Consider the following 72,089-nt stretch of genomic DNA (forward strand, 5'->3'; position numbering starts at 1 on the left):
TGAGCAGAGGAAGATGCTTTGGTGGGAGGAACGTAAGCAGATGATGGTGATGTTGGAAAGTAAGCAGATGAAGATGTTGTGGGAGGGAACATGAAGGGAGGCATATGCTGCTGTGGAAGGGAACATGAAGAGAGGAAGATGCTGCTGTGGGGAAATAGAGCAGATGAGGAAGATGGCATGGAATGGGGGAGGGGGACAAATATGCGCCATTGGACTGATGGAGTAAAATTTTGGTGTACCATTTACGGTATCTATTTTGCTTAGTTTGACGTAGAACGATTTTTATTTCTCACTAGGAACCTCACCTCTGGGGTTTCAAAGCCATCAGAAACTGTTTATCAGTCTATCTATTTATCTCTGTCGAGCTGTCCATATGTCCTTTTATCTATCTGTCTATTTACGGTTCTTATTTATTTATCTATTTTTTTTAGTGTCGGTCTGCAGTCAGGAAATGAAATTATACCATCCATCCGTCTGTCTGTGTGTATGTAGTGTGTTTTGTATGTATGTATGTATGTATCACCTAATTCTTTATTGCACGAAGGAGCGAAGGGGCCCAGGGCTAGGCTACTTTATCCAGACGCTTCAGGTCAGTGTGGCCAGGCGATAATCCCTGAATGGCATGATGTGAGATATAAATTCCAACCATTCCTTGGCATCAAACCCTTATTGGCCACATTCAGTCGGAGTGTCTTAACCTTCTAAACCACCAGGCGGCCATTAGAAAGCCATACACACACACACACACACACACACACACACACACACACACACACACACACACTGTGGAGTTTGACAGCTTGAAAGATTATAGCTAATTTTTCTTTTTTTCCGTATTTTATGTGTCCGGTTCTCGCTATAACCTTTAAGAGCCCGTTCCCTAAGGCCCAGCAGTCCTACGTACCATACATCTCCACGGTTCTAGAGTCATACGGTACACTATAGTCTGTTATTTTCACGTGGCAGAAATCCCCCACCCCGTTCGAGTTGATGGCCAGGTGTAGGTAGCCAAGCCGCGATAACAGCATCCCACCACGCTTAGCTGTCCAGGGTTATCACAGACAGGAAATAACTGAGGTCCAAAGCTCTCCAGCGGGGCAGGTGGTGCAAACAGCCTTGTAACTCCTACGGCAGATGGTGAAACAGGGGATAATTCTCTTCTGGTTCATTTCTTGGATGAGATAACAGTTCCTCATTCTGGACGATGATTATTATGGCAACAACAACAACAACAACACTATCACCACCACCAACACCACCTACACAACAACAATTACGTTACTACTACCACAGCTACTATTGTTACTGCTACTGTTACCACTACTACTACTACTACTACAGCCAGAGTATACAGGGCGTCACTCGGGTGCAAAGGGTTAATGTACAGTGGTGAGGTGCCAATTTGTCTGTTGGTGTTCGGTTGGCACTGGAGGCTTCTTTACATATTCTCCTTAGCGAATTACTATACGTATTAAACTTTACTGTTCCGTTATATGTTATTTATAATGTTTTAGCATCATCCATCCATCATGAAATCCTACGTTGCCCCATGAGGAGCGTAGGAGTCCGGGGCTAGGCAGTTGGTCCTGACATTTAAGATGAGTGACCAGCCTCACTCATCCCTGAGTGACATTCCGTGAGCAATAAACCCTAACCACCCCTTGGATATAAACCTTCACACTGACACAATTTGCCACATCAACGTACAAGACGATAAAAAGGCGTTAAAAATAGACTAAATCGCTGAAGAAGAAGCGCTACGATATCTCCCTAACTACCTAAATGCAGGCCTTTTCAGTTGGCGTCTCGGTGCTATGGCTGACGGAGGACGGAGTCAGAGGAGAGAGAGAGAGAGTGTCATAACTACACTTTCTCTCTCTCTCTCTCTCTCTCACACACACACACACACACACACACACACACACACTCGCTGGTGCAGTGGTAACGTTCTCGCTTACCATCTGGTAGACGTGAGTTCGCGCCTCGCTCAGGTTGCGAAAAGTTTCACTGACGAAGTGGGTGGTTACTGTCTCCCTTGAGCAAGGGGACGGGTGTGTGCGTGTGTGAAGGTCACAGCCTTGCCCTTAGATCGGACTATATGAGCTCTCAGCTCCCTTCCGGGAGGGTAAAAGCTGACGATCACGACCATCAAGTGATCCTGACCGACCCGGTGAATTACACACACACACACGCACAAAATATCCCACTTACCCAAATGACGTAATTCCCAACACATAGCCTGGTGACACAGTCAGACGTTTGTGCGTTTCCTGTGTTTGGTCAGAGCCAACCTTCTCCACATGACCCTGAGGTGGAGGGTGGGTGGACGAGGAAGGCGTCCGGTGGGTCTGTGTGGTTTGGTGTCCTGTGATGGGAAAAAATGTTAATGTTTATAAATATTTGTTAGAATTACTTGTTAACTGATTTTAGAACCACTATATGTTGGTGTTATTTAAGTTCCCCCTGTTATTATTAGATTTATTATTATTGTTATTATTATCATTATTATTATTATTATCATAATCTTCATCATTATTATTTTTATTATCACCATCAACATCATCATTCCTTTTATTATTATTAGTATTCTCGTTCTCTCTCTCTCTCTCTCTCCAGAAAATTAGCCGATATAGGTATTATCAGACAAGTTACAACGCGCGAGAGGAGTCATTATCAACACAAGCATTTTTCTTGTATACTGATAGTACTGAGAGACTTGATTATAAGAAGATACTGAGGAGGTGGAGGAGGAGGAAGAGTAGGAGGCGGAGGAGGAGAGAAAAAAAAGGAAAAAAAAAAAAGGAGAAAGGAAAACAAAATATAAAATCTAAACGGAATAAAACCGCCAAAAGTTAGCAAAATAAATAAATAAGACAACATGAAAATGAAATTAGTAATGAACATCGTAAACCAGTAAAAAAAAGAAAAAAAAGAAAAAGAAAAAGAAAACTACTGTACACTCCTTCCTTTCCCACTAATATGACGCCATCTGTGTCCTGCCGCAGTCTCACGCCGAACTTTTCCTACAGTATTTTAACTTTTTCGGAAAGATCTGGTGGCTGGGCTCTATGATAGTTTTGTGTTTTTGGATACGAGAAAGGTTAAAATTTTATGTAGGTGGCGTGATGAGTGGATATATAGATAGATAGACTGATAGATAAATTGATAAATGTAGATAAATAGATGGACAGATAGATAGCTTGAAAGAAGGAAAGGGGCATTCATCCCAACAGTTGGACGTGAACGTGCCGTCTCAGTGGATTATATGTATTTAAAAAGCAAACACACACAAAAAGCATTCTCTCTCTCTCTCTCTCTCACCAGGACCTGCAACCCTCCGATGTCCTAAATACCACCCTCTTCCCCAGGTGTTGCAGAGGTGTTCTGGTGATCATAACCTACCACTCTCATTAATCCATCCCAGGCTTTGGTTTTATGTGAGGTAGCGGTGCGATGAGGGACATCGATTCGCGGATAAACTCACGATAGTTTCCTTGTCGTAACTAAGAAAGGAGAGTGTAATTTGTGCGTTGATTTACTAAGAAACTTACGAAAATTTCCTTGTCGTAAATAAGGAAAGTGTAGACTGTGCGTTGAATATATAAATAGGTAAATAAATTAATATGAACTCTGCTTGTCGTTTATAGTTTACGGATGGCAGTGTGTAGATTGTTCGTTCAGTCTCAAACATACGGCAGTTTCTTTCTCGTAACTAAGAGAGTGAAATTGTGCTGAGTGAAATCGTCTGCAGTTACGAAGTTGGCCTGGGTCTCCCGCCAATATCTGACTGTGACGTCACAATCGGTGGCCATTGTATGGATTATTCCGCCAGCCAGCGCGCCACGTTATAAACGGTGAGGCGCGCCAACAATTCAGCCACTTATTTCAAATTTTTCCTCTCTCCCATCTGGATTTCGTTTACGGTAAGCCATACACGTATTAATAAATATGTATAGCCATACTAGAATGCATGAAAAGCATCACTGCTATTACTGAAAACATTTTAATTGAGAAATTAAAGGTATCAGACTGTGAACAGCTGATATCTTCAAGGTTACCGTAAAGTAGTTTTCGTTAATACGTTAGGCAACGAAATTACAACACGGCCTAAGTTTCTCAGTCTTCTTTATTAACTGGTGGATCACAGTCGTACTGAGACGTTAATTTGGTTACTGATGCCCTACTTCATTCCATGCAAAATAACCTAGGCTACTCAATGGTAGCTAGATTTATTCTCTTAATTCTCTGTATTCATTGAAATATCTAGATAACAAGGATATCAACCGACAAGTATAGACCTAGCCTAGGATAAAAAGAAACCTTTATAAGCCCAGCTCAGGCCAAGCAAAAACATTTATAGGCCTTGTCTAGACAAGAAGAAACGTATAGGCCTAGCCCATGCCAAGAAAAATGTGCATAGGCCAAGCCCAGGCCAGGAAAAATGTTCATAGGCCTAGCCTAGGCCAAGAAGAAATGTGTATGGGACTGCCCAAAGCCAAATGTAATGTCTTTGCCTAAATCTTATGCCTAAATGATGACAACAACTGTTAACTAAATATGAATTTTAGCCAGGCCGGGGTCTGTTTTATTGATACTCATGTTTCCTACAGTTTGAAGAGAGGGACTTAAAAAGAGAGTTGCGCTGGTTAGAGCATAAATAGAAATGAATATATGATACAAAAAACGTATTATTTAAATTACAAATATCAGTTCGGTAAAACTGCTGTTGGTCAAGTCTCCAAACTAATACCCATTATTTTGTATAAAACTAAGTTAGTCCCCATTACAGTTAGGTAAAGTTGTTGCACTGTTTTGTGGTAGAAGCTGTTAGATGGATAATAAATTAATCTGACCTTACCTAACAAGGAGAGGAGGAAAAGAAAAACATTACCGATGATTGGAATATAGTTATATAGCAATATGCTTATATAATTATATATATAGCTATATTTACCTATACCTAGCCTGAGAAAAAAAGGCTCATTATATATGCAATGCAATGCAATGGTAGTCAGAAGCTTAACCTATCCAGTATTGGTTGATTATATACATATACTGTAGTGTCTATATTTTCTTTCTTTGGTGTACTGTTTCTGCTTTCTTCAGCAATTCAGTTTTTCTTACCTGTGTGTAGGTTATTTATACCTTATTTTTCAAATTCCCCGGGAATTCATGCAGATTTTATGTTAATAGATGCATTAAAAACAGTAAAGTGGACATAATATTGGGTTTATTCAAGTGGGTTTTATTCAAAATCCAGGTGGACAAAAGGTGGGCCACCGACCCGGATTTGTATTATTTTACCGTGCAAGTAAATGAGTTATTTTCAGTTTGTACAGTGATAAATAATCTTTACACAGACAGGTATCCTAATATCTTATAAAATTTGCATCTGAACACATCTATTCATTACAATGTTTTAGACCTTAAGTTTGGGAACAGCGAAATTTTTAATGTTTATCATAATAATAAATAATTAATATTAGTATTACCACTAATAATAAAAAATAAATAATAATAGCCATTCATAAGTAAGCAAATATTAAATGTGTACGCATGAGAGAGGCAAAGGCTGAGGAAATTTGTGGCCACCGCCTGTGACGTCATCAGTCTCTCCTCCAGGCCTCAAGACGGCCTTGAGTTAACACACACACACACACACACACACACACACACACACACACACACAACTTGCATGCTCACGTTCAGTAAACACTTGAGAGCTGATATGCATTGCCAGTCAACATCAATGATAGTGTTATGTTTCTCGCTAATCTGTGCCCTTGATAATATATATATATTTTTTCTCTTCCTTGTCCCAGTAGTACAAATTGGGGATCTGGATGTTTATTTGACTGTTGGCGACCGTGTTTAGTGGGAGGAGTAGGAGTTAGTTAAAGTTATACTCTTTTGCTTGGGCCAAATTTTCATCCTTTTGTCGCTTTCCTTTTGCTCATTGACAGAAAAAGAAGCTACTACGGCTCGGCATTTTTCCCCTACCACTTCTTCGTGACTAGCACCGTAACTAGTGTTAATCTACAACCAACTCAGCATTCAAGATGGAGAGATGGATATTTTAGGCAAAGTTGAAGTAAACAGACTATAACTGCGTTAATCTCTCCACTCTGGCTACTTATTTTGTTTTTTTATTTCGCCAGACGATTTTACTCAGCCCTGGAGAGACTTGTCGACGTAAAGGATGGGTTAATGAAGGCTTTATCTAACCCCTCCAGTTCGAAGGTCTCCCCCAGGCCGAGTAAAATAATCTTGAGATGGCAAAAATTAACACTAAAATACGTTAGTGTAAAGAACGGGATAATAAGTTGGACTGGAATCACGTTTTATCGTTTCCCCATTCCAGAAATGAATAGAAAATAGCTGATCTTGGCTGTACAGAAACAGACTAATTATTACGTTGGGATTCTGTAGATAGAGAAGCCTTCGTTAAGTGAAAAGTAGAACATATGTCAAATCATACACATCCGGAAAAAAGTAGAACATATGTCAAATCATACACATCCGGAAACTTGGATATATATATATATATATATATATATATATATATATATATATATATATATATATATATATATATATATATATATATAAAATTGTTTGAACTTCATCGATTTTGACAGTGGTCTCATAATTACGGAAACATTTCAAACAAGAGTTACAAAATGATATAAAGACAAACCCCCTCCCCTTTATCTTGCCCGGTTACTGATAGTGTGTGCTGGAGAAGATCATTTTCACGTACCGCACCGATATAACCCCTGCCTTGGTATACAAACGTCCCTCATCTCCCTTTTTACCCCCCTTAAGGAGAATGGTGAACTACAAGAAAAAGAAACCTTCAGCATGCCCGGTGCCATAATTATACAACAATTGGCAGAGATAAACTCTCTCACATGCTCGCACCCTTGCAGTGTTCCCTCCATGGTGTATTCATGCAATCATTATTTGTTCATACATTCACCGGCAGTCACCATGCGGCCTCTTCACACCTGTCCCAAACACAGGCAGGATTAACCGCCCATTAGATTCTTATTAAGGAAAGGTTCAGTCGAATTAAACTTGCTGGCTAGGCGGGGTTAGCCGTCCATTATAGCCTTACTAAGAAGAAAGGTTAAATCGAATTAGCCGACGAGTTTTATCCTGCCGAACCTTTCATTAATAAGAATCTAATTGGCGGTTAACCCTACCTGTGCCTGGGACAGGTGTAACGAGGCCGCTTGGTGACTACCGGTGAGTATATGAATAGATAAGGACAGCATGTATACTGTAATGGAATGCTACAGTGTATACAGACTCTCACTAAATTATACTAAATTATACAATATCGTAGTGTCGGGGTAAATATCGTCTTGTATGTTAATGATACACAGTATGTTTACACAGGTATAAATGACATACAAGTAAATAACAGGTGTTTGCAAAATAAATAGCTGATGAAGAAATGCTACGAAGTCCCCTACGACTCGATGTGTGCCTCACCCTTACCCTGCCTACCACCCTGCCCTGCCAGCCTGTATTACTCACCATTCTGCCCACTTCCCATTACCCACACTACCTCGTGTCTCTGCCTCACTCTCATGTCAGCCTGTCTCCCTGCGTTACCACCGTGCCTATCTCCCGTCACCCTCGTCTGCCTCACTGGCGCACACATAATCTCTACTGCCTGATTTACTGTCCTGCTTACCTGTATTCCTGCTTCACCATTCTGCCTCACCCTTACCCTTACCTTCCTCACCGTCACTCTCACCTTCCCCACTGCATCACTTCGACCTGCCTTTCTACTACATCCACGACCCTACCACCCTGCCTCGCTCTCTCTCCCAGATTCATCACTGCCTGCCTCCTCCTCGTCCCTGCCTGCATCACTACCACGTCCAAATCCATCCCTGCCTGCCTATGTCTCCCTGTCTGTTCACCTTTTACATCTCTTTGCAGTTCTTCCTACTTATCTTCTTTCTACTTGCAGATTTACCTCCCTTCCTTCCTGCGTCACACCTACCTCTCTTCCTCCTTTCTCTTTCCCTCCGTGCTACCAAGGCACCCTACCCTCCTAACCTCGCTACCCATCTGTGTGCCTACCTACCTACATACTTACCTACCATTCCGCCTTTCTACCCGCTTGTCTTCTTACCTCATCAGCCACCTACCTCCGTAACTTTTATCAATCCCTTACCTTCCATACACACAGTACCGTTACGGGGAGCGGGGGCGATAATTTTCATACTGAATTACCCCGGTGTATCAGTAGGGTTGGTAAGCGTGAATGTGTGCGAGATGCCAGAATGGACAGAGCTAAGATATAATTATTCTGATCAAGGAAAGCCTCATGAACCTTTTATCATATATTTCGTTAGTTGTGTCAGCTTTTTGCGCGCAGGATTTGTAACCGTGTTTATTTTTTTTTTTCCTGTGCATATTTAATTCCCCCCTCCTTCCCCCTCTCTCTCACCTCCCCACCACCTCAGTCCACCTCCTTCATTCTCCCTCACCCCCAGGCCATCCGTCTTCCACTTACGTACCTTCCCACCTCCTTACCACCTCCGTCCCTACCCTCTATATCCCCCCTTTCGTCTCTCTCTTACCCAAAGTATGCTCATACCTACCTTCCTACCTTCTCAGTCTGTACCCCACTCGTCCCCCATCTTCCCTTCTCTCCCCCAAGCTCCAGACTCAAGGTCCAGGTTATCATGTACCCCCAACAACACTCCATTGGTCAGTTTCTGAGAAAGTAGCAGGAAGGGAAGAGTGGAGTCTCACGGGAGGTGGACAACACAGCTCTTCAGAAACGGGGAAAATTAGTCAGCTTCTCACTGTTTGCCTAACATGAGCTTACCTAACCTGACCTTACGTGTCTAGACAACCTACTTCAACTTGACCTAACCTGACCTACCTGTAGTGACGATGTAACCTAACTTCTGCTTTGACGACTAAACCTACCCTCACCTACTTTCAGCAAAAGTTAGGCTGGAAAGTCGACTGCCGGCAAAAGCATCCTAGCCCTGTTGTTGTTGTTGTTGTTGTTAACGCGGTGGACTGCAGGCTGAAGTTGCTCTTTTCTCGAGGTCCAACATCTCGTTTCTGGGGATGTAGAGGAAATTAAGGGTCGTTTGTATAGCTGGGCAGTAGATCCGTGCGGCTATAATGGTGCTACCACGTGAAGGCGCCCCTCTCCAGCACCATCTTAACCCAACTTCCCCCTGATATGAGGAGCGGGAGAGAACCTGAAACGAGAGTGACTGATTGACTAACTGATTAATATATATACCGGTTGTGTGTGTGTGTATATATATATATATATATATATATATCTATATATATATATATATATATATATATATATATATATATATATATATATATATATACTGTATATATATATATATATATATATATATTTATATCTATATATATATATATATATATATATATATCTATATATCTCTATATATATCTATCTATATATATCTATATATATATATATATATATATATATATATATATATATATATGTGTGTGTGTGTGTGTGTGTGTGTGTGTGTGTGTGTGTACTGGAGAGAGGGAGAGAGAGAGAGAGAGCGCCGAAACCAACAGATGTGCTGTAAAATAATAGCTTCAATCTCATTCACTCTCCACACATTTGACACCACAATTATCTCACTCATTGCGGTTGCTAGACCCTCCATCCCCCATACACAAGAGAGAGAGAGAGAGAGAGAGAGAGAGAGAGAGAGAGAGAGAGAGAGAGAGAGTTCAATCACACAGAGCACTAAATGCATTTCGTGTCTTAAATCTATAAACAACCCGCCTCGCACTAGACTCACAAATCCATCGCTCCTCTTACTGAAGGTCGTCAGGTGAAGGTGGAGTAAGAGGTCGTCAGGTGAAGGTGGGTCGGGTGAAAAGGTCAACCCCTGCAGTCCGAAGGCGTATTTTTGTTTTATTCGTGCTTTCTCCTGGCGATTTCATTTAGTGTAGAAGAGATTATTATTTATTATTATTATTATTATTATTATTATTATTGTTATTGTCGTCGTCGTCGTCGTCGTCATTCTTCTTCTTCTTCTTCTTCTTGTTGAATTAGAAATATTAGATAAGATCTCCGTTAATTCATCCACTACAAGGGCACTCTGCTAGGCCGAGGAAACTGTTAGATATTAGCAGAAAAAAAAAAATCACCGTATCGAAGGGGTTGAGCTCAGGATAAGCTAGTTGGGGTCAAGGATGATTTTGTGTATAGTCCTTGCGTAGGGGTCATGTTAGGTTAGAAAAGCAAGAGAGGTCAAGCAGCTTCAGTCGTCGGGTCAGGGGGATAGATGTGTTAGACAGAGTTAGAAAAGGTCATGCCAGGTCAGATTAGGGAGATTATTAAAAAAAAAAAAAAATGGAAGCACATGTTACAAATACTTAACACCCTACGATACACACACACACACACACACACACACACACACACACACACACACACACACACACAAAAGGGACAAAAGAAGAAAGGAAAAGCAAAAAAGAAAATGAGAAAGGAGAAAATAAAGTGATATTCCCTGAACATGTCCATTCGGGTTGTCTATCTCACCGTGATATCAGATGAACACACATCGCCGATAACCCTTTCTCCAAGTAACAGTGAGTTGATTACACCATCAGAAAACGCTGGGACCCTCGAGTGAGAGACGGAGACTCAGAGGCTATATAAAGGGACATTCTGATGACGTTAATACCACACACCACAAAGCCAGCCTGGAGACAGGACGTGTATGCTGGGCAATCCCCAGGTTCTGTCCTCCCCCCTTACTGTTTTTTAACCAGCCCATACCCCTCTAACCGGGCTAATGTATGGCCCGGCCTGCACTGTAGGTGCAGGGAATCTTTAAACGAACGAACGTTGATACCCAGTGGTCAAGCAAGAGGGGAAGGGGACAGACACACGCAGCTCTCCCTCCCTGCACCTGATATCGACGCACACTGGATGGGACTACCGATATCTCGAGTGAAATTACCGATGTCGACAGTTGCGGTTTTCCTCAACTTTGTGGCCTAATATTTCCCTCTTTCTCAACCGCTTCTCACTTTTTCTCAGTGCCATTTCATATCTTCGCGTCGTCTTCATTCTGAATCACTTTCCTTCATCTTATGGTTTAATTTTTTATCTCTCGTAACCCAAATCTCACTCACCGCTTGTCTTTCTGTGCCACTGTGTCTTCGCTTCACCTTCATTCTGTACCATTTCAATTTTTTTTTTCTACATTCCGTGGCATTTCTGGTCACTTTTCTGTAGAACATCTCACTTTATCCCCTAGATTCCCTTCCTTTCTTAATTTCGTCCTTTTTTTTTCGCCTTCTTCCTTTTCTCGTTTCTTACCTTACCCCTGCTTTCCCCACCTCGCATTTTCTCCATTATCTCACCTTTTCCTAATTCTTAAACTTCCCATCAGTCTTCTCTCTGTTTTTACATCTTCCTACAATCCTACCCCTATCTTCTTCCATCAATTATCTTTTATCTTTATTTCTTTTTTACATTTTCTTATATTCCTTCTCCTATCCTGTCTCTAACTTACGTCTCCTACAGTAGTCAGTCCTAGTCCTAGCGTAACTCTCTCTCTCTCTCTCTCTCTCTCTCTCTCTCACCATGGCGCCGAGAGAGGCAGACGACGATGAGGGGATGAACTTAGAATGGCCAGATATTCTCGTCCTCGTCCTCTACTTCCTCATCGTCCTCGCCGTCGGTCTGTTTGTGAGTATTGCTTCCATGTTTGTTGGGTGGATAGATGCTGTAGGTAGATAGATAGACAGACAGATGGATAGACAGACAGATCGGTAGATAAACAGATAGATATAGATAGACAGGTAGATAGATAGATGATAGCCTACTGTTTGTGTTAGTTGGAGAGAGAGAGAGAGAGAGCAGACTAAGGTTTTTCCTAAGTGGGTCAGGCTTAATATATAAATATAATATATATAAATGTGTATATGTCTTTGTGCGTTTGTTCGTTTCATCCTCGAGAACGGTAATAGATATCAACCTAATTCTTCTTGCATTAGGTTGGGGGTAAGTCCAGGGAGTGTCAGAAAAATACCAAACAATAATTTTACTAGCGATCGCGCGCGACGGGACGGCGCGAAATCATCAGAAATAACGACACGCAAAAAAAGTATGGGAAATTTTCGACTTTTTGGTATGAATTGGTCATTATGGACTCTCAGTAACGCTATGGAAACAAAGGTAGTGGTATTTGCAAATACTTTATGGTGGAAAGGCTATTAGTTAGTATCTCAAATTTTTGCGGGGCAGCACTAGTATTAAGAAAGATTTGCTTTCTAAATACAAAACTTTGAGAACAGGATGACAAAACCTTATGCTCTTCCTCCACCCTCTGGACCCTCCGGCAGTCAGCAGTACAGGAAAACAGGCAGAAGAAACGTCTTGCAGAACCGAATGCTTGAAGAGAATTTTATTGGAACGTTAGAAAGTAGTATTGAAAGAGAAGCAACTAAACCTAAGATGTAGAACTATACTCTTTTCACCTTTACTTGGCCAAGATTTTTTGTCCTGCAGCTTATTTCGCGTAGCTTAATGGCAGAAAAAGATGCTGCAACGTCCCAACTACTTTACATAGCACTTCCTCGTGACTAACACCACATTCTAGTGTAAATCGAGGCTGCTACGACTCTACATATATTTCGTTGCGCTTCTTCGTGACTAGCAACACATTTCAGTCTAAACAGTTTCTGCAACGGTTCTACATCTTTTCCATAGCACTTCGTGATTGTCAATGTATTCTAGTCTAAATAGATATAGCTACGGTTCTACACCCGTTCCATAGCACTTCTTCGTGACTAGCAACGTATTCTAGTGTAAATAGATGCTGCTGCTGCTCTTCGTGACTAGCATCATATGCAAGTGTAAATCTATTCTTGGAACTCAGCATTCAAGGTGGAGAGGTGGCAGTTTTAGGTCAAGTTAGAGTAAAAAGAGTATAGCAGAAAATACGCCATCATTCTTCAACTGCGACAGCCTGGAACAGAGAGAGAGAGAGAGAGGAAACGTCAAAGGTTTTTAGTGGATAACAATTTCAGTCCGGTGACCTATTTTCTATATTGTTCATGCTATTCCAAGAATGTTTTATTCACCTTAAAAATAGATTTTTGAAACTGGGAGGTCACGTATAGCTTTCCTTAAATCACGATTTGGGGGGCTTTCCTAGACTGAATAAACTGGTCCGAAAATAACAAGAATAAGACGGTAAAGACGTCATTGCAAGGAAGTGGTCAATGAGCTTTTTTATTTTAGTCCACCATTGACTTTTTTTTTTTTTTTTTTTTTAGCCAAGGGGGAATCTGTAGGACTGAAAAGGATAAATGACTGCATCTAATCCCTCCGTTTCGAAATCACTAAATATAATCGTTTTGTAGCAACAGATAAGTAAATAAATAAATAAAAGTGTAAAAAAAAGCAAAATAAAATAAAAGTACATTACTGGGTTGAATTAGTGAAGCATCCGGGGCTTAGTGATAGGAGCCCGTGTATTTGTGGGAGTGTGTGTGTGTATGTGTTGATTCGCCCACCTTACTGAGAAGAGTGGACACGGGCAGATGGTGGAAGCGTGTCCACTCTTCGCAGTAAGGTGGGCGAATCACACACACACACACTTCCACACGTACCACGGGCTATACGTCGCTTACAACCCGTTACGGTGATGACAATTGGGTTATCCAGGTGCATGGGGATGGGGGAAAGCCAGAGAAAAGGTGTTGTTACAAGAGGGTTTCATTTTATCACCCTGTTCAACCCTGGGGACGTGTTTCGTATATTCATGTTATTAAGTTTTTCAGTACGTTTGTCTCATTTATCTTGTTCTTGCTGTCACTAGATGGATTAGTTCAGCTGAGGAGGGAGTTTTCAGACTGAAGGGACCAAATGTATAGCCTTTGATCACGCTATCACTGTTTTATTAATCCCTTCACTGCAGTGAGGTCTTTATTATTTAATTATTTCTATTTATTTTTTAATTAGTCATAACCACGATATTAATTCATTTTAACAGAAACTTTTGGGAAATAAGATATGATTTTCATTAAGCATTTCAGCAGAGTCTCCTCAGATAATAATAATAATAATAATAATAATAATAATAAAAATGATACTACTACTACTACTACAGCTAATAAAAATAATAATAATAATAATAATAATAATAATAATAGTAATAATAATGTGTTCAGTGGTGACAAGAATAATATGTTGAAGAGGTTATCGTAGTGAAGGTAAAAAGTAGTGTTGATGAGTTTGATAAGTTAGCCTCGTACGTATGGCTGGTGCTATGGATGGATGGTTAAATGATAATAATATACCCCTGGAGGATGATTATGACCTACCCACACTCCTGATTGATAACAGAGAGAGAGAGAGTAGATCTAAGTGTATATTTGGAGTTACCACCAGACGGTTTTATTCACTGGAAGGAACCCATGCTCTCTACTGGGTTACAGCCAAACACAATAAACCTCCCAGACAGCAAGGTCGCGCTGGATGTATCACTCTCGCTGCCTCTCAACGATTTTAGCAGACACAGGGAAGCCAGTGTATACATTTCATCCAATTTACCTCACCACATCACTCACTTCACCCAGATGTTACTTAATTGCCGTTTTATCCTAAGCTAACATATCCTAACTGACCTACGATTTCAACCAAACCTACTGTAACTCATGTATCCTATTCTCTCCAAGCTTAATTTACCCTACCTCAACCAAGGCTTACCTGAACCTGACCTATCCTTACCTAATACATATACCCTAATCAAGTCTAACCTGAACCTGATCTATCCTGACCTAATATATATATACCCTAACCAAACCTTACCTGACACTGATCTATCCTGACCTAATACATATACTCAAACCAAGCCTAACCTGAACTTGACCTGTCCTGACCTAATACATATACCCTAACCTGAACCTGACCTATCCTGACCTAATATATGTACTCTATAGTCTAGCCTGAACTTGACCTATCATGACCTAATATATATATATATATATATACCTAGGCTGCTTCCCTCAAGGAAAGGGAGGTAGCCGAGACAGGACGACACACTCCCCATTTACTCATCCATTCAAACATATTCATTCGCATCTTAGCCCCAAGGGGAGAACGGACAGATCCTCACCGCACCACACCGCACAAGGGTCAACTGCGCAATGCAATCAGTGACATCCGCAGCAGGGCCCAACAGCAGAGCTGGTTTACCCCTGCCACATCATAACAGACCCATCCCCTTACCCGCACCTGACCTGACTAGCTGATCAGACCAAATGCGGGAGAATATCCCCTCAGGGCTGCGTCATCACTTATTCATTCACAGTTTCTCTCCATTTATTTCTGTCACGCACAGCCACTCTTCCTTGCTCAACAGACATCCCTCTCACATCCAGAGCTCTCTTCACACTGTCCATCCATCCTATTCGTGGTCTTCCTTTCAGCCTTGCACCTCTCACATCAGATCTAGTTATCTTTTTCACCAATCGCTCATTATCCATTCTCTCCATATGCCCAAACCATCGCAACACCCTCTGCTCAACTCTACCAGCCATCTCCCGAACAACTCCAGTTCTCCTTCGCACTTCATCATTTCGCACTCGTTCCATACGCGTCACTCCACACATACTCCCCAGACGCCTCATCTCCATTACATTCAAACTTTTCCTCTCTGCTACACCCATATTCCATGTTTCAGCCCCATATAACGCAGTCGGTACCACAACACCTTCATACAACCTTCTCTTTACATCCATTCCAAGCGAACGACATCTAAACACTTTTTTCATTCCTCCCAGCACCTTTCCTACTTCATTTATTCTAAACTTCACTTCTGCATCTATTCTTCCATCCACAGCAACATGTGACCCTAGATATTTAAAACACTCTACCTCCTCAAGCAACTCGCCATTCAAAGCTATATTCATCCCCCTACCATCTACCAACCTCGTACACTTCATCACTTTACTCTTATTCTCATTTACTTTCAATTTCCTCCTTTCACACACCCTTCCAAACTCCTCTACCAACTGTCTCAATCTCTCCTCTGAATCAGCCACCAGTGCAGTATCATCTGCAAACAGCAGCTGCTTCAGATTCCACTCTCCACCATCAACATTCACCAGACTCAGACCTCCACCTAAAACTCTTGCATTCACTTCCCTTACAACACCATCCATGTAAATATTAAACAACCAGGGCGACATCACACATCCCTGTCGCAGCCCCACTCACAGGAAACCAGTCACTCACAGCATTTCCCACTCTTACACACGCTCTGCTATTTACATAAAAACTTTTCACCCCTTTTAATAACCTACCATCAAGTCCATACAATCTTAAAACAGTCCACAAAGTCTCCCTATCAATTCTATCATACGCTTTCTCTAAATCCATGAATGCCCAAAACACATCCTTGCCTTTCGCTAAATACTTTTCACACACTTGTCTCACAGCAAACACCTGATCCACGCATCCCCTCCCTCTCCTAAAGCCACACTGCTCTTCACCAATCACTCCCTCTGTACCCTCTCTAACTCTCATAATTAACACTCTACCATAAACCTTACCTACAACACTCAACAGACTTACACCCCTAAAGCTAGTACATTCATACTTATCACCCTTTGCCGGTTGTGTGTATATATATATATATATATATATATATATATATATATATATATATATATATATATATATATATATACACTCCGTTCACACTAACTAGGCATAAAATTGCCATCTCTCCATCTTGAATGCTGAGTTATAATAAGCAATTAATACAAAGAATACGATCCTGATCATGAAGTGCTATGGAAAGAATGTAGGGCCTTTACATTGTTTTATTCTGCTCTTTAGCTGCAGGAAATAAGCTAAAAAAAAAAAAAAAAAAGTCGAAAATCTCAGCCAAGTTAAAGGGAATGAACTGTTGCCTAACATTGCTATCCTTGTCTTGTTCGCAGGCATCATGGCGGTCGAAGGGAGGCAGTGTGTCTGGGTATTTTCTGGCCTCACGCAACATGCACTGGATACCCGTGAGTATTGTTGTTATTGTTATTGTTCTTGTTGTTGTGGCTCCTGAACTTGAACCCGGTGAATTTGCAGGCTAAAGTTGCCCATCTTTTTTCCGCTTTCCGCCTTTAGAGGGACAGAGGAAGCTGAGGGACGTCTGTAAAATAGGGTAGTTGAGCCGCCCGGTTATATTGGTGACACCATCTGAAGGCGTCCCTAGCACCTCCCTTGAGTATAGGGAGGTCGTTAGCAGGAAGATACAAATAGGCAAGACAGATATAAATAAAGACATACCAGGCAGATCGAATCCGGGATAGTTACTATATACAGTACAGTATGTTCATTTCATACTAGTATGTCGATAGGTAAACAGCGGAATTGATAGGAAAATAAACAATTAAATAAACACAAAAGGAATGGATAGAGTAAAACAAACCTACTGCATGGATGAATGAACTGTAAAACTGACAATGGACGGAAATACAATTAGGTGAGATACTGAGAGAGGGTTATTCTACAAGTTTGGAGAGAAATTAGAGAAGCTGTACTGAAAGGAGGGATTAGGGGAGGGATAGTGAGGGCGAGACTACGTGAGATATTAGAATACTGAGGTGAGACTGAGGAAGAAGTTAGGAGAAATATATTGAAAAGGGAGATTGAGAAAGATTAGGAGAGAGAGATTGGAAGAGCGACTGAGGAAGATACCACGAAGATATTAGGATGCTAAAAGAGACCGAGGAAGAGATCAGGAGGATATTGAAGAGGGATACTGAGGAAGAGAAAAGATGAAAGGGATTATGAACATCCAAGTAGGAGAAATAATGAGAGGAAAAACTGAGAGGAAAGTACGAGAAAGAAAACTAATGTTGTTCAACTGTAAATCAGCGTAAAGTAGTTCAGATGTCTGAAAACATCATACTTGGAATAGCACTGGATGCAGGACACAACATCTGTCTGTAACTATATTAATCTCAACTCCTGCGTGTTCTCATGAAGTTTGAAAAATGAGCAACGATAGTAAAAAAAATAAATAAATAAATAATAAATTTACGTTGTCCGTCGTATTTTCCCTTTTCATCCTACTTTTTAGTGGGAAATAAGGTTAGGGATGTTGATGCAGTATATACAATTGTTTCTTGCAGGTTGGTGCGTCACTCTTCGCCAGCAATGTCGGTTCCGGCCTCTTCATCGGTTTGGCCGGATCGGGAGCTGCATCGGGCATCGGTATCGGCGCCTTCGAGCTGAATGTAAGTCTAGATGTAGCCAGTAACATAAATTATATAACCCATCCTAGTACACTAAGAATAATTACCTCTTCGTGTGGTTCAAACATGTCAAGAAATGCATCAGTGCCGTAAAGGGATGAGCGTATCCCGTTGAGCTAAATCATTGGTCGGCAACCTGTGATGAACTGGGGGCCGGAACTGCTCTGTTACACAGCTGGTGGGCCAGATGTTTGGACTTGTTAAAGACTACAACCTCCTCCTCTCCTCCAATAATAACAGTAATAGTAATAATTGTAGTAGTAGTAGTAGTAGTAAATTATCGTTTTTTGAGCAAATTTTCACACTAACCATCTAAAGGCACTTCTTTTAAATAATCATAAGTTACAAAATATATCGCATGCATGTTATCGTTTATCGCACATGCCAAATTATCTCACTAGGCAATAATTTTTGCACATCTGGGAGTGTTATATTATCACTGAGCGCTGGGTGCAGCACGTCATAGCCTCCTAATCTGAGCTCAAGTCCTTTGGAATACACTCATTTTCGAACAAACTAACTCAAACTAGTGTTTGCCATAGTGATTAACAGCCAGTAAGACTCAGTGATTTTTAACTTACTAAGTGATAAACGGGAATATTTTTGTGAATTCGTGGAGCATATTGGCGGTCCGCTCACATTACATTCACGGGCCGGGTCAGGCCCGCGGGCGTTTGGTTGCCGACCCCTGACCTAAATCAGGCATCAAAGGGAGAAATTTCTTGGCAGTTCGAGTAAAGCACGGGTTTACATAATGTTAGTAATGCAGAATTATGAACCCACATAATCTGAGGTAGTTGCTTTAAAAGGCATTCAGTATAGGGTAAGAGTGCGTTACAGTTCTTCGTTCTCTCGTGTTTTAAAGGTAATCTGTCGATCTGCAGGTAGGGCAAATGTGTAGGTGTTTAACTTTGCAATTGTTAAGTGTTTCTCTCACATAAACAAAACTGGCATCACCCAGGGTATGATCTATTAGGAGTGGCTGCAGTAGAATGGATCAGAGAGAGAGAGAGAGGAAATTGTGCGTGTGTGTGTGTGTGTGTGTGTGTGTGTATGCGCGTGCGCGTGTGTGATGAGGCCACATCGGTTACGGAAATGAATTGCACAAAATCTTCCTGCCATTATTTTTGCTAAATGTTTCAAGCCCTAACATACAGATACACAGACAGATGAGTAAAAAGATCGTCCCCCCTTCCGTCCACCTCGTTCGCCACGCTAAAAAAAAAAAAAATCCTCCCATTATCTCTCCCACAGGCCATCTACACCTTAATGATGCTGGGTTGGCTGTTCGTGCCCGTGTACATGAGCTCCGGGATCTTCACCATGCCGGAGTACCTAAGGGAGAGATTCGGGGGCCAGAGAATCCGCATATATCTCTCTTGCCTTGCCCTCTTCCTCTCCAGCTTCACTAAAGTATCTGTGAGTTATTATCCCTATTATTGGTTCGTGTTTTCATTTGGCCATGTGAAGAGAATGGGGAATGAGTGACTGACTAGGAGAGTGTATCTGAGTGAAGTTCGAGGGTGCAGACCGAGAATGATGTGGAGGGATGGGGTGGGGGATGAGGGCGGTGTGGGTTGGAGGTAGAGCAGTCTGATGGTGGAGGATAGAATGACATGGAAGCGATTCGTTTGTGGTCTTCCCCTCGTGGATTAAGGCGTCTGGCTAGAGACAGTGATTCTGGTGCACTTAGTAATAATAGCAGTAATAGTAGTAGTAGTAGCATTGTAGTAGTATTTGTTGTTGTTGTTGTAATAGTAAGTAGTAGTAGTAGTAGTTGTTGTTGTTGTAATAGTAGTAATAGTTGTAGTACCCGATGGTTCCACAGAAATCTATTTCTTCTCAGGCCGATCTGTTCGCCGGCGCCCTCTTCATCACACAAGCGCTGAACAAGAACTCTGTGGAATGGCTGTACCTTAGCGTCCTCATCCTCCTGGCTATCGCTGCTGTCTTCACTATCTCTGGGGGGCTGTCGGCTGTCATCTGGACCGACTTCGTGCAGACAATTCTCATGATCGGCGGCGCTTTCACCCTCATGGGCATATGTGAGTAGATATCAGTCTGGTGTCGCGTGCATGTCACTCATCCCTATCTCTAACCGCTTGAATCCGGTCACGTAATGTTTTGGTTTATTCTTACTATACTCTGTCCACTTTAACTAGGCGTAAAAATGCCGCCTCTCCATATTCAGTGTGAGCTGTGGCAAGAATGTGGTGTTAGTCACGAAGAAGTGCTGTGGTAGTAATGTAGAACCACACTGCCGTCTTACTGTGCCACTGAGCTATGGGAAAGAAGCTGCAAAAGGACAAAAATCTGAGCCAAGGTTAAGGTGAAAATAATGTAGTTCTGATGGGGTTAAAGCTGTAATCAACCCCTCCAACTCAAAAAGTATATCATAAAGGTGAATAAAAGTCGTCTGAAGGTTGCAAGAACAAATTATACTAAAATATGTTACCGGAGTGAGGAAAGTAACGTATTGAGCTCACAGATGTATTTCCCATATTGTTGCTATTTCCTGACGATTTTTCTCAGCTAACGATGGGATTTTCGGAGTGAAGGGATTAGATACAGACTCAGTTAACCCCCCATCAGTACCAGACGCCATGCCTGAGCTGAATAAAATCGTCTGCTAGCTGCAATTAGAATACACTAAGATGCACGTCAGCCAGATTCAGGGGGTTAATGCCACTGCCAATATATCTACTCAGAATAAATATTCTAACATAAGAAAACCTAAATAAGTACTCAGCTATTACTCAAATAACTTAACCCAACTTCTAAAAATCCCAGCTTAAGTTAGCCCATATAACTACCATAGCCTAACCCAACTTTAATGAATATCATCGTGTAACTTCAGGCAACCTAAATTAGTACTCAGACTTAACTCAACCTACTGTACATAACCAAACTTTTAATTATTTGAGCCTAACTTCATCTACGTCATTACCATAGCCAAATCCAACCTGAATAAATGTACTTGCTCAACTAACTTAATTCAGACAGAATCATCACTCAAACCTAACTCAGCTTATATAACTTAATGTTAAAAATCTCTGCATAACAACCCACAAAGCTGGCAAAGCCTAATCCAAACTAAAAACAAATAGATTAAACTGTATACTCGTGATTCCCAAGCGCAACCTAATGTAAATAACCTACCGTACATATTCTAACGTAACCCAGATAAATTCGCTAACATAAGCTAACGTTAATTAATATATCCTAACTTAGCCCACCCAAAAATAAAATCCTAGCTTGATTTAACCTTCATAACTACCACAGCTAAACAAAAAGAAATATCCTAACTTGATTCAGCCTAAATATATTCTCTAGCATAACCCAGACAACATGACCAGAACCTAACCAAATCTAACCTTACCTGACCTACTCTCACAAAAGCATTCTGATCTAATCTGATCTAACTCACTGTATCCTAAAACACTCCAGTCAAACCTAAACTGCCAAGACATAACCTAAGCCATTCAAACTTAATCTAACCTAACCTAAATCTAACCTCCGCTAACACTCTAACCCAAGCCTTCTACGAGGTGGGGGGCTACGAGAGGCTGGTGGTGGACTATTTCTACGCCATCCCGAACGAAACTCGCTACAGCGGCCCAGACAACATGACCAATTGCGGCGAGCCCCCCAGCTACGCTATGCACTTCTTCCGGTCAGCCAAGCCGGGCGAGTCTGACCTACCCTGGCCTGGTATGATCTTCGGCATGACAATCTCCGGCATTTGGTACTGGTGCACTGATCAGGTGAGTGCGGAAACCACTAGCTTATTAATTGGGGCTAATTTATCCTATTGTAGGAGCTAGACCTAACCCAACCTAACCTAACGTACTCGAGTGTAAATAATAGTATCATACAAGAGCCAAATCTGAACTAATTTGACCTTACTAAACCAGGTGTAATATATCCAAACACACAAGAGCTTGATCTCAACTTTCCTAACCCAACCTAACCTAAGCCATCCTAGCCTAACCTGGTGCGATCTGACATCCAAAAGCCACACTTAACGTAACGTAAATTACACAGGTTAAATTTATCGTATCATAAAAGACCCAGACTTAAACTAACATAGCCCAGTCTAAACCTAATCTGTACTAATACCCTAGAGCTAAATCTTACCAAGCCAGGTGTAATATAACTTAACATACTAGATCCAGACTTAAACTAACCTAACGTAACTTCATATAACTCACTCTGACATAACGTAACAAAGAAAAGCGAGACCTATATAAATTTCCAGCAACCAATCATAGGCAACGTCATTAACCAACCAGGAATAATTTAACAACCAAGCCTAACAAATCCATCGTAAACCATCGCAGTTTAACTCACTATTAACCAGTGACAATGAGCAGACACAAATAACTAATCATTTACCAGCTAATTATACCCATTTAACGCTAAGTTGCCCTAAAATTGCTATTTCTTCATCGAGAATGGTAAGTTATAACAACAGAAAAAATTTAGAATATAGTGGTAGTCACGAAGAATGTTACGGAATGTATGTTGAGCTGTAGCATCGTCTTTTTTCCGCTACTCAGCTGCCTGAAATAAGCTGAAATGGGACGAAAGTCTTAGTTAAGGTAACAAAAGTATAATCTCTGATCAGAGAAAAATAACTATTCATTTACCAGTTAACTAACCAATAGACAGACACAACTAACTGATCATTAACCCGTCCAGTCAAACCTTAGTTAATTAGACAGAAACTAATAAACCAGACTCAGTTAAATCATAGGCATAATTACGCAGTCATTAACCCTGTGAATACAATTATATCCTTGTCTCAGCTTATTCTTGTTATCATCAGGCTATTTATTCAGTTTAGGAAAATCTCGTGCTGCAAGAATTAGTAGGAGCTTGAGACCAAACTACCCTTGCTGGAAAATAATCTCCTGAGCTGAAGAAATTAGTCTGGAGATAACGTGAATAAAATATACTCCGGTAGGGACAGAGTTTTCCGGTTGGAGGAGTTTGATGAAAGCACCTTTATCCCTTTCACCACAAGATGATTTCTCTACGCTGAAGGCAATCGTCTGTTGGTAGCAAAACTATAATTGCAATCGTCGTGAAAGGATTAATGCCGTTTCTTGCTTCATGGGGGTATTGTGTGGATGTGGTCTGTGTGTTTGTCACCTCTATATTCATCATCCTTGTATCACGCCTGTGCAGTGGAAAGGTAATTCAATATATGCCTGGTGGTGTAGAGGTTAGAACGCACTTAGCGGAGTGACGGTCTTGCCAATGCTGCTGCCTCGTAGGACTGAGTATGGTACTAAGTTATGTGGTATGAAATATTCACTAGTTTTAATATCAAATATGCATCGTCTGTTATAAGCCAATTCCTGCCAGCTTTCCTTATCAGACACCTGGGTGGGGGGAGGAGAGCGAGGAATACATTCATAGAAGATGGCAGATCTACTAACAGGAAGCGCACGGTAGCAGTTAGTATTTTTTTTATTCATTGCAGTCATGAATGAAATCATGACGGATTTTGTGATGTATTCACATGCTTATTTGTCGAAAATCACTGTACATCCTTATTTTCATTCGCATTTAAAATTTATTGCATTTGAATACAGAACGGCTGTTGTAACTCCAACCCTGACAGACCTAGACAGCCATATGAATCTCTCTCTCTCTCTCTCTCTCTCTCTCTCTCTCTCTCGAATATATCTGTCTAACTGTACATGTCTATCTACTATATGTACTGTATCTGTCAGTCATCAACACCATCACTTCACCATCCATCCATCCATCCATCCATCTCTGTTTCTATATCTGTCTACCATATCTATCTCTCTGTGCCACCAACTCCGTCCCTCCATCCAGCCATATACGCGGTGGGCGGCTACAACGCACTAGTGACGCGGTATATGGAGGCTGGACCGAGGCGGGTGACCTACTACCACAACAACGTCACCTGCCCCACCGCCCGCCCGCCCCCGTACGCCCTCAACCTCTTCAGGCCCTTGGATTCCGACCTGCCCTGGCCTGGCGTCGTCTTCGGCCTCACCATCGGGTCCATTTGGTACTGGTGCACGGATCAGGTACTGCTTCGGATGAGCGGTGAAGTGTCAAACGACCTCTAACAATGTAAAAAAAAAAAAAGAGAAAAAAAAAGAAAAATCTAAGCCATCTCTAACGCCGCAAAAATGTATCAAACTATCTCTAACACCGCGAAAATGTATAGAATAATCTCTGTCCACGAAAATGTATCTGGCAGACTAAGACCGCGAAAATATATCTAACAGTCTCTAATGCTGCAAAAATGTATTTAGCAATCTCTAACACCGCAAAAATGTATATAACTATCTCTAACACTGCGAAAATGTATTTGAGTATCACTAAAACCGCAAATATGAATCTAAAACACCGCGAAAATGTATCTAACTATCTGTAACCGCGAAAATGTATCCATCAATCTCTAATACTGCGAAAATTTGTCCCTAACACCGCAAAAATGTATGTAACTATCTCTAACACCGCGAAAATATATCTAGCAATTTCTAACCCCGCAAAATGGACCTCGGACGACAAATTTCGATAATCTCAACTCAGACGCCAAAGAGAATGATCGAGGAGACAGACTAATAATTTGGGACATCTAACAACTCTAACGGCGAGAATGCATCTAACGATCTCTGACATCGTAAAATGGGCCTCATAGGATAACCATCTAACAAACGGTGCAGGGAATTAGGGACAAACTAACAAGTCTAACACCGCAGAAGATGAACAAGGAGACAAACTGACACTCCTGACACATTAGGTACAGTTATGCTAGACATCCCTTACACTTCTGATAACCTGTGCAGTAGCTAACAACGTCTCACGGCGCACAGAATGACCTTATGCGTGATCTAACAGTCAGTACAAGGTTTTTGGGGGACATACTAACACATCCTAACACTAACAGCGTCTGAAACAAAAGAAGAGGACGTCTGGAGACAAACTAACGCTCATCTAACAAAGTCCAACATCGCAGAACAGGAAGAACCAAGTGGTCTAAATTTCTGACTGTGGATGCAAGAATTTGATTGACCTAACACTGTCTTAGCATCTAACACGAACGTCTAACACTACATTGGAAGACCTTAAGGGACAAATTAATGCTCCCTAACATCTAAGAGCTTCTGATAACTGGTGAAAGATCTCTGGAAAAAACTAACTCTCCACGGTATGTAACACCGTCAAGCACCAGGAAAGAGGACCACTGAGTCAAATTTGTAACAACTGGTATGAGACCGTGAGAGCAAACTAACAGATCTAACAACATCTAATGCCGTAGAAAAGGACTTGGGGGGGGGGCTACGCTTCTAACAATTTGTGAAAGAACTCAAAGAAAACCTAACGTATCTAACAAAAGCAAACAACCACAGAAAAGGACATGTGAAACTAACTAAATGCGCGTCCACACGTGTATTCGAACATGTGTTGACAACACAGCTGGCAACATGTTTATGATACATGTATGCAGCAGTATTGGGACAGATGTATGCAAACATGCTACAGTGCAGCTTCAAACTTGCTGTCCATACGAGGCAGCTGAGACTTCATCATGATGTTGCCAATATGATCTGGACGCTGCTGTTCTCAGCATGTTTACGTCTTGTTCGTTATTGTGTTGTTTACATGTTGCCAGCACTTGTTCCAGCACACGTGTGGAAGCGCCCTAACAATCGGTACAAAAAACGGGAGACAAACAAACACTCCCTAGCATCTAAAAATCATCTAACGGTGGCAGAGGAGGCTTCGTAGCCCCTCTTCCTTAGCGATTTATTTTGCATAGTACACTTTAACCTTGCATTGTTATTTAGATCGTTTCACACCGACACACTTTACACCCACAACGCACAAAAGGATACTTAGGTGTAATGGGAAGAATAAGTCGCTGAGGAAGTTGTGTTACGAAATCTCAAGTGCCAGGTAGAATACAACCCTAACACCGCAGGAAAGAAAGGAACAGACGTTCAAACTTCCACTAACTGTTAGAAAAACCTCATTCCAAACAACCCTTCATAGCATCTAACAGCTTCTAAGTACAAATGAATCACTGGATGAATTTCTAACTATCGGCACAATCTAGGGGACTAACTAACGCACCGGTATTCTAACAACGCCTAATATCAAAGGGAAAAACCTACAGGGAGAAGCTAACTCTTCCTAACGTCTAACCCGTCTCTCTCTCTCTCTCTCTCTCTCTCTCTCTCTCTCTCTCTCTCTCTCTCTCTCTCTCAGTTCACCCATCCATTTACCATCTTTCAATCTAACCAGTCTCTCTCACCACGTATCTCACACCTTTCAGTCTAACCATTCTCTATAAACATCTATCTTTCTTTCCTATCTACGGATCCATCCATCTGTCTGTCTATATCCATCTGTCTGTCCCATCATGTCATCGTCCAACACACCTTATCCAGCAAGAAAATTACCAAATGCATGATGGCAGCTGTGCTCAAGGTCTTTCCTCTGTACTTACCTATCTTCCCAGCGATCTGTCTGTCTACCCATCCATCCATTCATCTATCCTTCTATCCATCCCCCTCAGGTAATCGTCCAGCGTACCCTATCCAGCAAGAACATAACTTACGCCAAAGCCGGGTGCGTGTTGGCTGCCACACTCAAGTTCCTGCCTCTGTTCATCCTGGTGTTCCCTGGAATGGCGGCCAGGATACTGTTCCCTGACAGGGTGGCGTGTGTGGTGCCAGAGAAGTGCTTGGAAGTGTGTGGCAGCAGGTCAGGATGCACAAATATAGCCTATGTGGAGCTGGTGCTGCATCTGTTGCCCACAGGTATTCTGGATGTGGTAACTATACTACGAGATGTGGTAACTGAGAGAAAACTCAGCTGTAGTGTGAGAGGAAGCTGTAGGCAAAGAAAAAAAATGGAGGATGTTCGTAGATATGCTGGGACTGGATGAAACAGGCTGAGAGCCAGTACCAGAACTCTGAATGTTGAGTGATAAGATAATGTCTTCGACCTGCAATGGACTGCCTCAGGCGGCAGTTGATGAGTGCCGTAGATAGCAATAGATAGACAGATAGATGGAAATAAATGTAGATGGATAATTATAGATATTGAATGATAGATAGATAATATATTGATAATATTTAATACACTGTACATAATAATATCTGTATATATAAAATATATATTAGAAAGAGTTGGTGGAGGAAAGAAGAGAAATACTGATGAGTGAGAATAGCAGTCACAACCCATTTTCCATGAACTAACCCATAACTCCTCCATTTTCCACACCCCGACACATACAGGTCTCTCTGGACTGATGCTAGCAGTGATGATGGCAGCTCTCATGTCCTCCCTCACCTCTGTATTCAACTCCTCCGCCACCATCTTCACCATCGACATCTGGACCAGGATCCGGAAGCAGGCCAGTGACGTGGAGCTCCTCGTCGTCGGGAGAGTCTTCGTCATCGTCATGGTCATTATATCTATTCTCTGGATTCCGGTCATACAGTGAGTAACGTATAATCTCTCTCTCTCTCTCTATATATATATATATATATATCATCTGATCAGCCGTTTGAGTGTCCACTGCAGGACCGGCCTGTCCCGACCGAAGTGGGGACAATACAGCCAATGTATCTCTACCAAGTGGCTTAGGCTGTCTAGTAGAGATTGTATGTTGCGTGAGAAGTGCTTGTAAATGTAACTGTAGTGCTGGGGTGGCTTTGGATGTGTGTGTAGGCTGTGAACCAAGTGTAATCGGCCCGCGCAAGCCGACTGGGTGCAAGCATACTTTATAGTATGCGACACTGGTTCAACCACAGCACCCCTTGTGTCCGCCAATGAAGTACGTGGCCTGAAGAACACTCCCAAAGTTTATTACCCTGGCGGGGCGCGAACCCTCGTTCTTCAGTGTATGAAAACGCACACTTTACCACTATACCACAGAGGCTCCATATATATATATATATATATATATATATGTAATGCTAGGTGAAAAAGGCCCGACTCCTCGGTCCTAAAGAACCTAACGTGTAGCGGGGTCCTCTTTCGAGACCGGAGCTTAGTGCAATGAAGAAAGGCAGGACAAAAACTTCAGGCAATAACCTTTACACGTATATTACCACAGTCAGACACAGGACAAAAGCAGCAGATATTACAACACAATATATGACACAGAAATGAAACCTTAACTATGATATTAGTATCTCGCAGGATACTGGCTTAACTGATACTGACGCCAATACAGTAATTCTAGTGCACAGGAGTACAGGGAACACAGGCGCGCGTGGAAGCGCAGGGAGAGAGACTCAACGGGTGGGGGGGGGGGAAGGACTCGTGACGGGTCAGAACAGAGTTCTAGTAATATTAGGAGAGGGTAAATATTATTAATTCAAACTCAGTTTCATCCGATAGCAAAGGGGTTTTGACATTTGATTCTCTTGTTTACGTTACGCTAGCTGCAGAGAGGAGATTCTTTAGGAAGCGAGGGAGTGGAGGGACACTGGGTATTCACTGTGTTTATGGTAATACAAACGGGAGGATATTATTCACGCTTTCTCTATTATTTTCTGGTAACAAAGTACATGGGTATATTTTCACTACAGAGGATTCCTCGGGGGAGAGTCTTACTGGTTTTCTACAAGGGCGTCACTTGTGAGTCGGATTCCTCAGAACTTACTCACTGTACTCGTTCTTACTCATCCACCCGTGATTTCACTCGCCCCGATATTTGACATACATTAAGGCACTGTATCACTGTAACCTGTTTCTAGGGCAACGTCACACTGAACATAAGTCAATTCACTAGTTCTGGGGCAACACCGCACTTAACATAATTTACTCATGTAGTGGGGGCGGCGGGGAGACACGCCGGCGACTATTCTGCCGGACTAGGGGCACCGCCAGGGGAGGGCGTGCCGAGAGGGCATTGGACGGCTTGCGGGGGCGTCCTCTTGCATCCAGGGTTGCAGGTGGCACAGGAGCCCGTAATCTCCGGGCTAGGTTCAGGTGTGTGGCCCTCAGGACTGGGGCCAAACAGGTCCAGGAATCTCTGGCTCAGGTTTCGGCCAGAGGTGGAGGTCTTACGCCGCCTCTTGGGCGTGGAGAGGTTTCGCCCGGGTGTCCTGGGGAGGGCCTGGAGTGACTGAGGACTGTGGTCCCCAGAGTCGAGGGGCACCATCAGGGAGGGACTGCGGCACCGGCCTGAACTAGGGTCCGTCAGGTGGGTCTTCTCCAGGGCCAGGCGTAGAGACCAGAGGTCAGGGGAAGCCGTTAGGCCTCACGGGGTCTCTCTGGTGCTGGGGATCCGGGCGCCTGCCTCACGCAGGGGCCATGACACTGATAATACCTCCTTGTGGCCGTGGGGCCCAGCAATCGGCCGTGGCCTGAGTGGGGGAGTCAGCGCGCCTATGATCACCTCCTGAGCGGCAGTAGGCCGTCTTCTTCTGCAGGAGGGTGGAGCAGCAGTAGGCCGTCTCAGGGGCAGTGCCTTCGGAGCGGCAATTGGCCGTCTGCGAAGGTGGGAGCGGCAGTAGGCCGTCTCCTTCTGCGGGAGGGGGGAGCGGCAGTAGGCCGTCTCCTTCGGCAGGAGGGAGGAGTGGCAATCAGCCGTCTCAGGGACAGCACCTCCAGAGCGCCAGTAGGCCGTCTCCTTCGGCAGGAGGGAGGAGCAGCAATCGGCTGTCTCAGGGGCAGCACCTTCAGAGCGGCAGTAGGCCGTCTCAGGGGCAGCACCTTCAGAGCAGCAGTATGCCGTCTCCTTCGGCAGGAGGGAGGAGCGGCAGTAGGCCGTCTCCTTGGGCAGAAGAGAAGAGCGGCAGTAGGCTGTCTCAAGAGAAACACCTTGAGTGCGACGCTTGGCCGACTGACGAAGGCAGGAGCGGCAGTAGGCCGTCTCCAGAGGGGCGCTGTCAGGAACTGAGATATCAGCTCCACCCCGGGCTGGTCTGGCAATCCCACTCCCTGAAGGTAGTGTCCTCCTCCTGCTAGGGTGGCGGTGCGACGGTTGGGTGTTATAAGGGCGCATGGCCCGGGGTGCTTTATGCCGTTGTCGCATGGCATCCCCTAGTGTGGTTGCGGGTACTCCGTGGGGTCCGGGTGGGGGTGTCGGTGTGTTTCCGGGGGCACAATGCTGTTCCTCTCTCACCTCGTTTTCGGGGTCACTATTTCGTATGCCACGCATTTCAATATATATATATTATTCGATGCATTGTAGCACTGCTTCCTCGGTGATTTGTTTTATAGATTCCACCATAAGATTCCGTTGCATACTGTTTATATGATATCGTTTTTATATCAGCACAGTCTGCATCACTAACATGAAGTATATTGGAATGTAATATCCAGAATAAATCGCTAAGGAATAAGTGTTACAAAATCTGCAAAACCACTCACAGGTCCTCGTCGAATTCCCAGATGTTCGTGTACTTGCAGAGCATCTCGTCCTTCCTCTCCCCACCCATCTGTGCCATCTACCTCCTTGCCATCTTCTGGGGGCGAACCACGGAACCTGTAAGTTTCACGGGGAAGAATGAGAGTGAAGTAAAGATAAAGTTGGAGGTTTTAAAGGGTTAACTTTTGTTGGAGAGGCTTAGTAGGGCTGTCTAACTCTAGTTGAGAGGGGGGGGGCGGGGATTCAAAGGGTTACGATGCAGAGAGAGAGAAATGGATGGATTCAAAGGTTATGATGCAGAGAGGGAGAAGAAGGGAGAGGCAAGGCTTTATTAATGCTTCTCTCCGCCAGGGTGCCTTTTGGGGTCTCATCGTGGGACTGGTCATTGGACTTATTCGCTTCATCTTGGAATATTCCTTTGTCATCCCGGCTTGTGGAGGTAAGACTTCAATTTTTAGGTGATCATTTTCATGTCATATTCAGGATCTGTATTCACTAGATAAACAGGAGATGGGAAGATACTGTGGCTGGTAGTATTAAACAACCTCTTCCCCTTCCCGCGAAGCATCTTCGTCAAGAGGCTCTTCCCAGTTTGGTACCTTTAACCCCTACACCGCGGGCATGTTTACCGATGTTTTGCGTGTGCCGCGGGGTTATTCGGGCTCCGACAGACTCTCAAAAAATATTTGCCAAAAATCAGTTATTAGTCCTAGAATATTAAAATTACATATGCTTATGGCACATACCTTCAGCTTTCTCCTGGAATGTTTGTTGAGCCTTCGTCAGTTACCGTAGGACTTGTGGAGACCTCTGAAGTTGGGTAACGAAGTCTCCACTTTACACTTCCCGACAACCCGTAATATGATTACCACAGCCAGATATTAACACTATAAACACTACTCTATGATTTTCAAGTAGTTTGGGATCCATACTCCAAAAAAAAAACCCACTGTGAAAGCAATGAAAATTAAGAGCGCGTCTGACCGTTGCACTGGCACTAGTTCGCTCTTGGTACTCTGTCATTTATTATTCATAAAACCCCTCACACTTTATATTTCTATTACTATATAACACTTATATATATCTACAGTCTTTATCCATAAGTTTCCTTCAGTAGTATTAGTTTATTGTCACTGTAGGGATTCAATTTCTTTCAGTAAAATACGTAGCATTCACTTTCTCGTCTTGTATACTAGCATTGAGAGTGAATGTCACTTTCATCTTCACTCTCATAACTCATAGTATTCAGACATGCTGGAGTGAAACTTTCACTTTCATTACTCCTAGGGTATATACTCGTATTCTTATAATACTATTCATTTACATTTCTATTTACGTTCTCTATTTTATTTACGTTATTTACATTTCCATTTTATTTACACTGTGTTATGCACTGTCACTTGAAGTAACTTATAAAACTATTTTCCATTGTTCACGTATATTTACATTCATTACTTTCACTTGCTGTTTACACATTATTTACACATTATTTACAATTCCACTTGCACTGTTTTACTCAATAGAAAGATCGTAGTCACTCTTTTATCAATTGTCAGCCCTTTACCTCTTTCCACACTAGGTTTAGTATGGGGTAAAGGTCACAGGGCCCTTTGCATGGGGGTGAAAAAGTCCCTGAAGTCAGCAAGAAGAAACAGACGTACCTCTACTTCGGAAGATGAGAGTAAACTGATAAGAGAGGGCCGTGGTAGAGGCCTACTTAGGGGATATTCAGTGCTACCAATGTTAGCTCTTGAAACAGCTATGTATAGCACAAATGATTGGCAGGAAATCTAGACAATACATTATAAATTAGGTAGTTCCAGGTGAATATAAATATCACTTAGGCTTCTCCCTTCCCTCCTTACATGTATATTTATTACGAAAATAGATTATACAGCATATTTCAAGGGGAAAAAAACAGCGAAAATTAGCGAACAAGTGCACGTGAGGTGTTGTCAGGTGATAATTAGCCAATTCCAGGTGTATGGCACTCTCACTTACCTTATTTCTTTCTTGTATATATTATTTGGTATAAGAACAGGACATAGGGCTTATTTCAATGGATGAAATCAGTGAAAAATTCCAGGGAAGATTTACTTAGCTGTAGCACGGCCGGGCGGGCAAGAGGATAGGGTAATGGAGGGGAGTTAGGGAGGGAAGTCAAGAACGGGGAGAAATGGCTAAATTGTCAACAATGGATGGGAGTACAGATGAGATTAGGAGTGCTGACTAGTGTTGGACGTTGGCAGTACTGATAGATGATACAAGCCCCCACTTGGAAGCCCGGGTGAATTCAAAATAACACAGAATCACAAAAGCGACGCCCTGCGGTATGATCCCTTGCTCCCAAGCGTCACAAAAGTGACGCCCCGCGGTTAAGGGGTTAAACCCCGGCCGAACAGCCTCTTCCCAGAAGGAGACTACGGAAGGGTTGGTATGCTGCGGGGGTGCTCTCTGGGAGAGAAATCGTGAGATTGTTACGCCGGAGGAGCGCATGTTTGCCGTCATCTGTTTTATATTTCCTCTCTCGTGTGATATATTGCGAAAATAATATGCTAAATCTGATAAACAACGTCTCCGAATCAGTCCAATGGTAGGAAATAGTTTTAATACTTGATACTTTAATACTTGAGAGGGGGTCCAATGGTGGTTAGGATTACAGCAACTAGAATTTAGCGGTTTTGTTTAGTGGTTCAGTTAGGTTAGAAATAGGTTAGTTTAGATCAGGTCAGGTTATCTAACAGACTCGTACACCATTCTACTTTTCATTACTGTCTTCAGAAAGGTAAGTACGTGGTATAATTTAAGGCAGTGATTAGGATTACGGCAGTTAGAATTTAGCGGCGACTTCTGTAATCCTAACCATGGTTAGGATTTCGGCAGCTAGAATTAAGTTGTTTGGTTTGGTGGTTCAGTTAAGTTAGAAATAGGTTAGGTTAGGTCAGGTCAGGTCAATTTTAGTCAGGTTAGGTTAATACTGCTACAGTTCAGCTTCACCCGCTAGAATTTAGCGGTCATGTTTGGTTTTTCTGCTGTTAGAAATGTTAGGTTAGGTTATTTAGGTTAAGTTATGGCTATCGTAAAAAGGAAGTGATTAGGATTACGGCAGCTAGAATTTAGCGGCGATAGTAGTAATCTAACCACGGCCTTAAATATACCACGTGCTTGCCTTTCTGAAGACAGTAGTAAAAAGTGGAATGGTTTGCAAGTCTGTTACATAAAGTGCTCTCGGAAATAAGCTGAGAAGTAGCCTGGATCACCACTGTACGAGACACAGGTAACTTGGGAATGACAGAAGTCAACGACTGGGCTGTGCGCATGTAGCAGTCGCTGAGCTCTATAGTGGTAGCAGTAGTTTGATCGTAAATGGGTAGCACCAGTCTCCTAAAAATCTATAAATAAAGATAGTATCACACACAAAAAAATGATAACAAACATTTTAAAAAATTGCAAACGCATTTCGTGAATGTAAAGGTACTATCTAGTTACATGAATATGACATCAGTATAAATAAAGATGCGAAGATATTTGGGAAGAGGCGGGTGATGCTCCTGCTTCATATTCCAGTACTTTCAACCCCGAGAGACCTCTTCGCGCGCCGTACGAGGAACCTCTTCGCTTTAAAACTACGGCTGGCGCGACGAAGAGCTTGCTCGTGCGAAGAGGTAGTTTAATACTACCAGCCACGTGTTTTTCTGTCTTTTTCCTTTCCGCGAAAACAAATGGAGCTATTGGAGGATTAGTGCTCTGTCACCCCGATTTTAAAGTATATATATACATATACCTGGTATATATTCACGTGAGTAACAATTTTCATATTTGTGTATTTTTTTATTTTACATAGTTTACATTTTCTATAACTTGAAATGTTTCAGAGTATATCCATAATAATTCACCTATTTTAAAAATGTCTAATGTCGATTATATACTATTTCAAAAGCTTCATTATATTTTGCACTTTTTACAGCACTCATTAATAAATATTCCAATATAACTCGAGGTGTAATTCTCACGTTTTTTTTTTTTTTTTTTTTTGCAAATTTTTCAGTGATCTCTATTTTTCTCGCAGATTACGAAACGGAGGACAAGCGACCCGAGTGGATCAAGACTATTGTTGAGAATGTTCACTACCTTCACTTTGGCTGCATTCTGCTTGTCATAACAATGGCAGTTACTATATCCGTTTCCCTTCTTACTGAGCCCATCCCAGAGAAGTGTGTAAGTACTGTACAATAGATGGATGGAGGTAGATGAACAGATAGATAGAGGCAGAAGATGGATAAATAGATGGACAAACAGACAGTCGAATAGGTAGACAGAGAGAGGGGAGAATTATCCTTATTAGGTAGGATAAAGATCTAGATAAATAATAATAATAATAATATTGATAATAATAATAGTTTTAGTAGTGGTGAAGGTGGTTGTAGGCCTGGCCTGAGTCCGGATAAAATTATGAGCCTGAAAATAAATAAAAGTGAACAAAACATCAGTCTAGATACAAATAAAAGTCCAGATGCAATCATGACTAAATAAAAATATGAGTCAGGATAAAAACATGAATTCCGGTAAAAACACGAGTCACAATAAACATGAATTCATAAAAAAAAAAAAAGTCTGGATAATGAATAAAATGAGTTCAGATAACGATGAGTCTGAATAACGAATAAAATGGGTTAGGATAATCAAGTGTGTAATTTATTTCTGCTTCACAGCTCCACCGCCTCACCTACTGGACCCGGCATAGCAAAGAAGTCCGGATATCAGTGAGAGAATGGCGAAACGAGATCTTACCCGAAGATAAGATGAAGATTGAGCCGAAACCAGAGGAGAACGGAGAGCGCAGAGCGCCCTCCATCGCCAGCAGCGCCGGTGAGAGAGAAAGTATTAAGTCATGTTTTATATGAAAATTCTCACTCTTCCATTTCTTCTGTATCCGCATGTGTGTGTGTGTGACAGAAATATGTATAATCCCTGTCTGTCAACCCCATCACAGATTTACCAGGGTGGAGACGCGCCGTTAATTGCCTATGCGGGGTGAACACAGAGAAGATCGGCAAGAAGGGACAGCAGGAGGAAGACCCAGATCAAAACCTTACGCAAGAGGAGAAGGCGCAGAAGGCGGCAGATTTCCTTAATGAGAAGAAGCCTTGGACGGAGTAAGGGATTAGTTTTTTACTGTATTATTATTATTATTATTATTATTATTACATTATTATTATTATTATTATTATTATATTATTATTAGTAGTAGTAGTATTCGGATATTCTCAGTGTGCACATCAGTTAACAGTAGCCAGCCTTCTTTGGCTGATATTCGTTGCTAGCAACCTCTCCGATTGATGCCATTGTGTTATTAAACGTCCTGTGGATTTCTGATATGTATATCTCGTAGGATCTAAGAAACACCTATAATTGTACAGTATTAAAAAAAAAAAAGTGTGAAATTTGTGTGTGTGTGCAAATTATGAAAGCTGTAATTAAGTTCCACTACAGGCTGACCTGCTGGGGGGTGCAGTATAACAATTTACACCATGGAAGTTTTTTTTTTCCTTGGTTCAGTCTCACTGTTGGGAAATTCTTAGGGAATCAACAGCCACCCTTCACAACACCTTCCTTTCCTTAACATCATTCAGTGGTTGGTTGGAAGACGTTGTTGTACGTGAGGAGTAAATGTGACCTGTTCATAACACCTTCCCTACCTCTAAATTATTTTATTCAGAATAGGAAAAACTTCGTATGGAAATGGTTACGATCTTGTGTGTGTGTGTGTATTGTATCAGTTATTTTTTCTTTTCAGCGTGGTGGACGGCATGGCTATCCTCGTGATGTGCTTGTCAGGGTTCCTGTGGGGCTTCTATGCTTAACCCATGAAAATAAATTAAAACGAATAACAGTGCAAGCATAGAAGAGGAATAGAGCACGCACGAAAGAAAGCAAGCACAAAAGAGGAACACAATGCGCACACAGACCGAAGCATCACCAGTTAAAAACATCGTCATCATCATCATTATCACCTAAGGATGAGGAAGGGTAAAGATAAGTGTAAAGATCATCGTCTAAGTAGTTTGAAGATTTCGTAACACCTTTTCCTAAGCGATTTATCTTACAGAGTACATCTCACTTTCCATTTCTACGTCGCTGATGCAAACTGTGAAAGTGATATAAACAGCCTACAAGAGAATGTTAAGGATCTTATATGCAGAATAAATCGCTAAGGAACAGGTGCTATGAAGCCATATAATGCACCTTGAACACTGCTCTTGGTTGCACAAAGTCGTGATTAGAAATAAAGAAAATAATTAAATAAAAATAAAGATGGAAAAAAAGAACCTTGGGTCATAAAGGAATGTCAGGTCAATGGATTGTATAACAAAAATGTACAGATAAGAGAATACGTAGATAAAATTTAATAATCTTTGCATTTAGATAATAAAAGATAGGCTAAGAAGCTCCTAAGACTCAGATAAAAAAGGAATATGTTTAGTCTTTGTATACGTTACATTCTACACTCTGTTCACTGTGACTTGGTGGAAAAGTGCCATTTCTCCATCTTGAACGTTGAGCTGTAACAAGAGATTAACACTAGAATACGGTACTAGTCACGAAGAAGTTCTGTGCCAAGGATGTAGAGCCATTGTATGATCTTTTATAGTCACTGAACCAGGGGAAATAAACTGCAGATGAACTAGAGTCTACCTAGTTAACATAAATGAACTATAAATAATAATGATAATCAATCCATCCATATATCATCCAATCCTACATTGCCCCATAAGGAGCGTAGGAGCCCGGGGCTAGGCAGTTGGGCCCGACATTTAAGATGAGTGACCAGCCTCACTCATCCCTGAGTGGCATCACATGAGCAATCAACCCCAACCATCCCTTGGATATAAACCTTCACCGGCTCAATCCGACTGGAGTGCAATAATTACCCATTAAACCATCAGGTGCCAAAATTTGGTTATATGGTTACCACCCAGCGTAGTAAATAGTTTCATGGTGTACAGGAAGCCATTTGCCTTGTCACTTAGTGTAAATAATAGTAATGATAATACGTCGTGGTGATGCGGCGTATGAAATTGAGCCGAGTGTGAGAGTGACGAGGGGAGGGACAGAGTGACCCTAAATAAGTGGGATCAATTTTGTCTGGATGAGAAACAAACTGAGTACCACTTTTTTTGGGTCACTATTCATGGAAGATGGCACTGCATGTAACAGAGCATTACAAGTACGGAAAAAAAAAAAGGGGGGGGGGGAATCCGATCGCATATTTAAAAAAAAGAAAAGAAAAATCAATCACTTCTAGGAGGAGAGGGGAATTCAGTCACGTCTTGAAAAAAAAAAAAAATGTAGTCACCTCATTTAAAAAAATAAGTCACTGTGTCACATTGGTATGGCCTCTGTGGAAGGCCGTCACTCCGGGACGTTCTAACTACTAATCCACCAAGTAAGAATGAAGTTAACCTTGACCCTGGCTTTCCCCAAGCTGCTGGATAAGACCAAGGATAAGAAGAAAAAAAAGTTGACGCAGATAAGACGATAATTTGCTGTAAACGAACAGTATCCTGAGAAAGGGATTAAGAGATTGTGGGGGTAAGCGGATTATGGTGAAGGTTGGATCAAAATTAGGGCAGGTCACGGGATGCACTTGTCACAATGGATCAGTGTTACTGTATATATATATACCTGAAAAATTACAGTCAGTGCTAATGAATTTAATCGATGCTGAATGTTTGATGTAATAGTAGTAGTAGTATTATAGTAGTAGTAGCAGTAGTAGTGGTAATGTTATAGTAGTAATAGCTGGGCGTACCTTTTGAATTGGCACCCCTTCCTTTATACTTTTTTTATTTTATGCCGTGTGTTGATCATGTATTTTCTTTTTTCTAAGCTTACACAGTCCATATATTGTCTTTCTATTTTCCACTTGTTTTTGTTTTGTCCGAACAGAAGTAGGCTCTTCCTTAAATACGTTCTGTTCTCTGGAAAAGGTTGTTGTAATAGGTAGTTCTTGGTTCTTACTTCACTTAACCTTGCACAATCCAGCAGAGAGGCTTCTAATGTTTCTTCATTGCGGGATTTATTTCTCTAGTTTAAATTTAGTGTGTCTGGTCGTGCTTTGAATAGTATTGATGAGTTCCAACCAGTTTCATACAATATGCCATCTTTAAATTCAGTTTTCAGTGTCTGTAGTATTCTGGAGTGGAACAGAGAAGATTAGAAAAAAAAAATAATATTGTGTAAACTAATACTGGAATTATATCTGCCACAAAGCTCTCTCTTTCTCTCTCTCTCTCTCACATACTGTACACACACGGAGGTGGACGTCTGTACCGGCGCTCCAAAGCAGCTCAACACGGCCAGAGGCATTACCTATATAAGTATCTTTGAATGAGTCAAGCTCTGTACCAGGTTAGACTAAATGATATTTAATTATTAGAAGGAAAAGAAATAATAAGTTTAAATAAGAATTGTTCAAACAACAAAGAACCACGATCCGTTGAGTCAGCTGGGTTTGTTTATACTACAGCAAGACGGGGAAAGCGTGCATACTCTGTAAATACACACTCTGTTCATTTAGTTTTACAAAATGGATACATACTTCAGTAAAACAAATTTGGAAAAGAAAAGGGATAAAAGTAAAAAGCAAAATGATGATTTCTACCAAGAACTGGTTGAAGTGGAGACTCACAATAGACTGGTTGAACGTGTACACAAACTAGAAATGGCTTTCAAAAATGAAATTGATGAAATAAAGAAGCAAATGCACTTGCAAAAGGAAGAGATAGAAAAACTGGGAAGGGAGGCCAATAAGAAAGACACAACCATCAGTGAACTAACAGTGGAATTGAATACCCTTAGGAAGAAAGTGAGTGAAATGGGAAGTACAGTAGTTAATCACGAGAGTGTTATGGAAGAGTTAAAAAATGACACAGAGACAATTAGACAAGCAAGCAGTCTTATGGACCAGAGCAGTGATATTGAGGAGAAGATAACACAGGTGAATGAAGCTGTGCAAAGCTACAAAAATGATGTAGAAATCACGTATGCTGAAATGGTGAAAGTAAAGAAAGACTTAGAAATAAGGGTGGAGGAAAAAAAACATTAAAAAGGAAGTGAAAAGAATAATCCAAAACAATCCAAAGTTAGTCAGAGATTCAGTAGAAATAAATAAATCAATAGTAATCACTGGTATAGAAGAGGAAGAAATTAAAAACAAAATCACTAGAGACAAAAAGGAGATGGCAAATGTAATGAGCTTACTGAAAGAAGTATCAGAGGAAATCTGTAGTAAAGACATAGAGGAACACAAAAGGTTAGGGAAATACGAGAAAAGCAAGACAAGACCTCTAAAGGTGACTTTCCAGAGTGTAAACACTGTGGAAGAGATACTAAAAAATGCAAAGAATCTTATGGAAAAAGAGGAGTTCAAAAATGTATGGATAAAAAGATGTCTAACACAAGAGGAACTGGAATTACTGAAAGAGAAAAGGGAGGAAGCAAACACAAAAAATGAGGGAAGATCAGAAGAGGACAAGAAGAAATTTTTTTACAAAGTAATAGGATTGCAGGAACGAAAGTGGTACACAAACAGGATGGAAGAAAAAGGAGGAAGTTAGTAGAACCATGTCATGACAAGTATATAAACAAGATGATAAAGTTGATGTACTCAAATGTGGATGGAATGGTATCTAAATTACTAGAGATGAATGATTATGTCAGAGAAAATGAACCACAAATAATATGCCTAACTGAGACAAAATTAACACCAAGGATATCCAATGACATACTGAACTTAGAGGAATACAATATATGGAGAAGAGACAGAAATTTAAAAAAAGGAGGAGGAATTATAATATTAACTAAGAAAAATCTAAAAGTCAAGGAAATAAACCTAGATATACCATCACAAGTAGAACTGATTGCAGTAGAGATCGACACATCTGAAGGTAAAGTAATTGTAGCCAATTTGTATATGCCACCCAGATCAGACACATGGGAAAGAGACGAATATGAGGACCTGGCAGAGAGTACGATTCAGAGTATAAGATCCTTGCTACATAAAATGGAAGAGAAATCGGAAAGAATTATACTAACTGGGGATTTCAATACAAATATAAATTGGAATACCCTAGATATAAATAGCCAAGAAAGCTGTTGGGACCAAAAGCTCCTGAGTCTCGTACAAGAGTTTTTCTTAACGCAACGTGTGAGGGAAACCACTAGAAAAAGAGGACTTGATGTACCTTCAGTGCTAGATCTAATATTTACTAGGCAAGAAAATGACATTGACAGATTAATATATCACCCTCCACTCGGCAAAAGCGATCATGCAGTACTAAATTATAACTTCAGGATAGCATATGACATAGTAAACAGCAATGACAGTTACAAAAAGAGACTAAACTATAAAAAGGGAAATTATCAAGACCTAAAGAAGTATTTCTTAGAAGTTGATTGGGAAAATGAGCTTAGAGGACAAGATTTAAATGCTGTATATAAAAAATTTCGTGAATTTTATGAAATAGGAGTCCAGAAGTACATCCCACAGCACAAAGAAGCAGATAAGAAAATACAGAAATGGTTCAATACAGAATGTAAAAGATCAAAAGAAAGAAGAGATTTGTTGTGGAATAGATACAGAAGACACAATAGTGAAAGGGCGTATAATAAGTACAAACAGGCAAGAAACGACTATACAAGAATAAGGAGGGAAGCCCAAAAACAGTTTGAGGAGGATATAATAAATAAAAGTAGTGATCAACCAAAGCTGTTTTACAGCTATATCAGAAGCAAAACCAAAGTAAAAGATATAATACAATCCATCACGGACGAGGGAATCACTTATACACAAAAGAAAGATATTTGTGAAGCACTAAATAAGAATTTCTAGTTAGTTTTTACAGAAGAAAAAATTTTTTAGAGGGAATATGTGGAACACGCATGTCCACACATACTACCAGATATACAAATAGCAGAAAAAGTAATACAAGATGAGTTAAGTAGATTAGACAGAGGAAAAGCAAGTGGTCCTGATGAAATTTCATGTTGGGTGTTACGAGAATGTGCAAAGGGGTTAAGTAAACCATTATTTTTAATTTTCAAGAAATCCGTGAGTCAAGGGAAACTACCTGATATTTGGAAAAAAGCAAATATAGTCCCCTTATTCAAGAAAGGAAATAGACAAAATCCTCTCGACTACCGACCAGTATCACTGACCAGTGTTGTAAGCAAGGTATTAGAAAAACTTATAAGAAAAGCTTGGGTAAATCATCTAGAAGAACACAGTATGATAACAGAAAGACAGTTTGGTTTCAGAAAAGGAAAATCATGTGTTACTAATCTGTTGAGCTACTATGACAGAGTAACAAACACAATACAGGAAAGGGAAGGATGGGTGGACAGTATCTATTTAGATTTCAAGAAAGCTTTTGACACAGTACCACACCAAAGACTTTTATGGAAGCTGTACCATCAAGGAGGAATTCGAGGCAAACTGTTTTGTTGGATGCAAGACTTTCTCATAAATAGAGAAATGAGGACAGTACTAAGAGGAAACTAATCATGGAAAGAAGTGACTAGTGGAGTACCACAGGGTTCGGTGCTGGCACCAATCATGTTTCTAGTGTACATAAATGATATAAACAGTAACACTGGAAATGAGAGCTATCTGAATATGTTTGCAGATGATGCAAAAATACAAAGGAGAATTACAAGCACAGACTCTTGTAGGGAGCTACAAGAAGAATTAAATAAACTTCATGAATGGAGTAGTACATGGCAAATGGAATTCAGTGTGGACAAGTGTCATGTAATCAAGTTTGGTAAAAGTGGAAAAAGACCTGATTGGGATTATAAGTTAGGAAATAAAAACCTATACACATCAGAAAGAGAGAAGGACCTAGGTGTGATTATCAGTAACAGACTATCTCCGGCTGACCACATCAGCGAGAAGGTACGGAACATGTATACACTGCTTGCAAATATGAGAATAGCATTCACATACATAAATGAAGACATGCTAAGAAGGATAACATCATTCATTAGACCAACCCTGGAATATGCATCAGTAGTCTGGAGTCCTCATCTCAAAAAGCATATAGACAAGATTGAAAAAGTTCAAAGGGCCGCTACAAGATGGATACCAAGCTTAAGGGACCTAAGCTACGAAGAAAGACTAAATAAACTGAATCTACCAACACTACAGGAGAGAAGGAAAAGAGGTGACATGATAATGCTATATAAGTGCATATCAGGAAAGGAGAAAATAGACATAAATGATTACTTAACATATGGAGAAGCATCAGCAAGAGGACACTGCAAAAAAATGCCTAAGAAGAGAGGTGATAAAGACGTAAGGAAATTCAGTTTCCCAAACAGAGCAATTGATCAATGGAATGCACTACCGAATGAAATAGTGTGTGCCAAAACAATTCACAAATTTAAGGATATGTACGATAAATATGGTCTAAGACTCGGGACAATACGAGCTTGACTCATCCCTGTAAAGATACAATTAGGTAAGAACAATTAGGTAAGAACACACACACACACACACACACACACAAGATAAAGATTTTTGTAAAGTACTAAATAAAAGATTCCAATCAGTTTTTACAGAAGAAAATAATTTTGAGATAGATGATATGGAACATGCATGCCTACACATATTAGCAGATATACAAATTTCAAAAAAAGAAGTACAGGAAGAGTTAAGTAAATTAGACAGAGGAAAAGCAAATGGTCCTGATGAAATTTCAGGTTGGGTGCTACATGAATGTGCAAAAGAGTTAAGCAGACCATTATATTTTATATTCAAGGAATCTATAGGTCAAGGTAAACTGCCTGATATTTGGAAGAAAGCAAACACTGTTCCCTTATTCAAGAAAGGGAATAGACAGAATCCACTCAACTACCGACCAGTATCACTGACCAGTGTTGTAAGATACTAGAAAAGCTGATAAGAAAAGTTTGGGTAAACCATCTGAAAAAAAAACGCACAAAAAACGGAAAGGCAGTTCGGTTTCAGAAAGGGAAAATCATGTGTTACTAATTTATTAAGCTACTATGACAGAGTTGCAGAAACAGAAAAGAGAAGTATCTAGATTTCAAGAAACATTTGACAAAGTATCGCACCAAAGACTTTTATGGAAATTTTATTATCAAGGAGGAATCCAAGGCAACTTGTTCTGTTGGATGCAGGATTTTCTCAGAGAAAGGGGAATGAGAATTGTACTAAGGAAAAATTACTTATCATGGAGGGAAGTGACTATTTTCACAGAGCTCAGTGCTGACAACAATTATGTTTTTAGTATAATGAATGATTTAGATAAGAACATTGGAAATACTATCAATCTCTGTCTGTTGTCATACGCCTTAATCCCATACGGGGTGACCATAAACGAATCGCCTCCACGTCACCCTGTCCCCCGCCATTTCACTCCCCTGCTCCCAATTCACACCCTCTCTCTCATATACCTCTCCACTCCATCCCTCCATCTCATCTTTGGCCTTCCCCTCCCTCTCTCCCCCTCCACCTCACTCACACTTTCCTCATCAGTCTCTCACTCATCCTCTCCACATGGCCAAACCACTTCAGTGTGTTTCTCCTAATGCTTCCTATCACATCCACATCCACACCACAACGCTTCTTCACTTCCTTATTTGTCAGTCTGTCTCTCCATGTGACTCCACAGGCTCCTCTCAAATAACTCATTTCCACTGCTCTCACTTCTGACTTGTGTCCCTCCAACAGCGTCCAAGCTTCACTTCCATACGTTAGAGTTGGTATCAAGATACTCTCACATATTAACTTTTTCACTTCCATGCTCACTTCCTTGTTTCTTATCAATGCCTTCAAGGAACCAGCAACCTTTCTTCCTTGTTTTACCCTTTCAAGCACTTCACCCTCCAAACTTCCATCCTTACTCATCACACTACCCAAGTACTTAAACGTACTCACATTTTCCATTTCCTCATCATCCAACCTCACTGTACATTCACTGACTTCACCTCTCTCGAAGACCATAACTTTACTCTTCCCTACATTCATCTTAAGATTCCGTTTCTTACATACTCTCCCAGACTCATCCACCAAGCCTTGAAGCTTCCCTTCGTCTTCACTTAACAACACAGTATCATCTGCAAACAGCAGTACAGGGAGTTTCCAAACTCTGCCCTCTCTCATTAGGGCCACTCCAACATCCACTGCCCAACCTTGTCTCTCTTTTATAACCCCTTCCATATACAGACTGTACAACTATGGAGACATGACACATCCCTGTTTCAACCCAACCTTCAGATAGAAAAACTCACTCAGTTCACTGTCCTCACGCTTTACAGTCTTATAGTCTAGTACAATTTCCTAAAATTGTGCTTGAATGAGGTATTTTGGGGGAAAAGCAAACAACATACGTTTTCTAATGGATTTTGTGGTGGTGAAGACGACTAGGGGTGTTGCCAAGCGATAGTTTGCCATTTAAGTGGTCAAAATTGAGGTCAAAGGTTATCTGGTGCATTGTGGTTTTCCTCATTTTTAGGATTTGGCATCGCAAAAATTAATATAACTCCCTCAGTAATGCAGGTAGAGAACTCAGCTGTGGTTCATATTGTAGCTTAGGATCTTTTCGAGATGCTCTGACCACTTGTTGATTTTATTCCATAACATGAGTACTTGGGGTGAAAAAGTCGGTGACACCCATGAATCTTACATTTGGTCACTTTTTTCATTTGACTCCCAATAAATAAATAACCTGATGAGATGATGCCTTCGTCTTAGACTCATTTGAAAGATTAATGTTATGGGAAGTTTTTGAAAAAAAAAAAAAAAACGGACTAATGATATCCCATATAGGGACTGAGATACAAAGCGTCAAACTTGGGCCCTTTCCCAGACTTCCATAAAACAGACTGAAAATTGCTTCTGATAATGCACTTTTTCCACTGATAACAGTTCTTGGAGGGCTTGGAGCAAACAGGGGGTTTTCTAAACGGGTATGGGATCCAAGAAGCCAGTAACTGGGCAAATAATTGATTATAGCATTATAAAGGGCCATATTTGAGGTCAAAGGTCATTTAGTTTTACTAAACATCAAGATACGTAACTAGTCAGTTTCTTCAGAACTGTAACATACAGATTAATTTACATATAAATTAATGTACGTCAGAAATTCAGAAATCGCTCTTAAAGGCCGAGGATCTGGGACAGGCAATGTTAGATGACTTTGTTAAGAAACGACATATCGACAAGGATGTGAGCTTGAGAGATAAAATGTATAAAACAAAAGTAATAACTTTAGCATAACTGTACGATGTCAGAGCGGAGAGAGGAAAGGGGAAGACAGCTGTGATCAAAGCAGATAGGCAGATTTCCCAGCAACTGATAACGACGTACCAGGCAGGGAGATCACCTGATCTGGACGATGTACTGAGCCACGAACTGACGGGAGTTCCCATCAGTACTGCTGAAGCTGATGGTTCACTGAGGTCCGGGACGAAGTCGGTATATGTGGATGGCCTTACCAAGAATGTGAAATGCCCAGCTAATCTTGAACTACTGGATGGTGAGAGCACATGTCTTGTCATAGACGGCCAGGCCACCGTTGTGTCCTTTGGTAAACCAAGCGGGGCAAAGACATTTGCAGATTATGCTGATAGGTTTGTTGACCACATTCTAAAAACCGGCAAACGATTCGACCGCACTGATGTTACATTTGACCAATACAGGGACACTGGCACGTCAGTCAGAGAGGGAACTAGAGAAAGACGAAAGAAAACCTCACGTCCCATTTGACGTTTGATGGAAAACCGAGGGGTTCCACTGCCATCCAAGTGGACTGATATCCTGGCATTGTCATACAACAAGAAGGATCTGTCTGCCTTTCTGTCCGATGAGCTGCTTTTATTAGCTCCACCAGAGAAGGTCATGGTTGTTGCTGGTGGATTGGGGTTAGAGGTTAAGACAGATGACCCTCAGATGGATACCGAAAAGTTGAGGTCTGACTATGAGGAGGCAGATACGAGTTTGATTCTGCACTGCATTAGTACCCATGCTAGGCATATCGTTGTGTCTGCACTTGACACCGACGTTGTTGTTCTTCTGTTGGTGATTAATCACAGATTGAAGTGCGAAACCCTCTGGTTGAAAGCTGGAACTTCAAAAAAACCCAAGCACATCCCCATTCACGAGGTTCATAAATCACTAGCATTTGAGCAACAAACACTTGAGGAACTTCTTGTCTACCATGCAATAACTGGGTGTGACACTGTGTCCTACTTCATGGGTCATTCTAAGAGGTCAGCTTGGACTGTGTTCCTGGAGAAGCAGAACCTGCTGCAGGAGCTGAGGAATGCTCTGGCACCATCTCAGATGAATGGCTTCGTAGGGCAGAGCAGTTCACCTGCAAAGTCCCAGATGACACATGTGATAAGGATCGTGTGTACCAGTTCTCCAAGCTGAAATCGCCAGAGTTGCTACCTCCTACTAGTGATGCTGCAGTGTTTCACATTCAAAGGGCCAATATTCAGTGCTTCATATGGCGACAAACGCATGTTCCCACCCCCACACTGTCATTGCCAACTACCAGTGGCTGGGAGAATATTGATGGAAAACTGAGGCCAGGTCTGACCACACTATCTCCCATTCCGAAAGCATCCAAAAACATCGTGTTTTGTGGATGCATCAAGGGCTGCAACATTCATAATTGTCCATGCGAAAGGGCAAACCTTCCTTGCATGGCTGCTTGCAGATGTAATGAGGGTAAGATACACTGCAGACATTATCACATTACATACATTTGCTGTCATAATGCTGTTAATATGTAACAAATTCCTGGAAGGCTAGCCTGTTTTCAGTTGATGAAAATAAAGAAATTAAACTTTTGTAAGAATAGCACTGTGTCCGTGGAAATTTAATAATTCCTGTCACAGCCTCGGCCAGGGATCAGGGCTGCCAGGGGGATTGTTGAATATCAGTTGTTATTTGTGTTTTCCAAAATATATGTTACTTTTCACTGTAAATACGTTACTTTGTATTCCATGTCAACGCCTGGCTGTTCTCATTCTTCGGACATACAATCCCCGTGCCAATCGACACGGTTCATTTGCTTGACCTGCGCGCTATCTAGTTGTATGCGTTTGTTTTGTTCATGTTGAAAAAAAAATGTCATGGGACCAATATAAATAAATAGATATGGATATTAACCCACGGCGTCCCGTCGACGTTCTTTAACGTCCACACGATTTGTCACTGCCAATCCCGTCGACGTACATAAACGCAAGTCAATTGCAAGGTCTCTAATTTGCACAATTTTCAATTTTCGCGAGTGATTTTTGGTACGTATACACGTGACACCTTCCTCTACAAGATGCCAGGCAGGGACAATGCCTTACCCAGCAAGACCTCCTCCCCTCCCCTGCATGCCATTGTCTCAGCAATTCACCTGTTATCAGTGACCTGGCCAGTAAAGCCATGTCATGCCACGGTACGAAATTCAAGGCCAGAGTTATTTCCCAATCAATGACAATGTGGAGGACAAACTTTACATAGCATTAGAAGAAGAAACAGTCAGAAATGATGATCAGGTAATGTGGCAAAAAAAGATCAGGTATGGTGATGAGTTAGTGAGTGAAACAATGCTTATAAAACCTATATTACTGCTTGAAAACCAATATACTCTCGTACTACATATAAATTCGTACCAAGTAAATAAATAAATACCGTTTATGAGTGGTGTGAAATAGCTATCCTCCCATAGAACTCGTTTTCTTTGGTGCCAGCCTGATAGAAAACCCAGTAAGGTAAGGAGGTACTCCTACCTGTATCGAGTATTTTAAACCTCAGGTGAGCGATTTCTCTATGAATTTTCGATGTTTCTCACCAAAAGTGGAGGTTTGAGCCAAAAAAAAATTTTTCCAAAAATGGTCGGGATTGGGGGGAGTCAGTGGTGGAAAAGTGGTTGGGATGGGGCGGGTTAATAAATAAATATTGATAAATAAATAAATAGATATATAGGATATGCTACCAATTGGAGTACTTTACTAGAAGCATTTGCTGGTCGATTTCCGGGAAGTTTGGAAAAGGCCCCAAGTTTGACCCTCTGTATCTCAGTCCCTATATGGGATATCATCCGTTTTTTTTTTTTTTTTTTTTCAAAAACTACCCACAACATTAATTTTTCAAATAAGTCTAGGACAAAGGCAGCATCTCATCAGGTTATTTATTTATTCTGAGTCAAATGAAAAAGGGACCGAATTTAGGGTTCCAGGGGGTTACGTGACTTTTTCACCCCAAGTACCCATGTTATGGAGTAAAATCAATAAAATTATGGTCATAGTATCTCATAGCAACGATCCCAAGCTACAATATGAGCCACAGCTGAGTTCTCTACCTGCATTATTGAGGGAGTTATGTCAATTTTTGCGGTGCCAAATCCTATCTATCTATCTATATACCTAGGCTGCTTTCCCCAAGTAAAGGGAGGTAGCCGAGACAGGACGACACACTCCCCATTTACTCATCCATTCAAACACATTCATTCGCATCTTAACCCCAAAGGGGAGAACGGACAGATCCTCACCGCACCACACTGCACAAGGGTCAACTGCGCAATGCAATCAGTGACATCCGCGGCAGGGCCCGACAGCAGAACTGGTTTACCCCTGGCACATCATAACAGACCCATCCCCTTACCTGCACCTGACCTGACTAGCTGATCAGACCAAATGCGGAAGAATATCCCCTCAGGGCTGCGTCATCACTTATTCATTCACAATTTCTCTCCTAAATGAGGAAAACCACAATGCACCAAATAACCTTTGACCTCAGTTTTGACCACTTAAATGGTAAAATATCGCTTAGCAACACCCCTAGTCGTATTCACCACCCCAAAATCCATAAGAAAAGGTATGTTGTTTGCTCTTCCCCGAAAATGCCTCATTCAGCTTAAATAGCCACCTTTTCTGAAAATTGTACTGGTCTATTAGCACCTTCATACATACTCTTTACAGCATTCAACAACTTCCCATCTACTCCATATATTCTTAATACTTTCCACAATCCTTGTCTATCCACCCTGGCATATGCTTTCTTCAAATCCGTGAAGGCTGCGTACAACTTCTTTTCCTTCTCTAGAAACTTTTCCATTAAAGATCTAAGAATGAATATTTGATCTACACAGCTTCTTCCCTTCCTAAAGCCTCCTTGTTCTTCTCTAACTAATTCCTTTGTTATTTCCCTAACTCTGTCAATAAGTATCCTACCATATACTTTTCCTGTTATACTAAGAAGACAAATGCCCCCTTATGATTACCACTCACTTCATTTTCCCCTTTCCCTTTGTACAAGGGAATAATTATACCTGATTTCCAATCCTCCGGGACTCTACCCTCCTCCCAGGCCAGTCTACACATCTTGCACATCCTTTCTACTACTATCTCTCCCCCATGCTTCAGCATTTCACCACACACTCCATCAATTCCTGGAGCCTTCCCCATTTTGACTTTCTTCATTGCTGCCACAACTTCCGTCCTACTGATTTCTTCCTGTCTTCTCACCTCCCTCCTTCTCCCAGCCACTTATACTCACATTATTTTCATTCCCTATGTTCAGCAATTCATTAAAGATAGTATTCTCTCCTGCTCACTTTTTCTCCCTTCTCCACTAGTAATCTACCAATTTTATCTTTCACTCCCCTTCTAACTTCATTGCCACCGTGTCTGACTCTCTTTACCTCTTTCCAGAACACTTTCTTACATTCCCTCCAGAACACTTTCTTACATTCCCTCCACTTAACAGTCAAATTCCTTCCAAATTCCTCATCCACTCTCTTCTTACTCTCTCTTACTAATCTTTTCACCTCTCTCTTCCCTTCTACATATAACTCTTTCTTCTGTCTCTCAGCTTCATTCATGCCCCTATTTTTCATCCATTCATTATATGCTTTCTTCTTTTGCGCCACAGCCTCTCTCACCTCTTCAGTCCACCATGCTGTTCCTTGCACCCCCTTTCGTCTTCTCTTCACCCCACACACCACTGTACATGCTGCACATATTTCTTCTGTGAATATCTTGCACACTCCTTCCATGTCCCCCATCTTCTCCAAGTCATATTTACCCAATCATTCCTCCATTTCACTCTTATATTCTGCCTTTTTCTTATCCTCTTGTAACCTTTGCATTGTCCTTGCATCTACTCCTTCCTCACGTCCTTCCCTTCTTCTGTTTCTCCATTTTACTTGGACCTTGATTCTGACCACCACTAAGTTGTGGTCAGTAAGTCCACTCCCCCAACCTCTGTATGCTCTTGCATCCATTACACATCTGCGCATCCTTTCAACCACACACACATAAACAGTCATTGCCTTCCTTTCATTCAGTTCACCAACCACCCTTCTCATCACTCGGCATGTGTACCTGTGGATCATTTTGTGCCTGAAGAGGGTATTGGCTATCACTAACCCCCTCCCGACACAAATGTCCACTAAAGCACTGCCATTCTCATCTATCTCAGCAGGCACACCCCACTCACCAACTACGCTGCTCACCTTCACATTCCCTACTTTTCCATTCATATCACCAATCAAAAACACTCCCTCATTCCTTTCAAACTTTTCCATGCACACATCCACATTTGTCCAGACCTCTTCTCTCATTCTGCTTGCACGATCTTGCGTTGGCGCATACACGCACACAATCGCCGACATTTGCAGTCCAACTTTCAGTCTTACCCACACAGTCCTTGAGCCAACTGATCCATACTGTCTTATATTCTCCTTCCATTTGTTACTCACAAATATGTTTGCTGATGATGCAAAAATACAAAGGAGAACTACAAACACAAACTCTTGCAGAGAGCTACAAGAAGAATTAAATAAGCTTCATGAATGAAGCAATAGATGGCAAATGGAATTCAGTGTGGATAAATGCCATGTGATTAAGTTTGGTACAAGTGGGAAAAGACCAGATTGGGATTGTAAGCTAGGAAGTTCAGCCCTACACATATCAGAAAAGGAGAAGGACCTAGGAATGGTTATCAAAAACAGACAATCTCCGGCTGACCACATCAATGACAAGGTACGGAACATGCACACACTGCATGCTAATATGAGATTAGCATTCATATATATAAATGAGGACATGCTGAGAAAACTAATGACATCATTCATCAGACCAACCCTGGAATATGCATCAGTGGTCTGGAATCCTCATCTCAAAAATTACATAGATAAGATTGAAAAAGTACAAAGGGCTGCAACAAGATGGGTACCAAGGTTAAAGGATTTAAGCTATGAAGAAAGACAAGCAAAACTGAACCTACCAACATTACATGATAGAAAGAAAAGAGGAGACATGAATAAATGTATCTCAGGGAAAGAGAAAATAGACATCAGTAAGTATATGATCTTTGGGGAGGCATCAGCAAGAGGACACTGCAAAAAATGCATAAAATGAGAGGTGACAGAGACGTAAGGAAATTCAGTTTCCCAATAGGGCAACTGATCAGTGGAATGCACAGCTGAATGGAATAGTGTGTGCCAAAACTACTCATAAATTTAAGGATACATGTATGATAAAAATGGTTTAATACACGAGATTGTACGAGCTTGACTTATTCCTGTAAAGATACAATTAGGTAGGAACAATTAGGTAAGAACACACACACACACACACACACACACACACACACACACACACACACCATGACCATCACTCCATACTAGTGAGCCTCTGGGTGGTCACATGGTCTGTGCTGTGGGAGATAGGTCCATGCAGTGAAAGGCAATGCATTATTTAAACACATAGTCTGTGCTGTGGTGGATATAAACGTGTTGCAGTAGTCTTAAGGACCTGAACACCTTATATATGATCAGTGTTATGGGACAGTGCATTATGGGTGAACTGACCATATAAATAAATAGGTATAATAAGTAGATAGATACTTTGTAGACATATATTTAGGTAGTGACAAATACTGATAGGAAGTAAGGCAGTGTGAAAGGGGAAATAGTAGTAGAGTGAAAGATAGGAATAATAGATTGTTGGTGGAGAAGAGAGAGAAATTGAGGAGATGGAAGGAGCACTTTGAGGATTTGTTGAATGTAGAGAATGAGAGCAGTGCGAGTATAAGTGGTTGGGGAATGGCTGAGAGAAGAAGAGATGAGAGGAGGAAGGAAGAGATCAGTAGGGCGGAAGTATTGGAAGCGATGAAGAAGATTAAGTTGGGAAAGACCCCAGGAATTGATGGAGTGTGTGGTGAAATGCTTAGGTATGGGGGTGAGATTGTTGTGGAGTGGATATGGAAGTTGTGTAGATTGGTTTGGGAAGAGGGAAGGGCTCCAGAGGACTGGAAATCAGGTATAATTGTTTCTTTATACAAAGGAAAAGGGGAGAGAGAAGTATGTGGTAACCATAGGGGTATTTGCCTTCTTAGTGTGACTGGTAAAATATATGGTAGAATGCTCATTGATAGGGTTAGGCATATGACAGAGGAGCTAGTTGGAGAAGAACAAGGGGGATTTAGGAAGGGAAAAGGGTGTGTAGATCAGATATTTGTTCTAAGATGTTTAGTGGAGAAGTATCTAGAGAAGGGAAGGAAAGTGTATGCTGCCTTCATGGACTTGGAGAAAGCTTATGACAGAATAGATAGGCAAGGTATGTGGAAGGTATTAAGAATATATGGAGTGGAGGGGAAATTGTTGAGTGCTGTGAAGAGTATGTACGAGGGAGCTAGGGCTACGGTGCGAGTGGATGGTGAGCTGAGTGAGTTCTTTGATATCAATGTGGGACTGAAACAGGGTTGTGTGATGTCTCCATGGCTGTTTATTATATACATGGATGGGGTTGTAAAAGAGGTGCAGGGTAGGGCAGTGGATGTGGGGGTGGCTCTAATGAATGAGGGTGAGATTTGGAAGCTTCCGGTGTTGCTGTTTGCTGATGATTCAGTACTGTTGAGTGAAGATGAATGGGAGTTGCAAGGTTTGGTGAATGAATTTGGGACAGTGTGTAGGAGGAGGAATCTGAAAGTTAATGTAAACAAAAGTAAAGTTATGGTGTTTGAGAGGAATGAAGTCACAGAGTGTGCAGTGAGGTTGGATGGTGAGGATATGGAGAATGTGAGTACATTCAAGTACTTGGGTAGTGTGATGAGTAAGGATGGAACTTTAGGGGATGAAGTGCGTGAAAGGGTACAGCCGGGAAGGAAGGTTGTTGGTACACTGAAAGCAGTGATGAGAAATAGGGAGGTGAGTATGGAAGTTAAGAAGTCACTGCATGATTGTATTGTGATCCCTACCCTGACGTATGGAAGCCAGGCATGGACCTTGCAAGAGGGGAACAAGTCAAGAGTGAGAGCAGTGGAAATGAGTTACTTGAGAGGAGCATGTGGAGTGACGTGGAGGGACAGGTTGACGAACGAGGAAGTGAAGGAACGCTGTGGGGTGGATGTGGATGTGGTTGAGAAGATTAGGAGAAATACACTGAGGTGGTTTGGACATGTGAAGAGAATGGAGAATGAAAGACTGACTAAGAGGGTGTATGTAGGTGAGGTGGAGGGAGGGAGAGGGAGAGGTAGACCGAGGATGAGGTGGAGGGATGGAGTTGAGTGGTATGTGAGGGAGGGGGGGGTGAGTTGGGGGGAGGGTAGCCAAATGGTGGGTGACAGCGACTTGGAGGCGTTTTGTCTGCGGCCACCCTTTGCGGGATTAGGGTGTCGGGCTATATATATATATATATATATATATATATATATATATGTAGATTGGTATAATTTGATGGGTAGAAATATAGACTCAACATACAAATAAATATAGGACATTTCAAATAAACTGACTGATGCACTGACATAAAAAACACAAAAGTCTGTACTGAGAGAGAGAGAGAGAGAGAGAGAGAGAGACTAATAGATTAAGTGAGAAGATTAGAGGGAGCTTAGGAGGATGGAGATTAGAGAGAGGTCAGAAGAGGGATCATGGAGGGAGATTTGGGACGAGATTAACCCCTTGACTATGATGAACCCCTACCTTTTTTCTTTTTTTCTTTTTTATTATTATTATTATTATCCCTGTCTCTGGATGATTCATGCTGGATGATTGAATGCTGTGAAGAGTATGTATGATGGTGCTAAGGCTGCAGTGTGTGTGGGTGGTGAACTAAGTGAATTTTTCTCTTTGAAGGTTGGGTTGAAACAGGGATGTGTCATGTTTCCATGGTTGTTCAATCTGTACATGGATGGGGTAATAAAAGAGGTACAGGGTAGGGTAGTGGATGTTGGAGTGGCCCTGGTGAGAGAGGATAGTGTTTGGAAACTCCCTGTACTGTTGTTTGCAGATGATACTGTGTTGTTGAGTGAAGACGAAGCGGAGCTGCAAGGCTTGGTGGATGAGTTTGGGAGAGTGTGTAAGAAACGGAATCTAAAGGTGAATGTAGGGAAGAGTAAAGTGATGGTCTTTGAGAGAGGTGAAGTCAGTGAATGTACAGCGAGGTTGGATGGTGAGGAATTGGAAAATGTGGGTACGTTTAAGTACTTGGTTAGTGTGATGAATAAGGATGGAGGTTTGGAGGGTGAAGTGCTTGAAAGGGTACAGCAGGGAAGAAAGATTGCTGGTTCTTTGAAAGCAGTGATAAGAAACAGGGAAGTGAGCATGGATGTGAAAAAGTTACTACATGACAGTATTGTGATACCAACTCTAACGTATGGAAGTGAAGCTTGGCCGTTGTTGGAGGGACACAAGTCAAGAGTGAGAGCAGTGGAAGTGAGTTATTTAAGAGGAGCCTGTGGAGTCACATGGAGAGACAGGCTGACGAATGAGGATATAAAGGAGCGTTGTGGTGTGGATGTGGATGTGATAGGAAGCGTTATGAGGAACACACTGAGGTGGTTTGGCCATGTGGAGAGGATGGAGGGTGAGAGACTGACGAAGAGAGTGTATGTGAGTGAGGTGGAGGGGGGAAGAGGAAGGGGGAGGCCGAGAATGAGATGGAGGGATGGGGTGGAGAGGTATATGAGAGAGGGGTGTGTGAGTTGGGAGCAGGGCAGTGAAATGGCGGGGGACAGGGCGACGTGGAGACGATTCGTTTGTGGCCACCCCAAACGGGATTGAGGCGTCTGGCAATAGATAGATAAATAGATCCCTGTCTCTGGATGATTCATGCTGCAAAAGCACTGTTGGGCTGAAGGGATTACAAGCAACCTTCGTTAACCCCATTTCACTGAGCCATCATTTTCTTCTAGGTTGCTGTACCACCAAACTACTGTATTCAGTTTAGGAATTCTCAGACTGAAAGGGATCCCCATTGCCTGCTAATAATTGTGAAACCCTGATGACTTCTCCCAGTAATTCATCATAAATGATCCCAGTGCATTTTATACTTGCTAAGAAATGTGCTTCACAATCATGTGCATGTGAAAGAAAGAAGTGATGTGAACTTGATTCCTTGAATAAATGTACTCTGTGTCACAGATTGTTGTGGTGTACACATATTACTCAGGAATAACCAGTTTGAAGCAAGACAAGGCTAGATCCCTTACAGTGACAATGAAAAGGCTAATTTAATCATATTCATTAATTGTTTAATTACTTTCAGGTAGGAGCGTCCCTCTTTGCCAGCAATATTGGTTCAGGCCATTTCATTGGTTTGGCTGGGTCTGGAGCAGCATCAGGAATTGGTATTGGTGCTTTTGAACTTGATGTGAGTGTGCAGTTGCAATTAGTGTTCAGTGTTTTGTGGTTTAATGGTTAGAACAACCCAGCTGGAGTGATGACCTTCTCATAGATTTGATCCCTAAGGTGACTGGAGCTTTATATTTGTGGTAGGTGGGGGCGCTCACCATCCAATCACTCGATGTAGTGATGCTCTCGGGTGTCTACCCTTTCCTCTCCTCCATCCTTCTTTCCTTCCATCCTCTTCTGTCTTTCTTTCCTTTAGTCTTTCCTCGTCCTTCTGCCTACGGGTGACTTTACACTCCCTCTTCTTTCATTCCTTCCTTCAGTCTTTCCTCTTCCTTCTGCCTGTGGGTGACTCTACACTGAGTGACAAGCCAAATGGTTTCCTGTTCACTAGGAAACCATTTACTATGCTGGGTGGTAACCATATAACCAAATTTGGGCACCTGGTGGTTTAGTGGGTAATGGGGTGCTTTCAAAGCTAGTATTCCGCCAGATGGCTCCACTGTTGCAGTAAACACATTCCCCGCACTGTTTAAAAAGCATATTTTTCTTTGTTAAATATCTATACTGTTGTGTGAAAATGTGGATCATGGTAATGTCATATGCCGAAATATAAATAATACAAATAGAACACGTACATATAACGTATCGTGAAGTGTTTATATTTATCATAAACGGAAATTAAAATATCACTGATGGCATGTGATGGCAACCCGTCCTTCCAGTGACCCTATATTATTTAATTTCTGCTACATTTAGTGCAAATTTGGTTCTTAATGCATTGTCTGTTCAGACTGTAAAGTACGCCTAGTGGGTATCTAGACTCATCCAGTTTCTATGTGGGCAGAAATTTAATGTTGAGTAAATACTGGCATTCAACATTTTGCTCGCTTCCTTCACGCATGCGCACCACAAGACAGTCCCGTGTTTAAGTTTTTTCACGAGGGATGTCAAGTTTCCAGGAAAAATTTTATTTTGATGGCGTGTAATGTCACGGATTCACTCAGAGTAGAAACAAGCTAAATTCATAACATTCGTCATTGGTTCATAAGTGACTATGTATAGCCAGTGTGTTTCACTGAGCGATATCTTTGTGTGATTGTCATTCCCACATCTTGCCTCTCTAGCTGTTAACTAAGCTACGCCGATTTCTCATGTCCCTGTACCCGACGTTGGTTGCATTACTGTCGTAAATGGACACACCCACAAACACATATAGTTCAGTAATGTGAGTTCCTGACTGTTGAGCTGAGAGAGAGAGAGAGAGAGAGAGAGAGAGAGAGAGAGAGAGAGACCTTCCCCTGCAGCTTCCTTGCACCATGAGTGAGTCATATTCATATGTATCATTGTAGCTTTTTGTAAATAAAGTGTTACAGTGAAGTTTTGTCTTTTTCTGTTGAGAACTAGTGGTTATTTTAATTTTTACATTTCACCAAGTGCCTACCAAATAAATACCTTAAGGTCATCTTATCATCGATATCTCACACACATTGCCCCCACTTGGCAAGTCCCTAATGGTATGGTCATGTGAGAACTGTCTCCAGGCCACCTGTCCACACACATATGTTTGTAAGATCTTCCACTGACTGAGTCAGTAGCTTGTGCACATACCAGTCCTCTTGACCTGGATGCAATCTCAACTGGGGGTAGACATTTAAGAGGATGCAGTAGTATTTACTCGTCATGTGTTCTCACGTTTGCAAGTGTACATATATATATATATATATATATATATATATATATATATATATATAATATATATACATTATATATATATATATTATATATATATATATACATTATATACTGTATATATATATTATATATATTTATATATATATATATATATATATATATATATTTATATATAAGCGTGAATACTGAACTTGACTCCGTGTGAATCTTGTGGATCACTTGGAGGCGATGTCTTAACTTGTATACCTTCCACAGTCGTCTGTCCTCGGTGAGACCGGGCAAAGAATGACGCGTAAACGATCTTGGTTTTGGGACGGTTCCTCAGACCGGATGATTTATGATGGTGAATGCCAGTATTTACTCAACATTAAATTTCTGCCCACATAGAGACTGGATGAGTCAAGATACCCACTAGGCGTACTTTACACTCTGAACAAACTATGTATTAAGAATCTAACTTGCACTAAATGTAGCAGAAATAAAATAATATAGGACCACTGAAATGGCGGATTGCCATCACATGCCATCAGTGATATTTTAATTTCAGTTTATGATAAATATAAACAATTCAAGATACGTTATATATACTTGTTCTATTTGTATTATTTATATTACGGCATATGACATTACCATGATTCACAATTTTACACAACAGTGTAAATATTTAACAAATAAAATTATGCTTTTTAAACAGCGCGGGAATGTGTTTACTGCTACAGTGGAGCCATCTGACGGAATACTAGGCTTTTCAGAAGCACCCCATTATTATGCTCCAGTCGGATTGAGCCTGTGAAAGTTTATATCCAAGGGATGGTTGGGGTTTATTGCTCACGTAAGGCCACTCAGGGATGAGTGAGGCTGGTCACTCTCATCTTAAATGTCAGGACCAACTGCATAGCCCCGGGCTTCTACGCTCCTCATGGGGCAATATAGGATTGGATAATGGATGGAAGTGTATATATATATATATTGCCAGACACCTTAATCCCTTATAAGGGGTGGCCACAAATAAATCGCCTCCATGTCACTCTGTCCCCTGCCATGTCACTGCCCTGCTCCCAATTCACACCTCACTCGCTCATATACCTCTCCACTGCATCCCTCCATCTCATCCTTGGTCATCCCCTCCACCTCACTCACATGTACTCTCTTCGTCAGTCTCTCACTCTCCGTCCTCTCCACATGGCCAAACTACCTCAGTGTGTTTCTCCTAATGCTTCCTATCGCATCCACATCCACACGACAACGCTCCTTCACATCTTCATTTGTCAGTCTGTCTCTCCATGTGACTCCACAAGCTCCTCTCAAATAACTCATTTCCACTGCTTTCACTCTTGACTTGTGACCCTCCATCAACGTTCAAGTTTCACTTTCATACGTTAGAGTTGGTGTTGAAATACTGTCATGTCATAACTTTTTCACGTCCATGCTCACTTCCCTGTTTCTTATCACTGCCTTCAAGGAACCAGCAACCTTTCTTCCTTGTTGTATCCTTTCAAGCACTTCACTCTCCAAACTTCCATCCTTACTCATCACACTACCCAAGTACTTAAACGTACTCACATTTTCCATTTCCTCATCATCCAACCTCACTGTACATTCACTGACTTCACCTCTCTCGAAGACCATAACTTTACTCTTCCCTACGTTCATCTTTAGATTCCGTTTCTTACACACTCTCCCAAACTCATTCACCAAGCCTTGAAGCTCCCCTTGGTCTTCACTTAATAACACAGTATCATCTGCAAACAACAGTACAGGAAGTTTCCAAACACTGCCCTCTCTCATTAGGGCCACTCCAACATCCACTGCCCCACCTTGTACCTCTTTTATAACCCCATCCATATACAGATGGAACAACCATGGAGATATGACACAGCCCTGTTTCAACCCAGCCTTCAAATAGAATAACTCATTCAGTTCACCATCCACACGCATTTGCACCCTTAGCGTTCTCATACATACTCTTCACAGCATTCAACAATTTCCCATCTACTCCATATATTCTTAATACTTTCCACAATCCTTGTCTATCCACCCTGGCATATGCTTTCTCCAAATCCATGAAGGCCGCATACAACTTCTTTCCCTACTCTAAAACCTTTTGCACTAAAGATCTAAGAATGAATATCTGATCTACACAGCCTCTTCCCTTCCTGAAGCCTCCCTGTTTTTCCCCAACTAATTCCTCTGTTATTTCCTTAACTCTGTCAATAAGTATCCTGCCATATACTTTACCTGTTACACTAAGAAGACAAATGCCCCTATGATTACCACTCACTTCTTTTTCCCCTTTCCCTTTGTACAAGGGAATACCTGATTTCCAATCCTCCGGGACTCTCCCTTCCTCCCAGGCCAATCTGCACATCTTCCACATCCATTCTGCTACTATCTCTCCCCCATGCTTCAGCATTTCACCACACACTCCATCAATTCCTGGGGCTTTTCCCATTTTGACTTTCTTCATTGCTTCCACAACTTCCATCCTCCTGATTTCTTCCTGTCTTCTCACCTCTCTCCTTCTCCCAGCCATTCCCCAGCCACTTATACTCGCATTACTTTCATTCTCTATGTTCAGCAATTCATTAAAATGTTCTCTTCATCTGCTCACTTTTTCTCCCTTCTCAAGTAGTAATCTACCATTTTTATCTTTCACTCCCCTACTAACTTCACTGCCACCCTGTCTGATTCTCTTTACATCTTTCCAGAACACTTTATTACATTCCCTCCACTTGACACTCAAATTCCTTCCAAATTCCTCATCCACTCTCTTCTTACTCTTGCTTACTAATTTTTTCACCTCTCTCTTCCTTTCTACATATAACTCTCTTCTGTCTCTCAGTTTCACCCATGCCCCTATTTCTCATCCATTCATTATATGCTTTCTTCTTTTGTGCCACAGCCTGTCTCACCTCTTCATTCCACCATGCTGTTCCTTGCACCCCCTTTCGTCTTCTCTTCACCCCACACACCACTTTACATGCTGCACGTATTTCTTCTGTGAATATCTTGCACACACTTTCCACGTCCCCCATCTGCTCCAAGTCATATTTACCCAATCGTTCCTCCATTTCACTCTTATATTCTGCCTTTTTCTCATCCTCTTGTAACCTTTCCACTCTCCTTGCAGTTACTCCTTCCTCCCGTCCTTCCCTTCTCCTATTTCTCATTTTACTTGGACCTTGATTCTGACTGCCACTTCTTGGTGGTCAGAAAGTCCACTCTACCCAACCTCTGTATGCTCTTGCATCCATTACACATCTTCAGATCCTTTCATCTACATGCACACATAATCAGTCATTGCCTCCCTTTCATTCAGTTCACCATCCACCCTTCTCATCACTCGCCATGTGTACCTGTGGATCATTTTGTGCCTGAAGAGGGTTTTGGCTATCATCAACCCCCTCCCAGCACAAATCAATATATATATATATATATATATATATATATTGCCAGACGCCTCAATCCCGTTTGGGGTGGCCACAAACAAATCGCCTCCAAGTCGCCCTGTCCCCCGCCATTTCACTACCCTGCTCCCAACTCACACCCCCCTCTCTCATATACCTCTCCACCCCATCCCTCCATCTCATCCTCGGCCTCCCCCCTCCCTCTTCCCCCCTCCACCTCACTCACATACACTCTCTTCGTCAGTCTTTCACCCTCCATCCTCTCCACATGGCCAAACCACCTCAGTGTGTTCCTCATAACGCTCCCTATCACATCCACATCAACACCACAACGTTCCTTTATATATATATATATATATATATATATATATATATATATATAATGCCATCAAGGGAAGGAGGCTGGTCATCTGCCTTTAGAAGTAATGGATCAGTCTAACTTATCCCCACATGATACACATTTTTTCTACTTTTGGCCATAATCGACTACCCAGCAGTTGGGACTGAAGCCAGACTCTTGGCGTTAAAGCCAAAGCACATACCCTTAGAATGTATGAAGCCAAAGCCCATCAGCATTAGAAAGATCATGGCAAAACCACCTGCAGCCTTTACACCATGGCCTCATGAAGATGAAGCTGAAACTGAAGCCACCCTCAGGCATATGAATGGAGGGAATGATACGGACCAACAAGTGTGGTTTTGCCATAAAGATGGCACTATCCCCAGCAGGGTCTGGTGGAGCCAGCATGAGCTGTGACAAAACTTATGAGAGAACTGAGCAATGCTAAAGTTTGGGGAAGAAGGATTCACATGCTCTGCCATGTAACTGGGATGTCGGTAGTCAGGCAGTTAGGGAAACTTTTTGTTTTCTGAAAGGGCCTGAATTTCATCCCAGGCTGGGGCAGTGATGTCTGGCAATTTGAATTTTTGTTAATTCAGTCGTTACTGATCTTCCACAAAACCCACTGACATGGCATAAAAACCCCTAGCTAATATCATCACACCAGTCATGGATGAAGCAATCACAGCATGTGTTGAATATGAATGTCCACAGCAGTGGACAGAAATGGTGTTTTTTGACCACAGTAGACTTAATGACAGAAATAGTGTTTATTGTCCTCAGTTGACTAAATGACGGAAATAACTTTTACTGAAGGTCTGTTGCTACTTGTAAAGCTAATTAGCAAGTTGTCCTAATTTACAGTACCAGATGTATGGATACAATGATATTTTGGAACACATCCCTGACTTATAATGAGGACTGTCTGTAATGTATTGAGATGTTCCCTACAACCCCACTGGAGCAACACAACACCAAGATATTTTATGCACTTCTTAATTATACCTCTTGACTCATTTACAGTCATCCTGTTCTCTCTCTCCTTATGAGTTTGTTCTGTATACCCTCTCAGTTAAATTATCATTTTCCATGCAATCCATGTATCTAGACTACAGTAAACTTTGTCCACCCTAACATGACAAAAAAGTACCATCTTTTCAGCTTCACTGCAGCTTTGTAACAATGGTTTGATCCTAAAATTAGTGCAAGATGCAATGAATGTTATGAAAAGTATGTAGAGCCACAGAATTTTGTTGCTGGACTAAGGGAAATGGCAACAAATGGACTAGAATCTCTGCAAAGTTACAGTAGATGAACCATGCCAGTCCTGTACAACCACTTGACACTAATAATTTTCACCTTAGCCGGGAATCTTTGTTTTTCTACTTTGAGACAGTTTAGTACAGCAGTTCTTTACCTATTTATTTTTATTTATTCATTTTTATTATTTTTTCTTATCATGCAGGCCATTTTTGTCCTGATGATGCTGGGTTGGCTCTTCTTACCCGTGTACATGAGCTCCGGGATCTACACCATGCCGGAGTACCTAAGGGAGAGGTTTGGGGGTCAGAGAATTCGCATATACCTCTCCTGCCTTGCCCTCCTCCTCTCCGTCTTCACTAAAATATCTGTGAGTTCCATTTCTTTGTAGGCTATAGTAATGGGTCTCCTCACCAGCTACAGTCTCAATTTTTCAAAGATTTTCAGTCTTCTCCTCCTTCCCAGTGGGGTAACAACAGTCAATGGATGAGGCTTTGGAACACCTGTCGCCTAATTTGTCTCTTATTTTCACTTGGACCAAAGGAATCTCGTTACTTGTAATGCCTAAAAACTCAGAATCCTCCATCTTTCATCTAAGCACATCTACATGGCTAGCCCCTTACCTTTATGTTCTCTTAAATATTCTCCTTCATCATCTCTTTAGTATTCTCCTTAATCTTCTCTTTAGTATTCTCCTTAATCTTCTCTTTAATATCCTTCTTTATCTTCTCTCTAATATTCTTTTTCATCTTCTCTTTAATATTTTTGATGCCACATTTTATAATAATCTGCCTTGGAAAGATTACATTACTCATTCATTCATTCGTTCATTCATTCATCATCCAATCCTACTTTGCCTCATAAGAAGCGTAGGAGTCCGGGGCTAAGCAAGTTGGTCCTAACATTTAAGATAAGAGTGACCAGCCTCACTCATCCATGAGTGGCATTAGGTAAGCAATAAACCCCAAACACCCCTTCGATATAAACCTTCACCGGCTCAGTCCGACTGGAGTGCCGTAATTACCCATTAAACCACCAGGCACCAAAATTTAGTTTTATGGCAATGTAGTACAGTACTACCAGATATATAAATAGCAGAAAAAGTAATACAGGAGGAGTTACGTAGATTAGACAGAGGAAAAGCAAGTGGTCCTGATGAAATTTCATGTTGGGTGTTACGAGAATGTGCAAAGGAGTTAAGTAAACCATTATTTTTAATTTTCAAGAAATCCTTGAGTCAAGGGAAACTACCTGATATTTGGAAAAAAGCAAATATAGTCCCCTTATTCAAGAAAGGAAATAGACAAAATCCTCTCAACTACCGACCAGTATCACTGACCAGTGTTGTAAGCAAGGTATTAGAAAACTTATAAGAAAAGCTTGGGTAAATCATCTAGAAGAACACAGTATGATAACAGAAAGACAGTTTGGTTTCAGAAAAGGAAAATCATGTGTTACTAATCTGTTGAGCTACTATGACAGAGTAACAAACACAATACAGGAAAGGGAAGGATGGGTGGACAGTATCTATTTAGATTTCAAGAAAGCTTTTGACACAGTACCACACCAAAGACTTTTATGGAAACTGTACCATCAAGGAGGAATTCGAGGCAAAGTGTTTTGTTGGATGCAAGACTTTCTCATAAAAAGAGAAATGAGGACAGTACTAAGAGGAAACTACTCATCATGGAAAGAAGTGACTAGTGGAGTACCACAGGGTTCGGTGCTGGCACCAATCATGTTTTTAGTGTACATAAATGATATAAACAGTAACACTGGAAATGAGAGCTATCTGAATATGTTTGCAGATGATGCAAAAATACAAAGGAGAATTACTAGCACAGACTCTTGTAGGGAGCTACAAGAAGAATTAAATAAACTTCATGAATGGAGTAGTACATGGCAAATGGAATTCAATGTGGACAAGTGTCATGTAATCAAGTTTGGTAAAAGTGGAAAAAGACCTGATTGGGATTATAAGTTAGGAAATAAAACCCTATACACATCAGAAAGGGAGAAAGACCTAGGTGTGATTATCAATAACAGACTATCTCCGGCTGACCACATCAGCGAGAAGGTACGGAACATGTATACACTGCTTGCAAATATGAGAATAGCATTCACATACATAAATGAAAACATGCTAAGAAGGATAATAACATCATTCATTAGACCAACCCTGGATTATGCATCAGTAGTCTAGAGTCCTCATCTCAAAAAGCATATAGACAACATTGAAAAAGTTCAAAGGGCCGCTACAAGATGGATACCAAGCTTAAGGGACCTAAGCTACGAAGACTAAATAAACTGAATCTACCAACACTACAGGAGAGAAGGAAAAGAGGTGACATGGTAATGCTATATAAGTGCATATCAGGAAAGGAGAAAATAGACATAAATGACTACTTAACATATGGAGAAGCATCAGCAAGAGGACACTGCAAAAAACTGCATAAGAAGAGAGGTGATAAAGACGTAAGGAAATTCAGTTTCCCAAACAGAGCAATTGATCAATGGAATGCACTACCGAATGAAATAGTGTGTGCCAAAACAATTCACAAATTTAAGGATATGTACGATAAATATGGTCTAAGACACGGGACAGTACGAGCTTGACTCATTCCTGTAAAGATACAATTAGGTAAGAACACACACACACACACACACACAGAAGAAAAAAATTTTGAGAGGGACTATGTGGAACATGCATGTCCACACATACTACCAGATATACAAATATCAGAAAAAGTAATACAGGAGGAGTTAAGTAGATTAGACAGAGGAAAAGCAAGTGGTCCTGATGAAATTTCATGTTGGGTACTACGAGAATGTGCAAAGGAGTTAAGTAAACCATAATTTTTAATTTTCAAGAAATCCTTGAGTCAAGGTAAACTACCTGATACTTGAAAGAAAGCAAATATTGTCCCCTTATTCAAGAAAGGAAATAGACAAAATCCACTCAACTACCGACCAGTATCACTGACCAGTGTTGTAAGCAAGGTATTAGAAAAGCTTATAAGAAAAGCTTGGGTAAATCATCTAGAAGAACACAGTATGATAACAGAAAGACAGTTTGGTTTCAGAAAAGGAAAATCATGTGTTACTAATCTGTTGAGCTACTATGACAGAGTAACAAACACAATACAGGAAAGGGAAGGATGGGTGGACAGTATCTATTTAGATTTCAAGAAAGCTTTTGACACAGTACCACACCAAAGACTTTTATGGAAACTGTACCATCAAGAAGGAATTCGAGGCAAACTGTTTTGTTGGATGCAAGATTTTCTCATAAAAAGAGAAATGAGGGGAAACTACTCATCATGGAAAGAAGTGACTAGTGGAGTACCATAGGGTTCAGTGCTGGCACCAATCATGTTTTTAGTGTATATAAATGATATAAACAAACACTGGAAATGAGAGTTATCTGAATATCTTTGCAGATGATGCAAAAATACAAAGGAGAATTACTAACACACACTCTTGTAAAGAGCTACAAGAAGAATTAAATAAACTTCATGAATGGAGTAATACATGGCAAATGGAATTCAATGTGGACAAGTGTCATATAATCAAGTTTGGTAAAAGTGGAAAAAGACCTGATTGGGATTATAAGTTAGGAAATAAAACCCTATACACATCAGAAAGAGGGAAGGACCTAGGTGTGATCATCAATAACAGACTATCTCCGGCTGACCACATCAGCGAGAAGGTACGGAACATGTATACACTGCTTGCAAATATGAGAATAGCATTCACATACATAAATGAAGACATGCTAAGAAGGATAATAACATCATTCATTAGACCAACCCTGGATTATGCATCAGTAAGTCTGGAGTCCTCATCTCAAAAAGCACATAGACAAGATTGAAAAAGTTCAAAGGGCCGCTACAAGATGGATACCAAGCTTAAGGGACCTAAGCTACGAAGAAAGACTAAATAAACTGAATCTACCAACACTACAGGAGCGAAGGAAAAGAGGTGACATGATAATGCTATATAAGTGCATACAGGGAAGGAGAAAATAGACATAAATGATTACTTAAATATGGAGAAGCATCAGCAAGAGGACACTGCAAAAAACTGCATAAGAAGAGAGGTGATAAAGACGTAAGGAAATTCAGTTTCCCAAACAGAGCAATTGATCAATGGAATGCACTACCAAATGAAATAGTGTGTGCCAAAACAATTCACAAATTTAAGGATATGTACGATAAATATGGTCTAAGACACGGGACAGTACGAGCTTGACTCATTCCTGTAAAGATACAATTAGGTAAGGTAAGAACACGAACGAACAGCCGGAGAGAGCAGACGTCCCAGCCATCGCTGCTAACTTTAAGTAGTTTCAGGAATTTTGTCTGTCCTGTCTCCTAAGGTCTTGTTTTAAATTTAAAATAATGAAAGTTAATAGACTACCAAAAATGTAAAGATTTATTGGCTAGAGTATACATGAATGTTTGTAGTTTTTTTCGGTAACAGCTGTTTTGGTACTTAACCAACATCAGACATGGCCGAAAATGTAAACAGTGAGGGACTCGAATTTCAAGGATTTGATACAAATACCAATGTCATGGACCTGGTTAAAACATTAATTATGAGGATTAGTGAACTTGAAAAGAAAGTAGAGAATCTAGTGATAAAGGATGTGTCTGAAAATACGGATACTATCATACAGAGTCTGATCCAATCCAATGAAACAGCAAATGAATCTATCTATCTATCTATCTATAGCCCGACGCCCTAATCCCGCAAAGGGTGGCCGCAGACAAAACGCCTCCAAGTCGCTCTGTCACCCACCATTTGACTACCCTCCCCCCAACTCACCCCCCCCTCCCTCATATACCTCTCAACTCCATCCCTCCACCTCATCCTTGGTCTACCTCTCCCTTTCCCTCCTCCCACCTCACCCACATACACCCTCTTAGTCAGTCTTTCATTCATGAAGAGATTAGAAATTTGAAGCGTGAAAATGTTGAATTGAGGAGGAAACTAGAAGAGAGTACTAATAAAACAGAGAAGGTGAGTAGTGTATTAGAAGAGCATAAGGCAAAGTGGGCACACGTAGAAGAACAGAAAGAAGTGGTCATCTTAAGAGAGATCATCCAGGAAGAAAGGAAAATGAACAAGAAAAAAATGGAAGAAAATGTAGTGAAAATACTGAAGAAAAAAGAGAAAATAGTGAGAGAAACTGTAGAAGGGAACAGATGTGTGGTAATACTGTATTTGGAAACAGGGAAGAGAAAGAAAAGGTTAGGTTCGTAAGACTCGAGAGAGACATGAACCTGGTGAGAGGCAAGATTGACCCCGAAGGAGACAAGTGGGTAAAAGAAATTGAGGAAGTAAGGAAGATAGGGCCTTATAAGAAAGGGGAAACAAGACCAATGAGAGTCAAGTTTACATCAGAAAGTGTAATAAATTAGATACTTAAAGTGACCTGGAAATTAAGCAAAGAGGCGGGGATGGAAAATATAATAATAAGAAAAGATCTGAATGAAGAAGAGAGAAGTTTTAAAATCATTAAAGGAAGAAGTAAAGGAAAAAAATGATAAGAGGACAGAGGAAGAATGTAATACTTTTTTTTGGAGAGTATTGGATATGAAAGTAAGGAAGTGGTATTTAAGGAAATAGAAGTGAAGGAAACTAAGGGGGATGGCTGTGAAAGATCAGAAGTTGAGGAAGTGGTACGGACAGAGAGTAGAAGAGAAGAGGGTATTAAAAACGTCAAAAATAATTTGAAGGTGATATATACTAATGTTGATGGTTTCATATCAACAAGGATCGAAATTAACGATTTCTTGAGAGAACATGAACCTGATGTCATGTGCTTTGTAGAGACCAAATTAAGAGAAGATATTGATGTTCATTTAGGAGATGGTAAATACAAACTGTGGAGAAAAGACAGAAAAGAAAAAAAGGGAGGAGGGGTGATGATAGCAGTGAAGAACAACATAAATGTAGATACTGTGGAAATGGGAGAAGGCAGGGCTGAAGTGATATATATGAAATTAGAAACTGGAGAGAATGTTAAGAGATATGGCGGTAGTGTATGTTCCCCCAAAGACGAGAGCATGGAAGAATGACGAATACCATGAGATGTTGTCAGATATGGCTAACTATTTGCAAAAATAATTGAGAAAAGCAATAATATAATTTTGGTGGTGACTTTAACTGTAAAGATGTGAACTGGGAGGAATGGTTCTCGGGAGGCGGCGAGGATTCGTGGGGCGCTATGTTAATAAATATAATAATGAATAATGTGATGATGCAATGGGTCAGAGAAGAGACACGGTTTCGAGGTGAGGACACACCAGCAAGGTTGGATTTACTGTTCACCAAAGAACCCGATGTAATAGAATCATTGAAATATCTCTGTCCTTTAGGAAAAAGTGATCATGTGGTCATTGAGTTCCAGATGTTAATAGGGAATGTCGAGCCAAGAGACGAGCTTCATAGACAGGGAAGATACCCGGTACAACTTTGGGAAAGCAAATTTTACAGGATTGAGAAACTTTTTTGAAAATGCGGATTGGAGAAAATTCAGAGAAACAAGAGAGATACAGAGGAAGTGGGATATCTTTCTAGACCTCTATAATTTGGGAGTGGAAAAATTTGTACCAAGAGTAAGAGGGAAAGAAAACAGGAAAAAGGAGTGGTTTAATAGAAGGTGTATGATAGCAAAAAAGGGAGAGATAAGGCATGGAACACGTGGAGAAAGAGAGGTAACAACAGAACAAAGGAAGAATATAAAAGAACAAGAAATGAATACACAAGAATACGTAGAGAAGAAGAAAGGAATTTTGAAAAAGGTATAATAAACAAATGCAAGGATGAACCCAAATTGTTTTATAGATTTGTTAATGGCAAACTGAAACAAAAGGAAGGAATCACCAAATTGAAAGTAGAAGGAGAGGTCTTTAAGGATGCGGCAGTGCAAGCAGAAATAATGAACAAACGTTTCCAGTCAGTTTTCATTAAAGAAAAGGAGCTTGTGGAAAGGGAGGGAGTGATTAGAAATGTTCCGGTGATAAAAGATATAAAAGTGGAGGTACAGGAAGTGTATAAATTACTGGAAACTCAAGATGTAAGGAAAGCCCCAGGACCCGATGGAATTTCTAATTGGGTACTGAAGGAATGCAGAGAACAACTGGCGGATAAAATTCACAGTTTAATCGTATGCTCACTGGAAGAGGGGAAAGTGCCACAAGAATGGAAGTGGGCAAATGTGGTACCAATTTACAAGGGAGGAAACAGGGAAGAACCTCTGAATTATAGACCAGTGTCTCTAACCAGCATGGTGGCAAAATTGTGTGAGAGAATCCTGAAAGACAGATGGATAAAATATCTGGAAGAGATGAATATTTTGGCTGAATGTCAGTTTGGATTCAGAAGTGGAAGGTCATGTGTTTCTAACTTGTTGAGCTTTTACTCAAGAGCAATTGACGTGGTACAGGAGAGAGATGGTTGGGTGGATTGTGTGTACTTAGACTTAGAGAAGGCCTTTGACAAGGTACCTCATAAGAGACTAATGTGGAAACTAGAATATATAGGAGGACTGAAGGGGAAACTTTTGGAATGGATGAGAGACTTTTTGAGAGACAGACAAATGAGGACAGTAATAAAGGATAGGATGTCTGGATGGAGGGAAGTAACAAGTGGAGTCCCTCAAGGCTCGGTGTTGGCGCCAGTAATGTTCCTGATTTACGTAAATGATATGGTAGATGGAGTGAACAGTTATGCAAGTCTGTTTGCTGATGATGTAAAGATCTTGAGGAAGGTAGAGGTCGAGGAGGATTGTAAAATACTGCAGGAGGATTTGGATAGGATACACAATTGGAGCCGGATGTGGGAAATGAAATTTAATGTAAAGAAATGTAAAATATTGGAAATGGGTAAAAGTACCAGGAGGCCATCACTGAATTATTTGTTGGGTAATGAATTAATCACAAAAAGGAGAGAAGAGAAAGATTTGGGAGTGCTGGTCCAAGATAGTTTGTCACCAGAAAAAAGCACATTAACAAGATAGTTGGAGAGACTTATAAACTCTTGACTAACATAAGAGTAGCATTTCATTATATGGATGAGGAGATTATGAAAAAATTGATAGTGGCCATGATCTGCCCCAGGTTAGAATATGCAGCGGTAGTGTGGTCCCCACACGAAAAGAAAGATATAAATAAGACTGAGAGAATACAAAGAACAGCAACCAAGATGGTCCCCAGTCTGACAGACGTGTCATACAGAGAGAGGCTGGAAAAACTGGATTTGCCTTCCTTAGAGGAAAGGAGAAAAAGGGGAGACATGATTGCAGTGTTCAGGACCATGGTGGGAGTAGATAAAATTGACAAAGAAGATCTGTTTGTATGGGATAAGAGAGCAACAAGAGGACACGGAATGAAACTGAAAAAGTCAAGCTGCTTGAAGGATCTCAAGAAATATAGCTTTCCTTACAGAAGTATAGACTTATGGAATAGCCTGGACAAAGAGATCGTCCAGTCTAAAAACTTAAACGAGTTTAAAGCTAAATTTGACTTATTGAGAAACGGTGACGGAAACCCACGAGTATAGTACATTCCGTGTATATCACAATTAGGTATATTAGGTAAATGCTTAAATATTTGGAACGACTTAGACAAAGAGGTGGTGCGCGCACACACACACACACACACACACACCATAAAAATTACACTTTCTACTTTATTTCAGTGTTCAGGAAATCTCTAAAACAGTTACTGTCATTTTATGACAGATAAGAATTCAAAGATACAAACAAGCCCCAGATATTTCAGGGTCATTTATGTAACACCTGTAACTGTTAGATGTGATCAAACTCAACTAAAATGAAACTTTGTAGTCAGTACTGTAATGATACAGCAAGGTCAGACATGTTCTGTTATCAGCACATAATTATCTTAGTAAAAACCTGAAGTCTTGTCCAAACCTTTGTTATGCCATTTTCATAACAAGGCCCTTAATCTCCAAAAGAACAGTGCAAGTGGTCAGCTGTTTGT

The 72,089-nt window shown here is 41.1% G+C and overlaps 1 protein-coding gene across 1 annotated transcript; it reads left to right on the plus strand.

Annotated features, from left to right (window-relative positions):
* The first annotated feature begins 11,644 nt into the window (after positions 1 to 11,644).
* LOC145410738 (sodium/glucose cotransporter 4-like) lies at positions 11,645 to 36,597 on the plus strand. The gene is made up of 14 exons (XM_080280843.1): positions 11,645 to 11,749; positions 17,017 to 17,088; positions 18,208 to 18,312; positions 19,585 to 19,749; positions 20,177 to 20,375; positions 21,868 to 22,094; positions 26,900 to 27,143; positions 27,624 to 27,828; positions 30,717 to 30,831; positions 31,064 to 31,151; positions 34,782 to 34,930; positions 35,425 to 35,581; positions 35,706 to 35,868; positions 36,510 to 36,597. Exons 1-14 carry the CDS (start codon positions 11,645 to 11,647, stop codon positions 36,574 to 36,576), a joined length of 2,061 nt encoding a protein of 686 aa, XP_080136969.1. The 3' UTR covers positions 36,577 to 36,597.
* Positions 36,598 to 72,089: the final 35,492 nt, after the last annotated feature.

The sequence above is a fragment of the Coenobita brevimanus genome, chromosome 86 (assembly GCF_032717465.1).
Source record: "Coenobita brevimanus isolate Jiangsu-jjx chromosome 86, ASM3271746v2, whole genome shotgun sequence".
NCBI lineage: Eukaryota > Metazoa > Arthropoda > Malacostraca > Decapoda > Coenobitidae > Coenobita > Coenobita brevimanus.

Coding starts and splice junctions, on each gene's coding strand:
- LOC145410738 (XM_080280843.1), top strand. CDS start 11,645: ATGGCGCCGAGAGAGGCAGACGACGATGAGGGGATGAACTTAGAATGG. Junction 27,144..27,623: donor GCTGCATCTGTTGCCCACAG/GTATTCTGGATG, acceptor CGACACATACAG/GTCTCTCTGGACTGATGCTA. Junction 30,832..31,063: donor GGGGGCGAACCACGGAACCT/GTAAGTTTCACG, acceptor TCTCTCCGCCAG/GGTGCCTTTTGGGGTCTCAT.